This window comes from Myxine glutinosa, chromosome 3 (assembly GCF_964187855.1).
Source record: "Myxine glutinosa chromosome 3, kmMyxGlut1.1, whole genome shotgun sequence".
Lineage (NCBI taxonomy): Eukaryota > Metazoa > Chordata > Myxini > Myxiniformes > Myxinidae > Myxine > Myxine glutinosa.
The window spans coordinates 173,000,937-173,073,025 of NC_136263.1; positions in this window are offsets into that span (position 1 = coordinate 173,000,937).

The window sequence follows — 72,089 nt, forward strand, 5'->3', positions numbered from 1 at the left end:
TTTCCTGCACCAACACAAGTGCGAAAAGTGGTTTTTCAACACTAACACAAGTGCAAAAAGTGGTTTTTCAACACTAACACAAGTGCGAAAAGTGGTTTTCCACACTAATACAAGTGCAAAAGTGGTTTCCTGCACCAACACAAGTGCGAAAAGTGGTTTTTCAACACTAACACAAGTGCGAAAAGTGGTTTTTCAACACTAACACAAGTGCGAAAAGTGGTTTTTCCACACTAATACAAGTGTGAAAAAGTGGTTTCCTGCACGAACACAAGTGCGAAAAGTGGTTTTTCAGCACCAACACAAGTGCAAAAAGTGGTTTTTCAACACTATCACAAGTGCAAACAGTGTTTTTTCCACACTAATACAAGTGCAAAAGTGGTTTCCTGCACCAACACAAGTGCGAAAAGTGGTTTTCAACACTAACACAAGTGCGAAAAGTGGTTTTTCAACACTAACACAAGTGCGAAAAGTGGTTTTTCCACACTAATACAAGTGCAAAAGTGGTTTCCTGCACCAACACAAGTGCGAAAAGTGGTTTTTCAACACTAACACAAGTGCGAAAAGTGGTTTTTCAACACTATCACAAGTGCAAAAAGTGGTTTTTCAACACTAACACAAGTGCGAAAAGTGGTTTTTCAACACTAACACAAGTGCAAAAAGTGGTTTTTCAACACTATCACAAGTGCAAAAAGTGTTTTTTCCACACTAATACAAGTGCAAAAGTGGTTTCCTGCACCAACACAAGTGCGAAAAGTGGTTTTTCAACACGAACACAAGTGCGAAAAGTGGTTTTTCCACACTAATACAAGTGCAAAAGTGGTTTCCTGCACCAACACAAGTGCGAAAAGTGGTTTTTCAACACTATCACAAGTGCCAAAAGTATTTTTTCCACACTAATACAAGTGCGAAAAGTGGTTTTCAACACTAACACAAGTGCGAAAAGTGGTTTTTCAACACTAACACAAGTGCGAAAAGTGGTTTTTCCACACTAATACGAGTGCAAAAGTGGTTTCCTGCACCAACACAAGTACGAAAAGCGGTTTTTCAACACTAACACAAGTGCGGAAAGTGGTTTTTCAACACTATCACAAGTGCAAAAAGTGTTTTTTCCACACTAATACAAGTGCAAAAGTGGTTTCCTGCACCAACACAAGTGCGAAAAGTGGTTTTTCAACACTAACACAAGTGCGAAAAGTGGTTTTTCAACACTAACACAAGTGCGAAAAGTGGTTTTTCTGCACTAACACAAGTGCGAAAAGTGTTTTTTCCACACTAATACAAGTGCAAAAGTGGTTTCCTGCACCAACACAAGTGCGAAAAGTGGTTTTTCAACACTAACACAAGTGCGAAAAGTGGTTTTTCAACACTAACACAAGTGTGAAAAGTGGTTTTTCCACACTAATACAAGTGCAAAAGTGGTTTCCTGCACCAACACAAGTGCGAAAAGTGGTTTTTCAACACCAACACAAGTGCGAAAAGTGGTTTTTCAACACTATCTCAAGTGCAAAAAGTGTTTTTTCCACACTAATACAAGTGCAAAAGTGGTTTTCTGCACCAACACAAGTGCGAAAAGTGGTTTTTCAACACTAACACAAGTGCAAAAAGTGGTTTTTCAACACTAACACAAGTGCGAAAAGTGGTTTTTCCACACTAATACAAGTGCAAAAGTGGTTTCCTGCACCAACACAAGTGCGAAAAGTGGTTTTTCAACACTAACACAAGTGTGAAAAGTGGTTTTTCAACACTATCACAAGTGCAAAAAGTGTTTTTTCCACACTAATACAAGTGCAAAAGTGGTTTCCTGCACCAACACAAGTGCGAAAAGTGGTTTTTCAACACTAACACAAGTGCGAAAAGTGGTTTTTCAACACTAACACAAGTGCCAAAAGTGGTTTTTCAACACTAACACAAGTGCGAAAAGTGGTTTTTCCACACTAATACAAGTGCAAAAGTGGTTTTTCAACACTAACACAAGTGCGAAAAGTGGTTTTTCCACACTAATACAAGTGCAAAAGTGGTTTCCTGCACCAACACAAGTACGAAAAGTGGTTTTTCATCACTAACACAAGTGCGAAAAGTGGTTTTTCAACACTATCACAAGTGCAAAAAGTGTTTTTTCCACACTAATACAAGTGTAAAAGTGGTTTCCTGCACCAACACAAGTGCGAAAAGTGGTTTTTCAACACTAACACAAGTGCGAAAAGTGGTTTTTCAACACTAACACAAGTGCGAAAAGTGATTTTTCCACACTAATACAAGTGCAAAAGTGGTTTCCTGCACCAACACAAGTGCGAAAAGTGGTTTTTCAACACTAACACAAGTGCGAAAAGTGGTTTTTCCACACTAATACAAGTGCAAAAGTGGTTTCCTGCATCAACACAAGTGCGAAAAGTGTTTTTTCAACACTAACACAAGTGTGAAAAGTGGTTTTTCAACACTATCACAAGTGCAAAAAGTGTTTTTTCCACACTAATACAAGTGCAAAAGTGGTTTCCTGCACCAACACAAGTGCGAAAAGTGGTTTTTCAACACGAACACAAGTGCGAAAAGTGGTTTTTCCACACTAATATAAGTGCAAAAGTGGTTTCCTGCACCAACACAAGTGCGAAAAGTGGTTTTTCAACACTATCACAAGTGCCAAAAGTGTTTTTTCCACACTAATACAAGTGCGAAAAGTGGTTTTCAACACTATCACAAGTGCGAAAAGTGGTTTTTCAACACTAACACAAGTGCGAAAAGTGGTTTTTCCACACTAATACAAGTGCAAAAGTGGTTTCCTGCACCAACACAAGTACGAAAAGTGGTTTTTCATCACTAACACAAGTGCGAAAAGTGGTTTTTCAACACTATCACAAGTGCAAAAAGTGTTTTTTCCACACTAATACAAGTGCAAAAGTGGTTTCGTGCACCAACACAAGTGCGAAAAGTGGTTTTTCAACACTAACACAAGTGCGAAAAGTGGTTTTTCAACACTAACACAAGTGCCAAAAGTGGTTTTTCAACACTAACACAAGTGCGAAAAGTGGTTTTTCCACACTAATACAAGTGCAAAAGTGGTTTCCTGCACCAACACAAGTACAAAAAGTGGTTTTTCATCACTAACACAAGTGTGAAAAGTGGTTTTTCAACACTATCACAAGTGCAAAAAGTGTTTTTTCCACACTAATACAAGTGCAAAAGTGGTTTTTCCACACTAATACAAGTGCAAAAGTGGTTTCCTGCACCAACACAAGTGCGAAAAGTGGTTTTTCAACACTAACACAAGTGCGAAAAGTGGTTTTTCAACACTAACACAAGTGCCAAAAGTGGTTTTTCAACACTAACACAAGTGCGAAAAGTGGTTTTTCCACACTAATACAAGTGCAAAAGTGGTTTCCTGCACCAACACAAGTACGAAAAGTGGTTTTTCATCACTAACACAAGTGCGAAAAGTGGTTTTTCAACACTATCACAAGTGCAAAAAGTGTTTTTTCCACACTAATACAAGTGTAAAAGTGGTTTCCTGCACCAACACAAGTGCGAAAAGTGGTTTTTCAACACTAACACAAGTGCGAAAAGTGGTTTTTCAACACTAACACAAGTGCGAAAAGTGATTTTTCCACACTAATACAAGTGCAAAAGTGGTTTCCTGCACCAACACAAGTGCGAAAAGTGGTTTTTCAACACTAACACAAGTGCGAAAAGTGGTTTTTCAACTCTATCACAGGTGCAAAAAGTGTTTTTTCCACACTAATACAAGCGAGAAAAGTGTTTTTTCCACACTAATGCAAGTGCAAAAGTGGTTGCCTGCACCAACACAAGTGCGAAAAGTGGTTTTTCAACACTAACACAAGTGCGAAAAGTGGTTTTTCCACACTAATACAAGTGCAAAAGTGGTTTCCTGCACCAACACAAGTGCGAAAAGTGGTTTTTCAACACCAACACAAGTGCGAAAAGTGGTTTTCCAACACTATCCCAAGTGCAAAAAGTGTTTTTTCCACACTAATACAAGTGCAAAAGTGGTTTCCTGCACCAACACAAGTGCGAAAAGTGGTTTTTCAACACTAACACAAGTGCAAAAAGTGGTTTTTCAACACTTACACAAGTGCGAAAAGTGGTTTTCCACACTAATACAAGTGCAAAAGTGGTTTCCTGCACCAACACAAGTGCGAAAAGTGGTTTTTCAACACTAACACAAGTGCGAAAAGTGGTTTTTCAACACTAACACAAGTGCGAAAAGTGGTTTTTCCACACTAATACAAGTGTGAAAAAGTGGTTTCCTGCACGAACACAAGTGCGAAAAGTGGTTTTTCAACACCAACACAAGTGCGAAAAGTGGTTTTTCAACACTATCACAAGTGCAAACAGTGTTTTTTCCACACTAATACAAGTGCAAAAGTGGTTTCCTGCACCAACACAAGTGCGAAAAGTGGTTTTCAACACTAACACAAGTGCGAAAAGTGGTTTTTCAACACTAACACAAGTGCGAAAAGTGGTTTTTCCACACTAATACAAGTGCAAAAGTGGTTTCCTGCACCAACACAAGTGCGAAAAGTGGTTTTTCAACACTAACACAAGTGCGAAAAGTGGTTTTTCAACACTATCACAAGTGCAAAAAGTGGTTTTTCAACACTAACACAAGTGCGAAAAGTGGTTTTTCCACACTAATACAAGTGCAAAAGTGGTTTCCTGCACCAACACAAGTGCGAAAAGTGGTTTTTCAACACTAACACAAGTGCGAAAAGTGGTTTTTCAACACTAACACAAGTGCGAAAAGTGGTTTTTCAACACTAACACAAGTGCGAAAAGTGGTTTTTTCAACACTATCACAACTGCAAAAAGTGTTTTTTCCACACTAATACAAGTGCAAAAGTGGTTTCGTGCACCAACACAAGTGCGAAAAGTGGTTTTTCAACACTAACACAAGTGCGAAAAGTGATTTTTCAACACTATCACAGGTGCAAAAAGTGTTTTTTCCACACTAATACAAGTGCAAAAGTGGTTTCCTGCACCAACACAAGTGCAAAAAGTGGTTTTTCAACACTATCACAAGTGCAAAAAGTGTTTTTTCCACACTAATACAAGTGCAAAAGTGGTTTCCTGCACCAACACAAGTGCGAAAAGTGGTTTTTCAACACGAACACAAGTGCGAAAAGTGGTTTTTCCACACTAATACAAGTGCAAAAGTGGTTTCCTGCACCAACACAAGTGCGAAAAGTGGTTTTTCAACACTATCACAAGTGCCAAAAGTGTTTTTTCCACACTAATACAAGTGCGAAAAGTGGTTTTCAACACTAACACAAGTGCGAAAAGTGGTTTTTCAACACTAACACAAGTGCGAAAAGTGGTTTTTCCACACTAATACAAGTGCAAAAGTGGTTTCCTGCACCAACACAAGTACGAAAAGCGGTTTTTCAACACTAACACAAGTGCGGAAAGTGGTTTTTCAACACTATCACAAGTGCAAAAAGTGTTTTTTCCACACTAATACAAGTGCAAAAGTGGTTTCCTGCACCAACACAAGTACGAAAAGCGGTTTTTCAACACTAACACAAGTGTGAAAAGTGGTTTTTCCACACTAATACAAGTGCAAAAGTGGTTTCCTGCACCAACACAAGTGCGAAAAGTGGTTTTTCAACACCAACACAAGTGCGAAAAGTGGTTTTTCAACACTATCTCAAGTGCAAAAAGTGTTTTTTCCACACTAATACAAGTGCAAAAGTGGTTTTCTGCACCAACACAAGTGCGAAAAGTGGTTTTTCAACACTAACACAAGTGCAAAAAGTGGTTTTTCAACACTAACACAAGTGCGAAAAGTGGTTTTTCCACACTAATACAAGTGCAAAAGTGGTTTCCTGCACCAACACAAGTGCGAAAAGTGGTTTTTCAACACTAACACAAGTGTGAAAAGTGGTTTTTCAACACTATCACAAGTGCAAAAAGTGTTTTTTCCACACTAATACAAGTGCAAAAGTGGTTTCCTGCACCAACACAAGTGCGAAAAGTGGTTTTTCAACACTAACACAAGTGCGAAAAGTGGTTTTTCAACACTAACACAAGTGCCAAAAGTGGTTTTTCAACACTAACACAAGTGCGAAAAGTGGTTTTTCCACACTAATACAAGTGCAAAAGTGGTTTTTCAACACTAACACAAGTGCGAAAAGTGGTTTTTCCACACTAATACAAGTGCAAAAGTGGTTTCCTGCACCATCACAAGTACGAAAAGTGGTTTTTCATCACTAACACAAGTGCGAAAAGTGGTTTTTCAACACTATCACAAGTGCAAAAAGTGTTTTTTCCACACTAATACAAGTGTAAAAGTGGTTTCCTGCACCAACACAAGTGCGAAAAGTGGTTTTTCAACACTAACACAAGTGCGAAAAGTGGTTTTTCAACACTAACACAAGTGCGAAAAGTGATTTTTCCACACTAATACAAGTGCAAAAGTGGTTTCCTGCACCAACACAAGTGCGAAAAGTGGTTTTTCAACACTAACACAAGTGCGAAAAGTGGTTTTTCCACACTAATACAAGTGCAAAAGTGGTTTCCTGCATCAACACAATTGCGAAAAGTGTTTTTTCAACACTAACACAAGTGTGAAAAGTGGTTTTTCAACACTATCACAAGTGCAAAAAGTGTTTTTTCCACACTAATACAAGTGCAAAAGTGGTTTCCTGCACCAACTCAAGTGCGAAAAGTGGTTTTTCAACACGAACACAAGTGCGAAAAGTGGTTTTTCCACACTAATATAAGTGCAAAAGTGGTTTCCTGCACCAACACAAGTGCGAAAAGTGGTTTTTCAACACTATCACAAGTGCCAAAAGTGTTTTTTCCACACTAATACAAGTGCGAAAAGTGGTTTTCAACACTATCACAAGTGCGTAAAGTGGTTTTTCAACACTAACACAAGTGCGAAAAGTGTTTTTTCCACACTAATACAAGTGCGAAAAGTGGTTTTCAACACTATCACAAGTGCGAAAAGTGGTTTTTCAACACTATCACAAGTGCAAAAAGTGTTTTTTCCACACTAATACAAGTGTAAAAGTGGTTTCCTGCACCAACACAAGTGCGAAAAGTGGTTTTTCAACACTAACACAAGTGCGAAAAGTGGTTTTTCAACACTAACACAAGTGCGAAAAGTGATTTTTCCACACTAATACAAGTGCAAAAGTGGTTTCCTGCACCAACACAAGTGCGAAAAGTGGTTTTTCAACACTAACACAAGTGCGAAAAGTGGTTTTTCAACACTAACACAAGTGCGAAAAGTGGTTTTTCAACACTAACACAAGCGAGAAAAGTGTTTTTTCCACACTAATGCAAGTGCAAAAGTGGTTTCGTGCACCAACACAAGTGCGAAAAGTGGTTTTTCAACACTAACACAAGTGCGAAAAGTGATTTTTCAACACTATCACAGGTGCAAAAAGTGTTTTTTCCACACTAATACAAGTGCAAAAGTGGTTTCCTGCACCAACACAAGTGCGAAAAGTGGTTTTCAACACTAACACAAGTGCGAAGTGGTTTTTCAACACTAACACAAGTGCGAAAAGTGGTTTTTCAACACTATCACAAGTGCAAAAAGTGTTTTTTCCACACTAATACAAGTGCAAAAGTGGTTTCGTGCACCAACACAAGTGCGAAAAGTGGTTTTTCAACACTAACACAAGTGCGAAAAGTGATTTTTCAACACTATCACAGGTGCAAAAAGTGTTTTTTCCACACTAATACAAGTGCAAAAGTGGTTTCCTGCACCAACACAAGTGCGAAAAGTGGTTTTCAACACTAACACAAGTGCGAAAAGTGGTTTTTCAACACTAACACAAGTGCGAAAAGTGGTTTTTCCACACTAATACAAGTGCAAAAGTGGTTTCCTGCACCAACACAAGTGCGAAAAGTGGTTTTTCAACACTAACACAAGTGCGAAAAGTGGTTTTTCAACACTATCACAAGTGCAAAAAGTGGTTTTTCAACACTAACACAAGTGCGAAAAGTGGTTTTTCCACACTAATACAAGTGCAAAAGTGGTTTCCTGCACCAACACAAGTGCGAAAAGTGGTTTTTCAACACTAACACAAGTGCGAAAAGTGGTTTTTCAACACTAACGCAAGTGCGAAAAGTGGTTTTTCAACACTAACACAAGTGCGAAAAGTGGTTTTTCAACACTATCACAAGTGCAAAAAGTGTTTTTTCCACACTAATACAAGTGCAAAAGTGGTTTCGTGCACCAACACAAGTGCGAAAAGTGGTTTTTCAACACTAACACAAGTGCGAAAAGTGATTTTTCAACACTATCACAGGTGCAAAAAGTGTTTTTTCCACACTAATACAAGTGCAAAAGTGGTTTCCTGCACCAACACAAGTGCAAAAAGTGGTTTTTCAACACTATCACAAGTGCAAAAAGTGTTTTTTCCACACTAATACAAGTGCAAAAGTGGTTTCCTGCACCAACACAAGTGCGAAAAGTGGTTTTTCAACACGAACACAAGTGCGAAAAGTGGTTTTTCCACACTAATACAAGTGCAAAAGTTGTTTCCTGCACCAACACAAGTGCGAAAAGTGGTTTTTCAACACTATCACAAGTGCCAAAAGTGTTTTTTCCACACTAATACAAGTGCGAAAAGTGGTTTTCAACACTAACACAAGTGCGAAAAGTGGTTTTTCAACACTAACACAAGTGCGAAAAGTGGTTTTTCCACACTAATACAAGTGCAAAAGTGGTTTCCTGCACCAACACAAGTGCGAAAAGTGGTTTTTCAACACCAACACAAGTGCGAAAAGTGGTTTTTCAACACTATCTCAAGTGCAAAAAGTGTTTTTTCCACACTAATACAAGTGCAAAAGTGGTTTTCTGCACCAACACAAGTGCGAAAAGTGGTTTTTCAACACTAACACAAGTGCAAAAAGTGGTTTTTCAACACTAACACAAGTGCGAAAAGTGGTTTTTCCACACTAATATAAGTGCAAAAAGTGGTTTCCTGCACCAACACAAGTGCGAAAAGTGGTTTTTCAACACTAACACAAGTGTGAAAAGTGGTTTTTCAACACTATCACAAGTGCAAAAAGTGTTTTTTCCACACTAATACAAGTGCGAAAGTGGTTTCCTGCACCAACACAAGTGCGAAAAGTGGTTTTTCAACACTAACACAAGTGCGAAAAGTGGTTTTTCAACACTAACACAAGTGCCAAAAGTGGTTTTTCAACACTAACACAAGTGCGAAAAGTGGTTTTTCCACACTAATACAAGTGTGAAAAAGTGGTTTCCTGCACGAACACAAGTGCGAAAAGTGGTTTTTCAACACCAACACAAGTGTGAAAAGTAATTTCAACACTATCACAAGTGCAAACAGTGTTTTTTCCACACTAATACAAGTGCAAAAGTGGTTTCCTGCACCAACACAAGTGCAAAAAGTGGTTTTCAACACTAACACAAGTGCGAAAAGTGGTTTTTCAACACTAACACAAGTGCGAAAAGTGGTTTTTCCACACTAATACAAGTGCAAAAGTGGTTTCCTGCACCAACACAAGTGCGAAAAGTGGTTTTTCAACACTAACACAAGTGCGAAAAGTGGTTTTTCAACACTAACACAAGTGCGAAAAGTGGTTTTTCAACACTAACACAAGCGAGAAAAGTGTTTTTTCCACACTAATGCAAGTGCAAAAGTGGTTGCCTGCACCAACACAAGTGCGAAAAGTGGTTTTTCAACACTAACACAAGTGCGAAAAGTGGTTTTTCAACACTAACACAAGTGCGAAAAGTGGTTTTTCCACACTAATACAAGTGCAAAAGTGGTTTCCTGCACCAACACAAGTGCGAAAAGTGGTTTTTCAACACCAACACAAGTGCGAAAAGTGGTTTTCCAACACTATCTCAAGTGCAAAAAGTGTTTTTTCCACACTAATACAAGTGCAAAAGTGGTTTCCTGCACCAACACAAGTGCGAAAAGTGGTTTTTCAACACTAACACAAGTGCAAAAAGTGGTTTTTCAACACTAACACAAGTGCGAAAAGTGGTTTTCCACACTAATACAAGTGCAAAAGTGGTTTCCTGCACCAACACAAGTGCGAAAAGTGGTTTTTCAACACTAACACAAGTGCGAAAAGTGGTTTTTCAACACTAACACAAGTGCGAAAAGTGGTTTTTCCACACTAATACAAGTGTGAAAAAGTGGTTTCCTGCACGAACACAAGTGCGAAAAGTGGTTTTTCAACACTATCACAAGTGCAAACAGTGTTTTTTCCACACTAATACAAGTGCAAAAGTGGTTTCCTGCACCAACACAAGTGCGAAAAGTGGTTTTCAACACTAACACAAGTGCGAAAAGTGGTTTTTCAACACTAACACAAGTGCGAAAAGTGGTTTTTCCACACTAATACAAGTGCAAAAGTGGTTTCCTGCACCAACACAAGTGCGAAAAGTGGTTTTTCAACACTAACACAAGTGCAAAAAGTGGTTTTTCAACACTAACACAAGTGCGAAAAGTGGTTTTCCACACTAATACAAGTGCAAAAGTGGTTTCCTGCACCAACACAAGTGCGAAAAGTGGTTTTTCAACACTAACACAAGTGCGAAAAGTGGTTTCTCAACACTAACACAAGTGCGAAAAGTGGTTTTTCCACACTAATACAAGTGTGAAAAAGTGGTTTCCTGCACGAACACAAGTGCGAAAAGTGGTTTTTCAACACCAACACAAGTGCGAAAAGTGGTTTTTCAACACTATCACAAGTGCAAACAGTGTTTTTTCCACACTAATACAAGTGCAAAAGTGGTTTCCTGCACCAACACAAGTGCGAAAAGTGGTTTTCAACACTAACACAAGTGCGAAAAGTGGTTTTCAACACTAACACAAGTGCGAAAAGTGGTTTTTCCACACTAATACAAGTGCAAAAGTGGTTTCCTGCACCAACACAAGTGCGAAAAGTGGTTTTTCAACACTAACACAAGTGTGAAAAGTGGTTTTTCAACACTATCACAAGTGCAAAAAGTGGTTTTTCAACACTAACACAAGTGCGAAAAGTGGTTTTTCCACACTAATACAAGTGCAAAAGTGGTTTCCTGCACCAACACAAGTGCGAAGCGTGGTTTTTCAACACTAACACAAGTGCGAAAAGTGGTTTTTCAACACTAACACAAGTGCGAAAAGTGGTTTTTCAACACTAACACAAGTGCGAAAAGTGGTTTTTCAACACTATCACAAGTGCAAAAAGTGTTTTTTCCACACTAATACAAGTGCAAAAGTGGTTTCGTGCACCAACAGAAGTGCGAAAAGTGGTTTTTCAACACTAACACAAGTGCGAAAAGTGATTTTTCAACACTATCACAGGTGCAAAAAGTGTTTTTTCCACACTAATACAAGTGCAAAAGTGGTTTCCTGCACCAACACAAGTGCAAAAAGTGGTTTTTCAACACTATCACAAGTGCAAAAAGTGTTTTTTCCACACTAATACAAGTGCAAAAGTGGTTTCCTGCACCAACACAAGTGCGAAAAGTGGTTTTTCAACACGAACACAAGTGCGAAAAGTGGTTTTTCCACACTAATACAAGTGCAAAAGTGGTTTCCTGCACCAACACAAGTGCGAAAAGTGGTTTTTCAACACTATCACAAGTGCCAAAAGTGTTTTTTCCACACTAATACAAGTGCGAAAAGTGGTTTTCAACACTAACACAAGTGCGAAAAGTGGTTTTTCAACACTAACACAAGTGCGAAAAGTGGTTTTTCCACACTAATACAAGTGCAAAAGTGGTTTCCTGCACCAACACAAGTACGAAAAGCGGTTTTTCAACACTAACACAAGTGCGGAAAGTGGTTTTTCAACACTATCACAAGTGCAAAAAGTGTTTTTTCCACACTAATACAAGTGCAAAAGTGGTTTCCTGCACAAACACAAGTGCGAAAAGTGGTTTTTCAACACTAACACAAGTGTGAAAAGTGGTTTTTCAACACTAACACAAGTGCGAAAAGTGGTTTTTCTGCACTAACACAAGTGCGAAAAGTGTTTTTTCCACACTAATACAAGTGCAAAAGTGGTTTCCTGCACCAACACAAGTGCGAAAAGTGGTTTTTCAACACTAACACAAGTGCGAAAAGTGGTTTTTCAACACTAACACAAGTGTGAAAAGTGGTTTTTCCACACTAATACAAGTGCAAAAGTGGTTTCCTGCACCAACACAAGTGCGAAAAGTGGTTTTTCAACACCAACACAAGTGCGAAAAGTGGTTTTTCAACACTATCTCAAGTGCAAAAAGTGTTTTTTCCACACTAATACAAGTGCAAAAGTGGTTTTCTGCACCAACACAAGTGTGAAAAGTGGTTTTTCAACACTAACACAAGTGCAAAAAGTGGTTTTTCAACACTAACACAAGTGCGAAAAGTGGTTTTTCCACACTAATACAAGTGCAAAAGTGGTTTCCTGCACCAACACAAGTGCGAAAAGTGGTTTTTCAACACTAACACAAGTGTGAAAAGTGGTTTTTCAACACTATCACAAGTGCAAAAAGTGTTTTTTCCACACTAATACAAGTGCAAAAGTGGTTTCCTGCACCAACACAAGTGCGAAAAGTGGTTTTTCAACACTAACACAAGTGCGAAAAGTGGTTTTTCAACACTAACACAAGTGCCAAAAGTGGTTTTTCAACACTAACACAAGTGCGAAAAGTGGTTTTTCCACACTAATACAAGTGCAAAAGTGGTTTCCTGCACCAACACAAGTACGAAAAGTGGTTTTTCATCACTAACACAAGTGCGAAAAGTGGTTTTTCAACACTATCACAAGTGCAAAAAGTGTTTTTTCCACACTAATACAAGTGTAAAAGTGGTTTCCTGCACCAACACAAGTGCGAAAAGTGGTTTTTCAACACTAACACAAGTGCGAAAAGTGGTTTTTCAACACTAACACAAGTGCGAAAAGTGATTTTTCCACACTAATACAAGTGCAAAAGTGGTTTCCTGCACCAACACAAGTGCGAAAAGTGGTTTTTCAACACTAACACAAGTGCGAAAAGTGGTTTTTCCACACTAATACAAGTGCAAAAGTGGTTTCCTGCATCAACACAAGTGCGAAAAGTGTTTTTTCAACACTAACACAAGTGTGAAAAGTGGTTTTTCAACACTATCACAAGTGCAAAAAGTGTTTTTTCCACACTAATACAAGTGCAAAAGTGGTTTCCTGCACCAACACAAGTGCGAAAAGTGGTTTTTCAACACGAACACAAGTGCGAAAAGTGGTTTTTCCACACTAATACAAGTGCAAAAGTGGTTTCCTGCACCAACACAAGTGCGAAAAGTGGTTTTTCAACACTATCACAAGTGCCAAAAGTGTTTTTTCCATACTAATACAAGTGCGAAAAGTGGTTTTCAACACTAACACAAGTGCGAAAAGTGGTTTTTCAACACTAACACAAGTGCGAAAAGTGGTTTTTCCACACTAATACAAGTGCAAAAGTGGTTTCCTGCACCAACACAAGTACGAAAAGCGGTTTTTCAACACTAACACAAGTGCGGAAAGTGGTTTTTCAACACTATCACAAGTGCAAAAAGTGTTTTTTCCACACTAATACAAGTGCAAAAGTGGTTTCCTGCACCAACACAAGTGCGAAAAGTGGTTTTTCAACACTAACACAAGTGCGAAAAGTGGTTTTTCAACACTAACACAAGTGCGAAAAGTGGTTTTTCTGCACTAACACAAGTGCGAAAAGTGGTTTTTCCACACTAATACAAGTGCAAAAGTGGTTTCCTGCACCAACACAAGTGCGAAAAGTGGTTTTTCAACACTAACACAAGTGCGAAAAGTGGTTTTTCAACACTAACACAAGTGTGAAAAGTGGTTTTTCCACACTAATACAAGTGCAAAAGTGGTTTCCTGCACCAACACAAGTGCGAAAAGTGGTTTTTCAACACCAACACAAGTGCGAAAAGTGGTTTTTCAACACTAACACAAGTGCAAAAAGTGGTTTTTCAACACTATCTCAAGTGCAAAAAGTGTTTTTTCCACACTAATACAAGTGCAAAAGTGGTTTTCTGCACCAACACAAGTGCGAAAAGTGGTTTTTCAACACTAACACAAGTGCGAAAAGTGGTTTTTCCACACTAATACAAGTGCAAAAGTGGTTTCCTGCACCAACACAAGTGCGAAAAGTGGTTTTTCAACACTAACACAAGTGTGAAAAGTGGTTTTTCAACACTATCACAAGTGCAAAAAGTGTTTTTTCCACACTAATACAAGTGCAAAAGTGGTTTCCTGCACCAACACAAGTGCGAAAAGTGGTTTTTCAACACTAACACAAGTGCGAAAAGTGGTTTTTCAACACTAACACAAGTGCCAAAAGTGGTTTTTCAACACTAACACAAGTGCGAAAAGTGGTTTTTCCACACTAATACAAGTGCAAAAGTGGTTTCCTGCACCAACACAAGTACGAAAAGTGGTTTTTCATCACTAACACAAGTGCGAAAAGTGGTTTTTCAACACTATCACAAGTGCAAAAAGTGTTTTTTCCACACTAATACAAGTGTAAAAGTGGTTTCCTGCACCAACACAAGTGCGAAAAGTGGTTTTTCAACACTAACACAAGTGCGAAAAGTGGATTTTCAACACTAACACAAGTGCGAAAAGTGATTTTTCCACACTAATACAAGTGCAAAAGTGGTTTCCTGCACCAACACAAGTGCGAAAAGTGGTTTTTCAACACTAACACAAGTGCGAAAAGTGGTTTTTCAACACTAACACAAGTGCGAAAAGTGGTTTTTCAACACTAACACAAGTGCGAAAAGTGTTTTTTCCACACTAATACAAGTGCAAAAGTGGTTTCCTGCACCAACACAAGTGCGAAAAGTGGTTTTTCAACACTAACACAAGTGCGAAAAGTGGTTTTTCAACACTAACACAATTGCGAAAAGTGGTTTTTCCACACTAATACAAGTGCAAAAGTGGTTTCCTGCACCAACACAAGTGCGAAAAGTGGTTTTTCAACACTAACACAAGTGCGAAAAGTGGTTTTTCAACACTAACACAAGTGCGAAAAGTGGTTTTTCAACACTAACAGAAGTGCGAAAAGTGGTTTTCCACACTAATACAAGTGCAAAAGTGGTTTCCTGCACCAACACAAGTGCGAAAAGTGGTTTTTCAACACTAACACAAGTGCGAAAAGTGGTTTTTCAACACTAACACAAGTGCGAAAAGTGGTTTTTCCACACGAATACAAGTGCAAAAGTGGTTTCCTGCACCAACACAAGTGCGAAAAGTGGTTTTTCAACACCAACACAAGTGCGAAAAGTGGTTTTTCAACACTATCACAAGTGTAAACAGTGTTTTTTCCACAGTAATACAAGTGCAAAAGTGGTTTCCTGCACCAACACAAGTGCGAAAAGTGGGTTTCAACACTAACACAAGTGCGAAAAGTGGTTTTTCAACACTAACACAAGTGCGAAAAGTGGTTTTTCCACACTAATACAAGTGCAAAAGTGGTTTCCTGCACCAACACAAGTGCGAAAAGTGGTTTTTCAACACTAACACAAGGGCGAAAAGTGGTTTTTCAACACTATCACAAGTGCAAAAAGTGTTTTTTCCACACTAATACAAGTGCGAAAAGTGGTTTTTCAACACTAACACAAGTGCAAAAAGTGGTTTTTCCACACTAATACAAGTGCAAAAGTGGTTTCCTGCACCAACACAAGTGCGAAAGGTGGTTTTTCAACACTAACACAAGTGCGAAAAGTGGTTTTTCAACACTAACACAAGTGCGAAAAGTGTATTTTCAACACTAACACAAGTGCGAAAAGTGGCTTTTCTACACTATCACAAGTGCAAAAAGTGTTTTTTCCACACTAATACATGTGCAAAAGTGGTTTCCTGCACCAACACAAGTGCGAAAAGTGGTTTTTCAACACTAACACAAGGGCGAAAAGTGATTTTTCAACACTATCACAGGTGCAAAAAGTGTTTTTTCCACACTAATACAAGTGCAAAAGTGGTTTCCTGCACCAACACAAGTGCGAAAAGTGGTTTTTCAACACTAAGACAAGTGCGAAAAGTGGTTTTTCAACACTATCACAAGTGCAAAAAGTGTTTTTTCCACACTAATACAAGTGCAAAAGTGGTTTCCTGCACCAACACAAGTGCGAAAAGTGGTTTTTCAACACTAACAGAAGTGCGAAAAGTGGTTTTTCCACACTAATACAAGTGCGAAAAGTGGTTTTTCAACACTAACACAAGTGCGAAAAGTGGTTTTTTCACACTAATACAAGTGCAAAAGTGGTTTCCTGCAACAACACAAGTACGAAAAGTGGTTTCCTGCACCAACACAAGTGCGAAAAGTGGTTTTTCAACACTAACACAAGTGCGAAAAGTGGTTTTTCAACACTATCACAAGTGCAAACAGTGTTTTTTCCACACTAATACAAGTGCAAAAGTGGTTTCCTGCACCAACACAAGTGCGAAAAGTGGTTTTCAACACTAACACAAGTGCGAAAAGTGGTTTTTCAACACTAACACAAGTGCGAAAAGTGGTTCTTCCACACTAATACAAGTGCAAAAGTGGTTTCCTGCACCAACACAAGTGCGAAAAGTGGTTTTTCAACACTAACACAAGTGCGAAAAGTGGTTTTTCAACACTATCACAAGTGCAAAAAGTGGTTTTTCAACACTAACACAAGTGCGAAAAGTGGTTTTTCCACACTAATACAAGTGCAAAAGTGGTTTCCTGCACCAACACAAGTGCGAAGAGTGGTTTTTCAACACTAACACAAGTGCGAAAAGTGGTTTTTCAACACTAACACAAGTGCGAAAAGTGGTTTTTCAACACTAACACAAGTGCGAAAAGTGGTTTTTCAACACTATCACAAGTGCAAAAAGTGTTTTTTCCACACTAATACAAGTGCAAAAGTGGTTTCGTGCACCAACACAAGTGCGAAAAGTGGTTTTTCAACACTAACACAAGTGCGAAAAGTGATTTTTCAACACTATCACAGGTGCAAAAAGTGTTTTTTCCACACTAATACAAGTGCAAAAGTGGTTTCCTGCACCAACACAAGTGCAAAAAGTGGTTTTTCAACACTATCACAAGTGCAAAAAGTGTTTTTTCCACACTAATACAAGTGCAAAAGTGGTTTCCTGCACCAACACAAGTGCGAAAAGTGGTTTTTCAACACGAACACAAGTGCGAAAAGTGGTTTTTCCACACTAATACAAGTGCAAAAGTGGTTTCCTGCACCAACACAAGTGCGAAAAGTGGTTTTTCAACACTATCACAAGTGCCAAAAGTGTTTTTTCCACACTAATACAAGTGCGAAAAGTGGTTTTCAACACTAACACAAGTGCGAAAAGTGGTTTTTCAACACTAACACAAGTGTGAAAAGTGGTTTTTCCACACTAATACAAGTGCAAAAGTGGTTTCCTGCACCAACACAAGTACGAAAAGCGGTTTTTCAACACTAACACAAGTGCGGAAAGTGGTTTTTCAACACTATCACAAGTGCAAAAAGTGTTTTTTCCACACTAATACAAGTGCAAAAGTGGTTTCCTGCACAAACACAAGTGCGAAAAGTGGTTTTTCAACACTAACACAAGTGCGAAAAGTGGTTTTTCAACACTAACACAAGTGCGAAAAGTGGTTTTTCTGCACTAACACAAGTGCGAAAAGTGTTTTTTCCACACTAATACAAGTGCAAAAGTGGTTTCCTGCACCAACACAAGTGCGAAAAGTGGTTTTTCAACATTAACACAAGTGCGAAAAGTGGTTTTTCAACACTAACACAAGTGTGAAAAGTGGTTTTTCCACACTAATACAAGTGCAAAAGTGGTTTCCTGCACCAACACAAGTGCGAAAAGTGGTTTTTCAACACCAACACAAGTGCGAAAAGTGGTTTTTCAACACTATCTCAAGTGCAAAAAGTGTTTTTTCCACACTAATACAAGTGCAAAAGTGGTTTTCTGCACCAACACAAGTGCGAAAAGTGGTTTTTCAACACTAACACAAGTGCAAAAAGTGGTTTTTCAACACTAACACAAGTGCGAAAAGTGGTTTTTCCACACTAATACAAGTGCAAAAGTGGTTTCCTGCACCAACACAAGTGCGAAAAGTGGTTTTTCAACACTAACACAAGTGTGAAAAGTGGTTTTTCAACACTATCACAAGTGCAAAAAGTGTTTTTTCCACACTAATACAAGTGCAAAAGTGGTTTCCTGCACCAACACAAGTGCGAAAAGTGGTTTTTCAACACTAACACAAGTGCGAAAAGTGGTTTTTCAACACTAACACAAGTGCCAAAAGTGGTTTTTCAACACTAACACAAGTGCGAAAAGTGGTTTTTCCACACTAATACAAGTGCAAAAGTGGTTTCCTGCACCAACACAAGTACGAAAAGTGGTTTTTCATCACTAACACAAGTGCGAAAAGTGGTTTTTCAACACTATCACAAGTGCAAAAAGTGTTTTTTCCACACTAATACAAGTGTAAAAGTGGTTTCCTGCACCAACACAAGTGCGAAAAGTGGTTTTTCAACACTAACACAAGTGCGAAAAGTGGTTTTTCAACACTAACACAAGTGCGAAAAGTGATTTTTCCACACTAATACAAGTGCAAAAGTGGTTTCCTGCACCAACACAAGTGCGAAAAGTGGTTTTTCAACACTAACACAAGTGCGAAAAGTGGTTTTTCCATACTAATACAAGTGCAAAAGTGGTTTCCTGCATCAACACAAGTGCGAAAAGTGTTTTTTCAACACTAACACAAGTGTGAAAAGTGGTTTTTCAACACTATCACAAGTGCAAAAAGTGTTTTTTCCACCCTAATACAAGTGCAAAAGTGGTTTCCTGCACCAACACAAGTGCGAAAAGTGGTTTTTCAACACGAACACAAGTGCGAAAAGTGGTTTTTCCACACTAATACAAGTGCAAAAGTGGTTTCCTGCACCAACACAAGTGCGAAAAGTGGTTTTTCAACACTATCACAAGTGCCAAAAGTGTTTTTTCCACACTAATACAAGTGCGAAAAGTGGTTTTCAACACTAACACAAGTGCGAAAAGTGGTTTTTCAACACTAACACAAGTGCGAAAAGTGGTTTTTCCACACTAATACAAGTGCAAAAGTGGTTTCCTGCACCAACACAAGTACGAAAAGCGGTTTTTCAACACTAACACAAGTGCGGAAAGTGGTTTTTCAACACTATCACAAGTGCAAAAAGTGTTTTTTCCACACTAATACAAGTGCAAAAGTGGTTTCCTGCACCAACACAAGTGCGAAAAGTGGTTTTTCAACACTAACACAAGTGCGAAAAGTGGTTTTTCAACACTAACACAAGTGCGAAAAGTGGTTTTTCTGCACTAACACAAGTGCGAAAAGTGTTTTTTCCACACTAATACAAGTGCAAAAGTGGTTTCCTGCACCAACACAAGTGCAAAAAGTGGTTTTTCAACACTAACACAAGTGCGAAAAGTGGTTTTTCAACACTAACACAAGTGTGAAAAGTGGTTTTTCCACACTAATACAAGTGCAAAAGTGGTTTCCTGCACCACCACAAGTGCGAAAAGTGGTTTTTCAACACCAACACAAGTGCGAAAAGTGGTTTTTCAACACTATCTCAAGTGCAAAAAGTGTTTTTTCCACACTAATACAAGTGCAAAAGTGGTTTTCTGCACCAACACAAGTGCGAAAAGTGGTTTTTCAACACTAACACAAGTGCAAAAAGTGGTTTTTCAACACTAACACAAGTGCGAAAAGTGGTTTTTCCACACTAATACAAGTGCAAAAGTGGTTTCCTGCACCAACACAAGTGCGAAAAGTGGTTTTTCAACACTAACACAAGTGTGAAAAGTGGTTTTTCAACACTATCACAAGTGCAAAAAGTGTTTTTTCCACACTAATACAAGTGCAAAAGTGGTTTCCTGCACCAACACAAGTGCGAAAAGTGGTTTTTCAACACTAACACAAGTGCGAAAAGTGGTTTTTCAACACTAACACAAGTGCCAAAAGTGGTTTTTCAACACTAACACAAGTGCGAAAAGTGGTTTTTCCACACTAATACAAGTGCAAAAGTGGTTTCCTGCACCAACACAAGTACGAAAAGTGGTTTTTCATCACTAACACAAGTGCGAAAAGTGGTTTTTCAACACTATCACAAGTGCAAAAAGTGTTTTTTCCACACTAATACAAGTGTAAAAGTGGTTTCCTGCACCAACACAAGTGCGAAAAGTGGTTTTTCAACACTAACACAAGTGCGAAAAGTGGTTTTTCAACACTAACACAAGTGCGAAAAGTGATTTTTCCACACTAATACAAGTGCAAAAGTGGTTTCCTGCACCAACACAAGTGCGAAAAGTGGTTTTTCAACACTAACACAAGTGCGAAAAGTGGTTTTTCAACACTAACACAAGTGCGAAAAGTGGTTTTTCAACACTAACACAAGTGCGAAAAGTGTTTTTTCCACACTAATACAAGTGCAAAAGTGGTTTCCTGCACCAACACAAGTGCGAAAAGTGGTTTTTCAACACTAACACAAGTGCGAAAAGTGGTTTTTCAACACTAACACAATTGCGAAAAGTGGTTTTTCCACACTAATACAAGTGCAAAAGTGATTTCCTGCACCAACACAAGTGCGAAAAGTGGTTTTTCAACACTAACACAAGTGCGAAAAGTGGTTTTTCAACACTAACACAAGTGCGAAAAGTGGTTTTACAACACTAACAGAAGTGCGAAAAGTGGTTTTCCACACTAATACAAGTGCAAGAGTGGTTTCCTGCACCAACACAAGTGCGAAAAGTGGTTTTTCAACACTAACACAAGTGCGAAAAGTGGTTTTTCAACACTAACACAAGTGCGAAAAGTGGTTTTTCCACACTAATACAAGTGCAAAAGTGGTTTCCTGCACCAACACAAGTGCGAAAAGTGGTTTTTCAACACCAACACAAGTGCGAAAAGTGGTTTTTCAACACTATCACAAGTGTAAACAGTGTTTTTTCCACAGTAATACAAGTGCAAAAGTGGTTTCATGCACCAACACAAGTGCGAAAAGTGGGTTTCAACACTAACACAAGTGCGAAAAGTGGTTTTTCAACACTAACACAAGTGCGAAAAGTGGTTTTTCCACACTAATACAAGTGCAAAAGTGGTTTCCTGCACCAACACAAGTGCGAAAAGTGGTTTTTCAACACTAACACAAGTGCGAAAAGTGGTTTTTCAACACTATCACAAGTGCAAAAAGTGTTTTTTCCACACTAATACAAGTGCGAAAAGTGGTTTTTCAACACTAACACAAGTGCAAAAAGTGGTTTTTCCACACTAATACAAGTGCAAAAGTGGTTTCCTGCACCAACGCAAGTGCGAAAAGTGGTTTTTCAACACTAAGACAAGTGCGAAAAGTGGTTTTTCAACACTATCACAAGTGCAAAAAGTGTTTTTTCCACACTAATACAAGTGCAAAAGTGGTTTCCTGCACCAACACAAGTGCGAAAAGTGGTTTTTCAACACTAACAGAAGTGCGAAAAGTGGTTTTTCCACACTAATACAAGTGCAAAAGTGGTTTCCTGCACCAACACAAGTGTGAAAAGTGGTTTTTCAACACTATCACAAGTGCAAAAAGTGTTTTTTCCACACTAATACAAGTGCGAAAAGTGGTTTTTCAACACTAACACAAGTGCGAAAAGTGGTTTTTTCACACTAATACAAGTGCAAAAGTGGTTTCCTGCAACAACACAAGTACGAAAAGTGGTTCTTCAACACTAACACAAGTGCGAAAAGTGGTTTTTCAACACTATCACAAGTGCAAAAAGTGTTTTTTCCACACTAATACAAGTGCAAAAGTGGTTTCCTGCACCAACACAAGTGCGAAAAGTGGTTTTTCAACACTAACACAAGTGCAAAAAGTGGTTTTTCCACGCTAATACAAGTGCAAAAGTGGTTTCCTGCACCAACACAAGTGCGAAAAGTGGTTTTTCAACACTAACACAAGTGCGAAAAGTGGTTTTTCAACACTAACACAAGTGCGAAAAGTGGTTTTTCAACACTAACACAACTGCGAAAAGTATTTTTTCCACACTAATACAAGTGCAAAAGTGGTTTCCTGCACCAACACAAGTGCGAAAAGTGGTTTTTCAACACTAACACAAGTGCGAAAAGTGGTTTTTCAACACTAACACAAGTGCAAAAAGTGGTTTTTCCACACTAATACAAGTGCAAAAGTGGTTTCCTGCACCAACACAAGTGCGAAAAGTGGTTTTTCAACACCAACACAAGTGCGAAAAGTGGTTTTTCAACACTATCTCAAGTGCAAAAAGTGTTTTTTCCACACTAATGCAAGTGCAAAAGTGGTTTCCTGCACCAACACAAGTGCGAAAAGTGGTTTTTCAACACTAACACAAGTGCGAAAAGTGGTTTTTCCACACTAATACAAGTGCAAAAGTGGTTGCCTGCACCAACACAAGTGTTAAAAGTGGTTTTTCAACACTATCACAAGTGCAAAAAGTGTTTTTTCCACACTAATACAAGTGCGAAAAGTGGTTTTTCAACACTAACACAAGTGCGAAAAGTGGTTTTTCCACGCTAATACAAGTGCAAAAGTGGTTTCCTGCACCAACACAAGTGCGAAAAGTGGTTTTTCAACACTAACACAAGTGCGAAAAGTGGTTTTTCAACACTAACACAAGTGCGAAAAATGGTTTTTCAACACTAACACAAGTGCGAAAAGTATTTTTTCCACACTAATACAAGTGCAAAAGTGGTTTCCTGCACCAACACAAGTGCGAAAAGTGGTTTTTCAACACTAACACAAGTGCGAAAAGTGGTTTTTCAACACTAACACAAGTGCAAAAAGTGGTTTTTCCACACTAATACAAGTGCAAAAGTGGTTTCCTGCACCAACACAAGTGCGAAAAGTGGTTTTTCAACACCAACACAAGTGCGAAAAGTGGTTTTTCAACACTATCTCAAGAGCAAAAAGTGTTTTTCCCACACTAATGCAAGTGCAAAAGTGGTTTCCTGCACCAACACAAGTGCGAAAAGTGGTTTTTCAACACTAACACAAGTGCGAAAAGTGGTTTTTCCACACTAATACAAGTGCAAAAGTGGTTTCCTGCACCAACACAAGTGCGAAAAGTGGTTTTTCAACACTAACACAAGTGCAAAAAGTGGTTTTTCCACGCTAATACAAGTGCAAAAGTGGTTTCCTGCACCAACACAAGTGCGAAAAGTGGTTTTTCAACACTAACACAAGTGCGAAAAGTGGTTTTTCAACACTAACACAACTGCGAAAAGTATTTTTTCCACACTAATACAAGTGCAAAAGTGGTTTCCTGCACCAACACAAGTGCGAAAAGTGGTTTTTCAACACTAACACAAGTGCGAAAAGTGGTTTTTCAACACTAACACAAGTGCAAAAAGTGGTTTTTCCACACTAATGCAAGTGCAAAAGTGGTTTCCTGCACCAACACAAGTGCGAAAAGTGGTTTTTCAACACTAACACAAGTGCGAAGTGGTTTTTCCACACTAATACAAGTGCAAAAGTGGTTGCCTGCACCAACACAAGTGTGCAAAGTGGTTTTTCAACACTATCACAAGTGCAAAAAGTGTTTTTTCCACACTAATACAAGTGCGAAAAGTGGTTTTTCAACACTAACACAAGTGCGAAAAGTGGTTTTTCAACACTAACACAATTGCGAAAAGTGGTTTTTTCACACTAATACAAGTGCAAAAGTGGTTTCCTGCAACAACACAAGTACGAAAAGTGGTTTTTCAACACTAACACAAGTGCGAAAAGTGGTTTTTCAACACTATCACAAGTGCAAAAAGTGTTTTTTCCACACTAATACAAGTGCAAAAGTGGTTTCCTGCACCAACACAAGTGCGAAAAGTGGTTTTTCAACACTAACACAAGTGCGAAAAGTGGTTTTTCCACGCTAATACAAGTGCAAAAGTGGTTTCCTGCACCAACACAAGTGCGAAAAGTGGTTTTTCAACACTAACACAAGTGCGAAAAGTGGTTTTTCAACACTAACACAAGTGCGAAAAATGGTTTTTCAACACTAACACAAGTGCGAAAAGTATTTTTTCCACACTAATACAAGTGCAAAAGTGGTTTCCTGCACTAACACAAGTGCGAAAAGTGGTTTTTCAACACTAACACAAGTGCGAAAAGTGGTTTTTCAACACTAACACAAGTGCAAAAAGTGGTTTTTCCACACTAATACAAGTGCAAAAGTGGTTTCCTGCACCAACACAAGTGCGAAAAGTGGTTTTTCAACACCAACACAAGTGCGAAAAGTGGTTTTTCAACACTATCTCAAGAGCAAAAAGTGTTTTTCCCACACTAATGCAAGTGCAAAAGTGGTTTCCTGCACCAACACAAGTGCGAAAAGTGGTTTTTCAACACTAACACAAGTGCGAAAAGTGGTTTTTCAACACTAACACAAGTGCGAAAAGTGTTTTTTCCACACTAATACAAGTGCAAAAGTGGTTTCCTGCACCAACACAAGTGCGAAAAGTGGTTTTTCAACACTAACACAAGTGCAAAAAGTGGTTTTTCAACACTAACATAAGTGCGAAAAGTGGTTTTTTCACACTAATACAAGTGCAAAAGTGGTTTCCTGCACCAACACAAGTGCGAAAAGTGGTTTTTCAACACTAACACAAATGCGAAAAGTGGTTTTTCAACACTAACACAAGTGCGAAAAGTGGTTTTTCCACACTAATACAAGTGCAAAAGTGGTTTCCTGCACCAACACAAGTGCGAAAAGTGGTTTTTCAAAACTAACACAAGTGCGAAAAGTGGTTTTTCAACACTAACACAAGTGCGAAAAGTGGTTTTTCAACACTATCACAAGTGCAAAAAGTGTTTTTTCCACACTAATACAAGTGCAAAAGTGATTTCCTGCACCAACACAAGTGCGAAAAGTGGTTTTTCAACACTAACACAAGTGCGAAAAGTGGTTTTTCCACACTAATACAAGTGCAAAAGTGGTTTCCTGCACCAACACAAGTGCGAATAGTGGTTTTTCAACACTAACACAAATGCAAAAAGTGGTTTTTCAACACTATCACAAGTGCAAAAAGTGTTTTTTCCACACTAATACAAGTGCAAAAGTGGTTTCCTGCACCAACACAATTGCGAAAAGTGGTTTTTCAACACTAACACAAGTGCGAAAAGTGGTTTTCCAACACTAACACAAGTGCGAAAAGTGTTTTTCCACACTAATACAAGTGCAAAAGTGGTTTCCTGCACCAACACAAGTGTGAAAAGTGGTTTTTCAACACTAACACAAGTGCGAAAAGTGGTTTTTCAACAATAACACAAGTGCGAAAAGTGTTTTTTCCACACTAATACAAGTGCGAAAAGTGGTTTTTCAACACTAACGCAAATGCGAAAAGTGGGTTTTCCACACTAATACAAGTGCAAAAGTGGTTTCCTGCACCAACACAAGTGCGAAAAGTGGTTTTTCAACACTAACACAAGTGCGAAAAGTGGTTTTTCAACACTGTTGTTTGTTGAAAAACGTTTCTCATACAACTAAAACGGCACTTAGTGGAGAGCATACCTACCTCTGCCTGGTTGCCAACCACTCCACTCCACAGTTTCCATTCCATACGCCATTTACACCAGACCATTCATTCAACCATTCTCCATACACCTGTTCACTCCCTTGCACCTGTGCTCACACACCTGGTGCTCCTAGTAGGGACTGGCCAAAAAAATTCAAGTTGGAGATAGATGTAAAATTACTATGTGAGCTGTTAGAGCTCTTCAAGATGAAGAAAATGAGCCATAGATGACCCTTCTAGCATGTCTGTAAGCAAAGTTATGGCCAAAAGCGTATCAGCAATTTTCCGCATCAGTGGCCATTTTTTATCATATAAATATGGAATCCATATCTGTGACCGATTTACATTGAAAACTGCTGAAATATGTATGCAACTTCAACTTAGCACAGTTTAATAAATACTCGCGATAAATCCATGCGGTAAAAGATTGCTGAGAGTTGCTAAGACCTACGACTTAGAAATTCCACCTGGACACACTTCAGGGGGCACTTTCAAAGGGGAGATGTGCTTCTTCTTTCTAAAAAATATTTTAGGTGTGGTATAGACACGATATTTGCATGCATCGGTTTCAAAAATCGAGCAAATATGGAAAAATTACTCACGTGAAACCAGGATCCGTCTCGGTGGTAGCCATGATTGTGTAGATGTCACATGATCAGTCATGAAGAGTGGTTAAGTCCAAAATATGACATACCATGGCATAAAAACGATTTGCCCGCAAAGCATTGCACCGCAACAGCGGTCACAGAGTGCCATGCACAGCGTGACGTAAATAGTGCGCGCAGCGCCCCTAGCGGAATTACCGGTCCCTACTCCCAGGCTTCTTCATTCAATACAATACAACGCACAATCACAATTATTCACTCATACACTTTCTTGACACACGGGGCACCATTTACGAGCATTGCCTCAGTTGCTCAACACAAAGAACTTCCATACGCAATTCCTCATTCAATAAAGCACACACACACTGCATCATCTGATCTAACTACTCCCTTCTGAAACTCGCGCTTCCCAGTCGCCCCTTATACTATTGCACTCCCTGTTTGAGCGTCACGGCGTGACATCACGATATGTGCCGCGGATAATTTTATGCAGCACGACGGCCATCGCTATGTAAAATCGCATTTTCTGGCGCCAAAATAAGTCTATCAAAGTCGCGATGGATATTATCGTTGGCTCATGGTTGTGCTCTACAAAAGGAAATCTATTTTATAAAAATCGGACCAGCCGTTTCAGAGATATTAATAGTTTTGTGTTCGTCCGAACGCGCATGTCAATCGTTCTGATTATAAAGAGAAGCCTCTCACTAAACTTTCGTTCACAAATTATGTATGCAAATCGCTTGCAACATAGCATTTCGCTACAAAAACTCGCAAATGTGTTCCTTGGCGTCCAACTCTTGGTCACACCGGGTTCAATGTCTGCAGACACTGTCTGAGGTAAGCAAAATAATACACAGGAAAAACTTCATACCTTACCGTATCAAAATCCGACCTCTTCGGGTGTTGCAGTCGTATGGGCCACCACTTGTCAAAGAACTTTGTTGACCTCTTGGACGCATCTCAGCAAAAAACTCTATAAGACTCACTCAAGTTAAATATAAATTTATTAATCTCTTGCAACGAACAGGTTCACGAAGATATAGTTATACATTACAATCAAACACATGACGTGATGTTCAGCTCTCTCTCTCTCTCTCTCTCCACAGAATCCTGAAAGAGCTCTCAGTCTCTCAATCCTTCTCGTTCGAAGATCCCCAGTCCAGTTCTTCTCAGTTCAACTGACTCACTCGTTCAGTTCTCCATGGTTAAATAACAAAGAGCTCTTTTGATCTTAAGAGCATTGGCATGCAGAGGTCAACCAGGCAAATAGTCCCCAGACATCGAGACGCACCCCGAGGCATCTGGCCCTATTTCTGGCATATTCTGGCCCTATCGAGAGCCCTATTTGGTTGTATGGAACCGGTGCCTATTGAGGAAGGTCACTTGCTCATGACCTGGAGGGAAGGAATTGCCCAGCACCTGGGTTTGGAGAGATGACAAAAGCTATTCCAAAGATAGCGCATTTCTGTCCTGGCTCCATAAATGGAACAAAGGCTATTTTGACAGGCACAGATGCTGTCTTTAATTATCTTGGCTCCAGTCCCAAGGCTTTTGCTCAGCTGCACGGTAAAACATATTCCATTTTACACAAGATCACATTGAGATGTAATTTTATCAATATTGTCAATATGAATATTTATTCCACAATGGTTTGACGCAATTGAATGTCTCTTGTTTTTAAGTCGTCAAAACGTGAGCACAGGATTTCTGCGGCAACGGAGAGGTTGATTTGTTACGGGTGTGGTGCACATGGACACACTCGGCAGTATTGTCCTGATGGGGAGAAAACGTATGCCACAGTAGCCGGACCAGCTCCCCCCGTGACCACTACGGATGATTCTATAGATGTTTCGCCTTCAGTGCAGGAATCTACATCGGACCATCAAGGTACGGCTAAGAGTGGTGCTGATGAGACCCATATGGATGTGCTTCGTGTAAGCGATGAGTCATCCAGTACAGCTGGCCATCGTGCAACCGATGAGTCAGCAAAATGTAAGGGAGAAGCCTCTACCTGTAGAGGGAATGATTTGTGAGGAGCAGCAGATTGTAGATGCGGCGTCTCGGAAAAATCTGAAACGGTCACTTTTAAGTACGAGGAATGAGGGCAAAGGTGTTAAACTGTTGGTGGTGCAGACAGGAAGCAGTTTAAACGATCCAGACAGTCCTTCACATGAAGATCAGCAAGGTGGTGAAACTATGGCTGACATGATACCACCTGCTCAGGATGAAGGGGAACTTTTTCCTGAAGGTTGTAAATCAACCTACGAAACCGAACAGCCTACTGATGACCATATCAATTCTAATGGGGAATGCAAAATACCCATTACTGCTAATAACGACTCCTCCCCTTCCCCCCCCCCCCCCCCATTGCAATGATGCATGAGTATAAAGAGGATGAGGAACCTAAGGTTGATGGGGATGGAACAGGTGTTTCTGTACAGGTTCAGGAGGAACTCGTTACTAGCGTCACTGAGGGAATTCTAACTACCGAGACACTGATCGGCCATGAGGAACCAGTGGCAATGGTTGACAGCCCCCACCCCCCCCCCCCCCCTCAGGAGGAAGAGCAGCCTTTGGAGATCTCAAAAGAAAATATCGTCAGATTTTTGAAGGAAACTTTCAGACAAAGGCATGTACGAATTAAGGATCATTTTCCTAATATCCAGGGCTTCCTTGCAGCCGCAAAACCTTTGCTGTAAAGGAGCGAGTATGTGGAAATCCCCGAACCTGAATTTCAGCGGCTGAGGAAAGCCGTCATGAAGGCAAATAAGGAATTAAATGAGGAAGAGGAATTCACCCCCCACCCCCCCAGAAGAATCAACTATGGAACTAAATGTTGTATCCTTAAATATAAATGGGGGTCGTGCCCCCTTACGGAGGGTGCAAACCATTCAAGCGGTTGGAAAAGAAAAGGCTGACATTATTCTCTTACAAGAGACCCACGCTACTAGTGCTCAAGTAGCCGATTGGGGGAAACATTTTAAAGGGCAATGGTGGCTAAGTGGGTTCCCTGCACCTCAGGCCGGTGTTGCCATTTGCCTAAGTCATAAGATTTGTGCTCAACAGGTTTCATTTAAAGAAATCTATAAAGGGCATTTGATCTCCGTAGAATTTCTTTATAATACCTAAAAGATTATAGTCGTGAATGTTTATGCACCGTGTGACCCAATGGAGAGGAAAATTTTCTTTTCCACTCTGCGAGATTTTGTAAAAACTCTGGACGCAACAGCTTTTATTTGTATCACGGGAGATTTTAATTGCACAATTTGTCCGTCGATTGATAGGAATGGTCATGAGCCTCATGTTGCCTCGACGAAAGCTCTAGAGGACACCATCAACATATTTCGGTTTAAGGATGTGTGGAGATCACAACACCCACTCTCACGCTGTTATACACAGTGTAGATGCAATGATGGTATTATGTCTGGCAAGGCTGGACAGATTTTATGTGAACAAACCAATGTTGAATGTGGTGTCTGTCTCCAAAATTTTGCCAACTGGATTCACAGACCACAGTTTAATCTCAATGTCCTTTAAGTAACCCTTTCCACCTGATGGTAGTGCTTACTGGTCTTTGAATACTCGTCTCTTACATGACAAGGAATTTAATGAGGCCTTTCACGTCGTGTGGGAGAAAATTCGCTCCTCCAGACCTGAGTGTGATAGTCTCCGGCTGTGGTGGGACATTGCAAAATCCCAAATTAAGAATTTCTGTCAACAATATAGTGCATACACCACTAAAATCCAATCAATATCAATCGATCAGTTAAAATCTAAAATTATATCGTTAGAACAGAATGTTGACGAGGTTGGGAGAGGTGCATGTGACCAACTAATATGGGCAAAGAAAGCAGTGCTGGAGGAAGCGGTATGGCAACGGGCGATGGGTGCCTTGGTCCGAATGCAAATGAGCTATTTAACTCTGGACATGCCAAACAAAGGTTCTTTAAGTTAGAGTCTTCCCTCAAAAGGTCACAACAAATTCATACTTTACTCACTCCCAATGGGTCATTGGTGACCTCCCAGCAGGCGATCAGGTGTACTCTGAAAGGGTTCTATTCCAACTTGTATTCTCCTCAGAACGTGGACAATGAGATGATACGAGAGTTAACTGCTGGGCTTCCGAGTGTCGAGGAGGATGAGCGATGCATGCCTGACTCCCCAATTTCGGCTGTTGAACTTGAAGCAGCTGTGTGGAGCCTGAAAGATGGGAAGGCTTCTGGAATAGATGGCCTGCCCACAGAATTCTACAAGACCTTCTGGGCCCTTGTGGGACCTGACTTACTCGATGTACTCAATGAAAGCATACATGCCGGAGAACTTCCAATGTATTGTAGACGAGCAGTCGTTTGTTTGCTACCAAAAGCTGGGAATCTTCAACTGGCTGATAACTGGCGACCTGTCTCCTTATTGTGTGTTGATTACAAGATTCTCTCTAAAGTACTTGCTAATCGTATGAAGACTGTGATCAGTTCAGTTATACACCCGGACCAGACCTACTGGGTGCCTGGAAAATCTATTTATGATAATATTTTTTTGGTAAGAGATGTTATTTCATGCAATAATTTCCTGCGTGACGATTTTGGATTGCTGTTTCTTGATCAAACTAAGGCCTTCGATCGTGTTGACCACAAGTACCTTTTTCTGTCCTTAAAGGAATGGGGTTTGGTGAAACTTACATCTCTTATGTGAAACTCCTGTTTACTAATACTCAATGTATGATAAAGATCAACAATAGGTTATGTTCTCCCTTTCCTTTCCAATGGGGTATTCGCCAAGGTTTCCCACTCTCCGGGTTTTTATATATAGTCGCCCTTGAACCACTCCTTCGGTCTATTAGACAGCGAATACCTCAGGGAATGAGAAGTATAGAAGGAGCAGAATTTGTGCAGACGGCTTATGCTGATGATGTCTGTGTTTTGATTAGAAGCTCCAATGATGTCTCTGCTTTACAAGGTTGTATGCGAGATTTCTCCGCAGCCTCTTCCGGTGGGATCAATTGGAACAAAAGTACAGCATTATGGTGTGGCAAAGGCAATCTCTCTTGTGTATCACCACCCTCACTCCCACACAACCTGTTCTGGAGAACGGATGGCATTAAATATCTTGGAGTGCATATTGGTAATCGTGAAACAGAAATGAAAAATTGGGAAGGAGTGCTGGAAAAAATTATGCACAGATTGAAAGCATGGGAAGGACTGCTGAGGTCCATCTCCTATCGAGGTCGTACCCTTGTCATAAACAATCTGGTTGCAACAAAATGATGGCACAGAATTATTGCTTTACAGCCATCAAACCAACTAATTATGGCTACTCAGCGAATGCTGGTAAACTTCTTTTGGAGTGGCTACCATTGACTGAGGCCTGAGATATTGTACTACCCCCGGAAGCAAGGTGGCCAGGGCATTGTTGATATCTCTGGCCGGGTTGTGGCCTTTCGGCTGCAGTCTCTGCAGAGACTACTGTTCGCTGAACAGCTGCCCTGGTGGCCTTTTGCGTTTTTTCTGTTACAACAGGCTGCTAGACTGAGATATTATCGGCAGCTTCTTTTGATAGACCTCGAGCCTCTCTTCCGAGATTCTGTCTTTCTCTGTCTTTCCTTTCTTTCTTTCCTGTCTTTCTGTCCCTCCGATTCTGTCTTTCCCTCGCGGTCCCTCTGTGCTGTCTTTCCCTCGAGGTCCCTCTGTGCTGTCTTTCCCTCGCGGTCCCCCTGTGCTGTCTTTCCCACATGGTCCCCCTGTGCTGTCTTTCCCTCGCGGTCCCTCTGTGCTGTCTTTCCCTCGCGGTCCCTCTGTGCTGTCTTTCCCTCACGGTCCCTCTGTGCTGTCTTTCCCTCGCAGTCCCTCTGTGCTGTCTTTCCCTCGTGGTCCCTCTGTGCTGTCTTTCCCTCGCGGTCCCTCTGTGCTGTATTTCCCTCGCGGTCCCACGGTGCTGTCTTTCCGTCGCGGTCCCCCTGTGCTGTCTTTCCGTCGTGGTCCCTCTGTGCTGTCTTTCCCTCGCGGTCCCTCTGTGCTGTCTTTCCCTCGCGGTCCCTCTGTGCTGTCTTTCCCTCGCGGTCCCTCTGTGCTGTCTTTCCCTCGCGGTCCCTCTGTGCTGTCTTTCCCTCGCTGTACCTCTGTACTGTCTTTCCGTCGCGGTCCCAACTGTACTGTCTTTCCCTCGCGGTCCCTCTGTACTCACTTTCCCTCGCGGTCCCCCTGTGCTGTCTTTCCCTCACGGTCCCCCTGTGCTGTCTTTCCCTCACGGTCCCCCTGTGCTGTCTTTCCCTCACGGTCCCTCTGTGCTGTCTTTCCCTCGTGGTCCCCCTGTGCTGTCTTTCCCTCACGGTCCCCCTGTGCTGTCTTTCCCTCACGGTCCCCCTGTGCTGTCTTTCCCTCACGGTCCCTCTGTGCTGTCTTTCCCTCGTGGTCCCTCTGTACTGTCTTTCCCTCGCGGTCCCAACTGTACTGTATTTCCCTCGCGGTCCCTTTGTGCTGTCTTTTCCTCGCGGTCCCTCTGTGCTGTCTTTCCCTCGTGGTCCCCCTGTGCTGTCTTTCCCTCGCGGTCCCTCTGTGCTGTCTTTCCCTCGCGATTCCTCTGTACTGTCTTTCCCTCGCGGTCCCTTTGTGCTGTCTTTCCCTCATGGTCCCACTGTGCTGTCTTTCCCTCGCGGTCCCACTGTACTGTCTTTCCCTCGCGGTCCCTCTGTGCTGTCTTTCCCTCGCGGTCCCACTGTGCTGTCTTTCCCTCGCGGTCCCACTGTACTGTCTTTCCCTCGCGGTCCCTCTGTGCTGTCTTTCCCTCGTGGTGCCCCTGTGCTGTCTTTCCCTCGCGGTCCCTCTGTGCTGTCTTTCCCTCGTGGTCCCTCTGTGCTGTCTTTCTCTCGCGCCCCCTGCTGGTCGTTTGCATGCTGGTTGTACTGTCATGGCGTCTGCTTGTGGAGGCCTGTGAGTGCTCTGTGTTGTTGCTCCATTCCCCCCCCCCCCCCCCCCGTTTTCCCCCCTCTGTGTCCTTGTACCTGTTCGTGGAGTCTTCCTGGTGATTCCCATATACGTTGAGACGGGAGAGAGAGCCGGAGAGCACAGGGTGATCGCTGGTAAGGGTTCGCCGTTTTTGGGCGTCGCCCGATCGGTGTTTGCTCCTTCATCTTAAACCTCTATTTCCTTTTTTTCCTTTCGTTTATCCTTCCTTCAGTTTGTTTTGTTGCCTCCCTTTTCCGAAGTTAGGGAAATCGGAGAGGTCTGATTGCTTCCCATTCCCGGAGTTCGGGTAGGGAAGATTGTATTATATATTCACCCTCCCCGAGTTGGGGAGGGGTTGTAAGTGCAGCTGTTCCAGCATGGCAGCTGCACTATCTCGATTTACGGCCTTTCAGAGCCTGACCCGTAAGCACGGGTTCTTTTGTGTACCTCCGGAACGTGAGGTTAGTGTCGAGGACGTTGTCCTCGCAACCGGTCGTGTTGTCGGGATCGACAAGGTTGTTGCCGCTTCGCGGATGAACAAGCGGATCGTTATTTTTTTGTCCGACGTGGACTGTGTCCCACAAATTGTCGAACAGGGTTTGACAATCGATCCAGATTTATTTGTAATGATTTCCCCACTAGATAGCCCAGCGATAAAAGTCGTGATATCAAATTGCCCCCCATTTGTATCCGACGATGTACTAATTAAAGAGTTGTCCCGATACGGTACCATCGTGTCTCGTATCTCCATGATTCCCTTCGGGTCACGAAACAACGATTTAAGGCACGTGGTTTCATTCCGGCGGCAAGTGTTTATGATTTTAAAAAATTCCCAGAAGGATTTAAACCTTATAATAAAATTAAAACATCAACAGAACGAATATACAGTGTACGTGTCCACCAACGTTCTAAAATGTTTTGGCTGCGGACAATTTGGGCATGTTAAGCATGACTGCCCCCGAAAAGAGAATTCTCCACAAGTGCAACCTCCCCTCCGAACCGGGAATAAGCAACCCCCCCACCTTCCCACCACCGGTCCAAACCCTCCCACCACTGACCCAAGCCCTCCCACCACCGACCCAAGCCTTCCCACCACCGAACCAAACCTTCCCACCACCGAACCAAGCCCTCCCGCCGCCGAACCAAGCCCTCCCACCACCGACCCGAACCTTCCCACCATCGACCCAAGCCTTACCACCACTGATCCCAATCTGTCCACCACCGACCCAAGCCCTCTTACCACCAATCCAAACCCCCCCGCCGTACCCCCCTCCCCTCCCCTTGAAACAGGGGCCCCTCCCTCTACTGAAGGATCTAATTGCAGCCATCTCCTGTTAACTATAGATCTCACCCCCCAGGCGACATCGTCCAATCACAGCTTGTTGCCTGCTATAACTGATCCTACCTCTCCCGCCGTGGTAGCCGATGGGATCCCCCTCCCGATGATCACGTCCTCCCTCCCCCCCCTCCCCCCAAACCCTTGCAATCTCTTCCCACTAACCAGGACGAGTTTCAATTAGTCTGCCCAAAAGGAAAAAGACATCTGCAAACAACAGATGAAAACGGTCACCTCTTTAAAAAACCTACAACTGAAAACCGACAGGCCCTCCTCTCTGGCCTAGATTTGTCCCTCGTCACAGAAAATCGTTTCTCGGTATTGGAGGACAGAGATGTGGATGAATCCTCGCCCTTGTCTACTGACCTAGAAACTGATATGGTTGAACCACAAAAATTAGTACCCCCCCCCCCCCCCTCCCCTGAAGATGGCTCATTTCTCTCCCTCCCCGTCCCCCCCCTCTATGGACTATGCCCCATCCGATAACGTGGAGGGATGTGATGACGGTGAGGAGATAAATGATGAAAACCAGTGTGACACACCATCTGAGCCATCTGATATAGATGACTCTGTTAGTGAATGTGGTAGCCTTAAGGAAGAAGAAATCCCTCCAATCCCTCCCTCCGAGATAAAAAGGTTTCTTAAGGACACATTCCGAAAAAGGAATGTTGTAATAGAATCCTTTTTTCCGGAGCTACCTGATTTTATACATTCCGCTAAACTGATGGTAAAACGGCCCCACGTTTTTTATTTCAATTCCTCCCAACGTCACCGTTTAAAGAAGTGGTTGCAAAAAGCTAAGAATGAACTGCTATCAAAAAATTGAGTGGTGGTCACTCCTCCTTATAGCTGTAATGAGTTTTTCCATTTGTAGCCTGAATATTAACGGAGGATGTAGCTCTGTCCGTAAAGTTCAAGTAAGGGATTTTTTATTGCAGAAGAAAGTTGACATTGCCCTCTTACAAGAGACCCATGCCAACGACTGCTGTGTCGCAGAGTGGTGTAGGCTCTTCCCCGGCCTGTCCTTCTTTAGTAACGGTGACTCCCGCAAAGGCGGTGTCGCAATAATTCTTAGCCCCTCCTTTTCGCCTTCATCGCTTAAATTCGACGAAATACACAAGGGATCCCTAGCATCCCTAGAATTCCACTACTATGGAAAATTCTATACTATTTTTAATATCTATGCCCCAAGTACGCCTGTAGCTCGGCGAGTTTTTTTTAATGACCTTGGGACACACCTAACGTCCCTCGACAGTCAAAACGCCCTAAAAAACCAAGACAATCATGTTTGTATTGGTGGAGATTTTAACTGCACCCTCCAACCCCAACTCGACAGGAACAGTGCAGAGCCCCATCCTGCCTCCACAATCCCTCTCACCAAATTTTTAAAACAAATGAATTTGACAGATATATGGCGGGTACAGCACCCATCAATCAGGCAATACACATGGTGTCGATGTATTCAGGGTAATATTGTACTTGCTCGCTTGGACAAGTTTTATATTAATCCTCCACTTGAACGCCTCGTTCTGTCATCCAAAATTTGCCCATCAGGATTCTCGGACCACAGCGCAACATTTCTCAAAATTTCTGCCCCCTGCCCGAAACACAAGAGTGCTTTTTGGAAATTTAATAACAACTTACTTGATGATAGTACCTTTAAGGACATTTTTCCGGAAATTTGGAATATTCTGGTTGCCTCCCAAGGGAATTTCTCAAACCTCAGACAATGGTGGGATAATGCCAAAACGCACATCAGACTGTTCTGCCAACAATATCGTGCGTATGGTGTTCAAGAGGAAAGAAAAACCACAACCTTACTTGAAGATGAAATCCTGGAATTACAGGAACAGCTTCAGGGAACCGCAAGTGTGAGCTACCAGGGAATGAGGCAACAAATCCATGGAAAAACGGCCTTACTGAATTCCATATCCGAAAGGCGAGCACAAAATGCTTTATTGCGCCTGAAGATGAGGTACATACACGACCTTGATGCTCCAACCAAATTCTTCTTCAGCCTTAAAAGGGGGGCCTCTTCGTCAATGATTACACGCTTGCTCCATGATGGGGAACTCCTTTATGAAGATGGCAGAATCAGGGAATGTGCCCGGAAACATTTTAAACAACGGTTTATGCGGCATGACATTAACCAGGATGCAATATCGGAACTTGTTTCTAACCTTCCAACATTGGCGGAGGATCAGAAGCAGCAGTTGGAGGATCCTCTTAGGTTACCTGAGCTCACCGCTGCCTTGAAGGCCTTGGAACCTGATAAAGCCCCTGGACTGGATGGGCTGACTAGTGAATTTTTCCAGTTTTTTTGGGACGCCATTGGACCTCACCTACTGCGGGTATTGAATGAATGTTTAGAGGATGGACAACTGCCATGGAGTTGCCGGAGAGCAGTCACCACCTTAATTCCTAAGAAAGCGGACACTCAACTTATAGAGAACTGGCGTCCTATTTCTGTTTTATGTACGGATTATAAAATTTTAGCCAAAGCCTTGTCTAATCGAATGAAACCTTTTATGAATGTACTAATAGGAGAACATCAATCCTTTTGTATTCCTGGACGTACTATTTTTAATAATATCTTTCTTATCCGTGATACCATTCGGTTTTGTAACAATTTTAATATGAATGTTGGTCTGTTTTTTATTGACCAAGGAAAAGCCTTTGACTGTATTGACCACATGTACCTTTTTAGAGTTTTAGAGAATTTTGGGTTTGGACCTATTTTTATCTCGTACGTTAAACTTTTGTATTGTAATATATCCAGTGTTCTTAAAATTAATCAAGTATTGTGTAGCCCCATTGCTGTACAACGGGGAGTACGGCAAGGTTGCCCGCTATCTGGACTTTTATACTCTCTTGCCATCGAACCTCTTCTGCTCCAATTACGTACGCACATTTCTGGCTTCACTGGATCAATTCTTACCACACCGCTAAAAGTCTCTGCCTATGCAGATGATGTCTGTATTTATATAAAAAATAGTGCTGACGTCACTGCGGTGGCTCAGGCACTAAAAACATATTGTCAGGCTTGTTCAGGCCAGGTAAACTGGAAGAAGAGTGAAGCCCTTTGGATAGGACCTGGAGATTACCCGCCAATTGTCCTACCAGGAGGAGTGAACTGGCAGAAAAGTGGCATTAAATACCTCGGTATTTTCCTCTGAGACAACACCTTTGAGCAGCAGAACTGGGTGGGATTACCGGACAAGGTAATGGCAAAACTGGCCCGCTGGAAAGGACTTCTTTTTCAACTTTCGTACCGCGGAAGAACTCTCGTCATTAACAATCTTGTCGCCTCTATGCTATGGCATAAGATGATATGCCTACAACCGCCCGGGAGCCTTCTTATTACACTGCAAAAGAGCATTGTCTACTTTTTCTGGAGCGGGAAACACTGGCTCCAACCCCCCGTGGCATACTTACCACTCACTGAAGGTGGCCAAGGTCTTATTGATATCCGCAGCCGGATTATGGTCTTCCGGCTTCATATCGTGCGCCAACTTGTATATGGAGATGAAGCCCTACTCTGGACGCCTCTGGCTAACTGCATATTGCAGCTTACATGCAAGCTGGGTTACGACCGAGAACTTTTCTTGATGAACCCTCATCAAATCGATTCATCCTTGCTGCCCACCTTTTACCAAGGGGTGATGAACGCCTGGCAAGCCCTGTCCTTTTCCCGTGAAATGGCAACATACAACATGGAAATGTTGTTGAATGAGCCCCTATGCTACAACCCCTTCCTGGAAAACAGCTTGAATAATAGGGGACTCGTTCAACGTTTTGTTGATGCCAAGCTGCTGCGAGTGAAAGACCTCATGACAGAGTCTGGGAGCTGCCGGCTGAGTGCTGCCGCTGTGGCACAAAAAACCGGAATAAAATCTGTCAGGATCATCTCTCGGTTCCTTCAAGGGATATCCACAACGTATCGTAATACTTGCGAGGAACTTGGCCCTTCCCCCGAGGAAACAGCGGGTGACTTCCCCAAACTCCTAGTCTTCAGCCTGCCACTTAATCTGTCCCCTGGCCTGAACAGCCCTGATGATACTGCATTATCCCTTCCCGCCTTTCCAAAGAAAACTTTGTACAACGCGTACGTTAAAATTTTATACGCAAAAACATTTTCTGAGCACCCGAGGCTTCGATGGCGGGATGTTTTACCCCCAATACCACCCAATTGCCCCAATTGGCGAAGTTTTTATCTCTTGCCTACTCCAAAGTATGTTGGAGATATTCAATGGAAACTTGTACACTGGATTTTACCTTATAATGTTTTACTGAACCGGTTTTCTACTGCTAACTCTAATCTATGCCCTTTCTGTGCATCCATTGAAACCCTACCGCATATATACCTTGAGTGTGAACGATTGCAACCTCTTTTTACATTCCTTCAGGAACGCTTTGTGAAGCTTGCTTCCCTCTTCAATCACAATGTTTTTATTTATGGTGTTTTAGGACGGTCTTCCCTTAGAAATGTGGTTTTAATGAATTTTTTAATTGGCCAGGCCAAGTTTGCAATTTATAAATCCAGGAAGAAAAAAATGGGAAACGCTTCTGACTCGTCATATGATGTACTGCTCACCCTTAAGGCTCTTGTAAATGCAAGACTAAAGCTAGAATACCGGTTTTTTAAAATGAACAAGAATTTAACATGTTTTAAAGAAAAGTGGGTTTTTAATGATGTCATATGCACACTTGATGATGATGATGATTTGATAATAACTTTTCCTTGAGACCATTTTTATTGTGTTTTGTTTCTTTATGACTGAACATAACTGATTTTCTGTACTCTTGTAATAAAAGGAAGAAACAAACAGTCAGTCTCTTTTTTTTTTCTTTTTTTTCTTTCTTTCTCTTTCTCTTTCTCTTTCTCTTTCTCTTTCTCTCTCTCTCTCTCTCTCTCTCTCTCTCTCTCTCTCTCCCTCTCTCTCTCTCTATATATATATATAAACATTTTGTTCATAAAAAGCTGTTCGTGGTCATTCGAGGTATGGGCTTTTACCATTAAAGGCGAATTAATTGGCATTAAAAAATCCAGCAACGTGCCTATTGGGAAACGTGCATGTAACGCACATATGGGGCCGTTTAAAAATTACATAATGCCATTTGTTTTTAGGCAGGCGCTTCCTATCTTGATTAAACCCGACTAATAATTTAACACTCGACTCAAACACAGCCAATGGAAATCTGACGCAACAAAGCTGGACAGTGTATAAATCAGCAGAGGCTTACAGGCCTAATGTGTTAGTGCTAACCACACAAAATGGCGGCCATATCATTTCGTCTCAGCACAACGGTGGGTGGAGTCAAGCAACAGATGTGGGTGTGGCCCGGCAGCTGTCCGACTAATGGGTGCACATTTCAAAAATCGATCTTCAACAAGAACCCCAACAACAGCACCAACGCTAAGCTTTTGTAGACCTGCAACATGTCGCAGGTAAAAACATCATAATGAGAGTCTACTGCATATAAATAGCAATTGTAATTCTCACAGAAACAATAATAACAGCAACATCACGGCATTAAAAATTGTATTATGAAACGAATTTCGGAGATATAGAGGGGCAAAGTTTTTCAGTTTTTCCAAGATGGCAGCCGAACCACGTGTCTGATGAGGTCATCATTATTATTTTTTCTCCACCAATTTATCCCTAGATGATGCTCAAGAAATTGAATCTTGATCGGATGAAGTTTTGTACTTGTTGAATTATGACATCATAATGGAGCCACCTATGACATCATCAACATACTTTAGTCTCTATGGAGAGTTCTTTGAAATGAGCCATGTCTCAATTTGTTATATGCAGCGCTTTCGGAGATATACAGTAGAGGTGCAAAGTTTTTCAGTTTTTCCAAGATGGCAGCCGAACCACGTGTCTGATGAGGTCATCATTATTATTTTTTCTCCACCAATTTATCCCTAGATGATGCTCAAGAAATTGAATCTTGATCGGATGAAGTTTTGTACTTGTTGAATTATGACATCATAATGGAGCCACCTATGACATCATCAACATACTTTAGTCTCTATGGAGAGTTCTTTGAAATGAGCCATGTCTCAATTTGTTATATGCAGCGCTTTCGGAGATATACAGTAGAGGTGCAAAGTTTTTCAGTTTTTCCATGATGGTGCCCGTACCACGTGACATATGACGTCATACTTTTCATGAAAAAATTATACAGGTGGAGTTGCACCTATGGTGAAAATTTCCTGTCAATAACCTTCCGCAATTTCGAAATCAAGGTTGATAAAAATGACATCATATGTCACGTGGTCTGGCAGCCATATTGGATCTAAGCTAAAATCTTTGAAAATATTATCCTCTTAACCTGCTTAACCGATCAATGCAAATCTTTAACTAATTGATCAACTACCCATGCGAAATATAGTTTGATAAAAGTGACATCCTCAGTCACTGGTCTGGCAGCCATATTGGATCAAAAAAAAACCCCCCTTACAAAACAGAAGAGTTGGCTTTCACAAAGTCCTTCTCAAGACTGCGCAGGGTAAGTATTCTCTGAATGCCATCTAGTTTACATCAGTATTTAGTCCCCAAAGTCAATACTTTGTAGAAGTGCCTTTGGCAGTGATTTGCCATTCAAATATTGCTTTGGCTGTATGCTTGGGGGTATTGTCCTGTTGAAACATAAATCTTCACTGCAATCTCAGGTCTTTTACACTCTGAAGCAGGTTCTCTTCAAGGATTTACCTGTATTTGGCTCCATTCATTGTTACCTCTATCCTTACTCTATCCTAACAAGTCTCCCAGTCCATGCTGCTGAAAAGCATCCCCATAGCATGATGCTGCCACCACCATGCTTCACAGTAGGGATGGTGTTAGATGGGCGATGAGCTGTGCTCAGTTTCCGCCAGATGCAGCGCCTTGAATTCAGGCCAAAGAGTTCAATTTTCGGCTCATCAGACCACAGAATATTTTGCCTCATACTCTCAGAGTCTTTCACGTGCCTTTTTGCAAATGCCAGGCATGCTGTCATGTACCTTTTTTCAGGAGTGGCTTCTGTTTGGCCGCTCTCCCATAAAGCAGAGATTTGTGAAGTGTTGCAGAGACTGTTATCCTTCTGGCAGGTTCTCCCATCTTAGCCAAGGAACTCTGTAGTTCTGTCAGTGTTCACTGGGTTCTTGGTCACCTCTCTGACCATGGTCCTTCTTGCCCAGTTGCTCAGTTTGGTTGGACAGCCAGCTCTAGGAAGAGTCTGGGTAGTTCGATACTCTTTCTTTTTCCTCGTGATGGAGCTCACTATGCTCTTGGGAACTTTCAACTTTCTAGAAATTATTTCATACACTTCCCTAGATCTATCCCTTCTCACAATTCTATTTTGGAGTTCTACTGACAGTTCCTTTGACTTCATGGTCAACTGTAGAAAGGTGTGTTTCTTTCTAAGTTATGTCCAATCAATTGAATTGGCAACAGGTGGACTCCAATCTTGTATACAACAAAATGTGAAAAATACAAGGGGTGGGAATACTTTCTGAAGGCAGTCTACTTCCTCTTGAGTTACCACCTATCAAAATCCTCTCTTATTACGTTTTTTTCCGTTATATAACACCATACACAAATATTAAACATTGTTGCCTTTGCAGCTTCTTCTGTGTTTTTTGAAACTCAGGCCTCTTCTGAAAGAGCTAAATGGTCTTTCACATTCGGTTATTGACAGGCCTTCTTATGACCTTTACTAATTCAGATGAAACTGATTCTTCTTGTAGTGCATTCAATAGCACAACAACAATGTGAAACACCTGTGATGTTACATGTGTTTCTGTCACTCGTGGGTGGGCAAGACATGGCTGCTCCTTGAGAAATTAATGCAAAGTTTGCTGAATTTGAATTTGCGACTCAACGGTGCATTTTTTTTTTTCAGAAAAAGAGGCAAAGGAAAAGGTTTGTGAACAAACAGATGTCGTAATTCTTGGTATATTTGAGATATTACGTTTGGAGTATGCGAGTGTTCAATGAAATGTACAGATTTAGTCCAACAGTTATATTTAATTCTCTCATTCAGTTCAACAGTTCTTACACAATCATTGTTCCATATTAAAAATGATTAACTCACTTGCCAAGATGAGAAATTATCTTTTTCAGTGCATGACCCGTTTTCAAAAGGTCCGAGGCCAGGCACACATGTGTAAAGATTATGAAGTGCATGTGCAATTACATATACTCCCAGGTAGACATTGTAACCATACCGCAGCTGGGACACATCTGTGAGCTCTGAGTCAACATTCTCTAAACTTTCAGATCCAGCGCAAGTTTTCAAGCCTTTGCCAATTGGTGCAAATGAGCAATTGAAAATTACTTCCCAAACATCAAGCAGAAAAGATTCAGATTTGTCATAATTTGCACTGTCTGGGATTGTCAGGCAGAATTAAATTCACCTTTTAGACGTGTACATATATACAGCATATGTGTGTGTCCAACTTTGAAAACTGCAGTATGTCTAACTAGCATGCTATACTAAAGAGCTTCAAACGGTTATTGCTTTATAGACAAACACACATGCTCATCCTTTTGTGAGCGATGTATATTTTTAAAGTCTGACCGATGCATTTATTACCAGTGCTAGGTTTGAGACTTTTAAGAAAGTCATGGAGTCCTGGTACAAAACCTGAACGCATTTCAAATCCAAACGATCCTTGATATAGAGGAACAAAGTGGGGAATATTGAGAAGAGGGGAAACAATAAACCCCATCCAGGTTTTTTCTGTGATGTTATGTTTCAAAAAAACATCTCCAAATGGAACAATATCCTTGTATTGCCACAGGACAAGCATAACCTGTGCTGTTGTTTTACTGATGATTTGTCCTGCAGAAAAGCACAATAAGAGAAAAGGTCAAGAGAATAAAAATTTACAAATTCAAACTCTATTAATTTGACTTCATAGCTCACTCTGTAGTTTATGATACTTTATCATCAAAAAATGGTTTTACTCTGAACACCAATGAATCGCTCATGCACAAGAAACTGTACAGTAACAGCTGAAATAGAATTTGTGGAAGTTGAAGAATACTCCCTTGATATGAAAGATTTGGCATCTGTCACCTCCAAATTGGGTATTAAAGTGCCCCAAAATGACAATGCTTCTTTTTTGTATAGTGTTGAGGCTGGTGGAAGAGAAACATAGATTGGATCAGGATCTCTCAATTACAGAAGTGGAGGGAAAAACTGGAAACTTGGAAAGAGGTGATCTTGCGGAAGGGTTAATGGGGGTTTAAAGATCATCGTTTTGGATGAGGGATGACCTGACGTGATGGTGAATTGCTGTCTTCAAGCACTGGAAGGTAGAATAAAATTGAAGAGACTGGGGAAGTTGGTTCCACAGGCGGGGAAAAAAGAGCAACGAATGAGTGGATTTGAGCAGTGAGTCTGGATTTTCGGATTTTAAACAAGTGCGTTTATTGGTAAACTGTGTGCATCCTGTAGGAATCTGGGTGGTGAGGGGAGAAAAGAGCACGGAAAGGGCAGAGGGTGCAGAACAGAAAATAAGTGGTAGAAGACAGAGAGACCACCGGCTTGTCTGTATTGTGATAGTAATGGGCTCAGAGACCCCTTCATCATGGGAGATTCCAATATTTTTGATGGCTTTGTCAAGCTGAGCAAATTGAGGCAAGGGAACTAGCCCAGAGCGGAGAGCAACGTGGCAAGCAGTGCACCACTTCCAGTAGATGACTCCATCAAGCTGTGGATGAAGGCCTTGAAGGTTGACAAAAGTTCACGTGTGCCAAGGAAGGAATTGCATGACAGAGGATGCTCAGTTGGCGGCTGGCTTTGAAGACAAACTTTAAAATGTGGCTTGCCCAAGAAAGATCAGGGCTGATAGCGAGGCCGAAACATTTGAGTGACTAATATTCAAGAGGATTGTTAAGAAAGTAGATAGGAGGGTTCACCAGATGGTCCATTCGGAGACACAGGGTGAAGATCCTGTGCGATTTGTCAGGCTTGGAAGACGTATTCCAAGCATTTGACCAGGTCGTGATTCTTCAAGGTCTGCAGAGAGGGAAGAGGATGCAGTTACCTATCTGAAGGATGAGGAATATTATGGCAGAGGGTGGAGGCATCAGCAAAGAGATCAAGAGGATTATTTGGTAGTTGCAAGACAATCTATCTGGGTTACAACAATTTCATAACATTTATGGGCTAGTGTTAAATAATTCCTCACTGTAAGAGACAAATTATTGCAAATAATATCGTTTCATAACACAATTTTTAATGCCGTGATGTTGCTGTTATTATTGTTTCTGTTAGAATTAGAATTGCTATTTATATGCAGTAGACTCTCATTATGATGTTTTTACCTGCGACATGTTGCAGGTCTACAAAAGCTTAGCGTTGGTGCTGTTGTTGGGGTTCTTGTTGAAGATCGATTTTTGAAATGTGCACCCATTAGTCGGACAGCTGCCGGGCCACACCCACATCTGTTGCTTGACTCCACCCACCGTTGTGCTGAGACGAAATGATATGGCCGCCATTTTGTGTGGTTAGCACTAACACATTAGGCCTGTAAGCCTCTGCTGATTTATACACTGTCCAGCTTTGTTGCGTCAGATTTCCATTGGCTGTGTTTGAGTCGAGTGTTAAATTATTAGTCAGGTTTAATCAAGATAGGAAGCGCCTGCCTAAAAACAAATGGCATTATGTAATTTTTAAACGGCCCCATATGCGCGTTACATGCACGTTTCCCAATAGGCACGTTGCTGGATTTTTTTATGCCAATTAATTCGCCCTTAATGGTAAAACCCCATACCTTGAATGACCACGAACAGCTTTTTATGAACAAAATGTTTATTAAGAGAGAGAGAGAGAGAGAGAGAGAGAGAGAGAGAGAGAGAGAGAGAGAGAGAGAGAGAGAGAGAGAGACTTGACTTTTCTGTCCTTTTATTATAAAAAATGTAAAGCCATTTCACAAAGCAGTTGTAAAAAAAACAAAGCAACCAGTTTAAAGAAATTGCATAAGGATCATGAATACACCACAAAAAGAGCAAAGGGTATTTAAAAGAAACCAGCAAATATACAAAAATATATATTTTACAAACCAAAGGTGAAGACACAAACAAAACCACAACTAATTTTAAAGGAAATGCTCATGCAAGAGCTATGAATGCATCAAGAGCAAATTAAGCGAAAAACTAAGAGAGAGAAAGAGATAGAGAGAGAGATAGAGAGAGATAGAGAGAGATAGAGAGAGATAGAGAGAGATAGATAGAGATAGATAGAGATAGAGAGAGATAGAGAGAGATAGAGAGAGATAGAGATAGAGATAGAGATAGAGATAGAGAGAGAGAGAGAGAGAGAGAGAGAGAGAGAGAGAGAGAGAGAGAGAGAAATGTATTCCAGGACACAGGAAGAAACATATATGCAAGCAAGCAGTTCCAAAGAATAAAAAGTCAAATCAATCAGGAATTCTAATAGCCCATCGGCATAGTAAAAAATACGAAACCAATTGTTCAAATTGTTCTAAAAGCACCAAAATTGGCACACATGTAGATTAATACATTCTGAACAATTTTGGATATGGAGGCATTCAAGATTCTCTTTTCATTTTTTTTTTTTCTTTTCTTTTCTTTTTTTTTTTCTTCTTTTTTTTCTCTTTTTTTTTTCTTTCTCTTTTCATTCATTCAAGATTCATTCAAAATGCACTCTTCCAATGTTTCATGCCATCACAGGGTGTGATACTGTGTCAGCCTTCGTCGGACATGGGAAGAAATCTGCCTGGGCAACATGGAACACGCTGCCAGAACTCACTGATGCCCTGCTGAGTCTGGCAAATGCACCCACAAGCATCCAAGAGGATACAATGCATGTCATCGAGAGGTTTGTATCTGTTAAACTAAATATCTGTTAAATATCTGTTATTTAACAGATATTTAAATTTAACAGATAACAGATATTTTGTATCTAAATATCTGTTAAACACTTATTGATGTTAATTCTGATGTAAAAAAAAGGAATTTTGGCCCATCTAGCACCATACTAACGACACATAATGAAGTCTATGTAATGACGCTAATGGTAAATGGCGGCCATTTTGAACAATGGCCGCCATATCTTCCACAGGGCTAATCTTGAATGCCTCCATATCCAAAAATGTTTAGAATATATTAATCTACATGTGTGCCAATTTTGGTGCTTTTAGAACAATTTGAACAATTGGTCTGCTATGCCGCAGGACTATAAAGTAATTACCACTTTTGAATCATCGACTGAGCACAAAACATTGCCAATACACCACTTTCTCTCAAAAAGTTGGACGTTTCCATTACTGACAAAGAAATCAAATTCTAGCTTGAGTCGTGTTGAAACAAACCCTTTAAAAATAGAAATAGCATCAGCGCCATAGCCGTTATATATTTTAATTTTCCGAGATTTATATATTGCATATTTTGCAACAGCAACCAAAAAATTGAGAAGAACACCCACGTCTCTACATGTGGGCCTGAAAGACACAACAAATATAAACATATGCATATTGAAAGGGAAGGACAGTTGGTGAAAAAGATATTCAAGGAACAAGAAAAGCGATGTCAGTCTACAACACTGTACATAAGCATGAAACAAATCCTCTTTCTGATCACAGAACGGACAGGTTTCCGGCAGTGAGCTGTTAATACGGTGAACAAAAGTATTGGAGGGAAGCACCCAGTGTGCTAACCTCCATTGTATATCCGCTAACACACCATGTATTGGTAAGGTGTACATGTGAGGCCAAAGGGGAGAAGACGGAGACCCCGACCCTAACCGCTCTGACCACAAAGCAAATCGTGTTCTCCCAGAGAGGGGTACATTCTTATTTTGTCGAGAGAGATCACGGATTCCAATCTTAGTGACAAGATGAAAAGGAGGGGTATGTTCAATCTCCGGCTGAAGAGAAGAAGAAAGGAGCACTTTGATTTCAGGGAAACCAAACCGAAAATCCTCAATGTTACCAACACCTTCCCAGCCGATGTTTAGCTGTCTAAATTTTATAATGACTATACGTACAAATTGGTCTACAAGTTGGACAGACCGAGATTCAACTGAGGTTGCCACCAAACCAGCAGGTTTCCACTTAACTCCAGATGAATCTCTCAGATCACATACTTTGTTAATCCCTCCTTGGATAAAAAAATTTAATCAGGGCATGGCAATGAGGGATACCAGGAAAAAAGTTCTTGAAGAAAAGGGGTTCCTGAAGGAACATTCGACAATTATAGCCCTCAAGGAAGCGGTGGACGTCAAACCTTTTCCAAGTGTCCAATAAACCCTGATAGAATTTTTTAATTTTTTATTTTGTTATACTGAATCGAGGCTCGTGAAAGAGCTGACAACCGCGAGGGAAAGACAGTACAGGGGGACCGCGAGGGAAAGACAGCACAGGGGGGCCGCGAGGGAAAGACAGCACAGGGGAACCATGAGGGAAAGACAGCACAGGGGGACCACGAGGGAAAGACAGCACAGGGGGACCGCGAGGGAAAGACAGCACAGAGGGACCGCGAGGGAAAGACAGCACAGAGGGACCACGAGGGAAAGACAGTACAGGGGGACCCGCGAGGGAAAGACAGCACAGTGGGACCGCGAGGGAAAGACAGCACAGTGGGACCGCGAGGGAAAGACAGGACAGAGGGACCACGAGGGAAAGACAGCACAGAGGGACCGCGAGGGAAAGACAGCACAGGGGGACCACGAGGGAAAGACAGCACAGGGGGACCGCGAGGGAAAGACAGCACAGAGGGACCACGAGGGAAAGACAGTACAGAGGGACCGCGAGGGAAAGACAGCACAGTGGGACCGCGAGGGAAAGACAGCACAGAGGGACCGCGAGGGAAAGACAGCACAGAGGGACCGTGAGGGAAAGACAGCACAGGGGGAACCGTGAGGGAAAGACAGTACAGTGGGACCGTGAGGGAAAGACAGCACAGTGGGACCGCGAGGGAAAGACAGCACAGAGGGACCACGAGGGAAAGACAGCACAGAGGGACCGCGAGGGAAAGACAGCACAGGGGCACCACGAGAGAAAGACAGCACAGAGGGACCGCGAGGGAAAGACAGTACAGTGGGACCACGAGGGAAAGACAGCACAGTGGGACCGTGAGGGAAAGACAGTACAGAGGGACCGCGAGGGAAAGACAGCACAGAGGGACCGCGAGGGAAAGACAGCACAGAGGGACCGCGAGGGAAAGACAGCACAGAGGGACCACGAGGGAAAGACAGTACAGGGGGACCCGCGAGGGAAAGACAGCACAGTGGGACCGCGAGGGAAAGACAGCACAGTGGGACCGCGAGGGAAAGACAGCACAGTGGGACCACGAGGGAAAGACAGCACAGAGGGACCACGAGGGAAAGACAGCACAGAGGGACCGCGAGGGAAAGACAGCACAGAGGGACTGCGAGGGAAAGACAGCACAGAGGGACCGCGAGGGAAAGACAGCACAGGGGGACCGCGAGGGAAAGACAGCACAGTGGGACCACGAGGGAAAGACAGCACAGAGGGACCGCGAGGGAAAGACAGCACAGAGGGACCGTGAGGGAAAGACAGCACAGGGGGACCGTGAGGGAAAGACAGCACAGGGGGACCGTGAGGGAAAGACAGCACAGGGGGACCGCGAGGGAAAGACAGTACAGGGGGACAACGAGGGAAAGACAGCACAGGGGGACCACGAGGAAAAGACAGCACAGAGGGACCACGAGGGAAAGACAGCACCGAGGGACCGTGAGGGAAAGACAGTACAGTGGGAACGTGAGGGAAAGACAGCACAGTGGGACCGCGAGGGAAAGACAGCACAGAGGGACCACGAGGGAAAGACAGCACAGAGGGACCGCGAGGGAAAGACAGCTCAGGGGCACCACGAGGGAAAGACAGCACAGAGGGACCGCGAGGGAAAGACAGTACAGTGGGACCGCGAGGGAAAGACAGCACAGTGGGACCGCGAGGGAAAGACAGCACAGAGGGACCGCGAGGGAAAGACAGTACAGTGGGACCGCGAGGGAAAGACAGCACAGTGGGACCGCGAGGGAAAGACAGCACAAAGGGACCACAAGGGAAAGACAGTACAGAGGGACCGCGAGGGAAAGACAGCACAGAGGGACCGTGAGGGAAAGACAGCACAGGGGGACCACGAGGGAAAGACAGCACAGAGGGACCGCGAGGAAAAGACAGCACAAAGGGACCGCGAGGGAAAGACAGTACAGTTGGGACCATGAGGGAAAGACAGTACAGAGGGACCGCGAGGGAAAGACAGCACAGAGGGACCACGAGGGAAAGACAGCACAGAGGGACCGTGAGGGAAAGAGAGTACAGAGGGACCGCGAGGGAAAGACAGTACAGTTGGGACCGCGAGGGAAAGACAGCACAGGGGGACCGTGAGGGAAAGACAGCACAGAGGGACCACGAGGGAAAGAAAGCACAGAGGGACCGCGAGGGAAAGACAGCACAGAGGGACCGCGAGGGAAAGACAGCACAGAGGGACCACGAGGGAAAGACAGTACAGGGGGACCCGCGAGGGAAAGACAGCACAGTGGGACCACGAGGGAAAGACAGCACAGTGGGACCGCGAGGGAAAGACAGCACAGTGGGACCGCGAGGGAAAGACAGCACAGAGGGACCACGAGGGAAAGACAGCACAGAGGGACCGCGAGGGAAAGACAGCACAGGGGGACCACGAGGGAAAGACAGCACAGGGGGACCGCGAGGGAAAGACAGCACAGAGGGACCGCGAGGGAAAGACAGCACAGAGGGACCGCGAGGGAAAGACAGCACAGAGGGACCGCGAGGGAAAGACAGCACAGAGGGACCGCGAGGGAAAGACAGCACAGAGGGACCGCGAGGGAAAGACAGCACAGAGGGACCGCGAGGGAAAGACAGCACAGGGGGACCGCGAGGGAAAGACAGCACAGGGGGACCGTGAGGGAAAGACAGCACAGGGGGACCGCGAGGGAAAGACAGCACAGAGGGATCGCGAGGGAAAGACAGCACAGAGGGACCGCGAGGCAAAGACAGCACAGGGGGACAACGAGGGAAAGACAGCACAGGGGGACCACGAGGGAAAGACAGCACAGAGGGACCACGAGGGAAAGACAGCACAGAGGGACCGCGAGGGAAAGACAGTACAGTGGGACCATGAGGGAAAGACAGCACAGTGGGACCGCGAGGGAAAGACAGCACAGAGGGACCACGAGGGAAAGACAGCACAGAGGGACCGCGAGGGAAAGACAGCACAGGGGCACCACGAGGGAAAGACAGCACAGAGGGACCGCGAGGGAAAGACAGTACAGTGGGACCGCGAGGGAAAGACAGCACAGTGGGACCGCGAGGGAAAGACAGCACAGTGGGACCGCGAGGGAAAGACAGCACAGAGGGACCGCGAGGGAAAGACAGTACAGTGGGACCGCGAGGGAAAGACAGTACAGTGGGACCGCGAGGGAAAGACAGCACAGTGGGACCGCGAGGGAAAGACAGCACAAAGGGACCACGAGGGAAAGACAGTACAGAGGGACCGCGAGGGAAAGACAGCACAGAGGGACCGCGAGGGAAAGACAGCACAGGGGGACCGCGAGGGAAAGACAGCACAGTGTGACCGCGAGGGAAAGACAGCACAGAGGGACCGCGAGGGAAAGACAGCACAGAGGGACCGTGAGGGAAAGACAGCACAGGGGGACCGTGAGGGAAAGACAGCACAGGGGGACCGTGAGGGAAAGACAGCACAGGGGGACCGCGAGGGAAAGACAGCACAGAGGGATCGCGAGGGAAAGACAGCACAGAGGGACCGCGAGGCAAAGACAGCACAGGGGGACAACGAGGGAAAGACAGCACAGGGGGACCACGAGGGAAAGACAGCACAGAGGGACCACGAGGGAAAGACAGCACAGAGGGACCGCGAGGGAAAGACAGTACAGTGGGACCATGAGGGAAAGACAGCACAGTGGGACCGCGAGGGAAAGACAGCACAGAGGGACCACGAGGGAAAGACAGCACAGAGGGACCGCGAGGGAAAGACAGCACAGGGGCACCACGAGGGAAAGACAGCACAGAGGGACCGCGAGGGAAAGACAGTACAGTGGGACCGCGAGGGAAAGACAGCACAGTGGGACCGCGAGGGAAAGACAGCACAGTGGGACCGCGAGGGAAAGACAGCACAGAGGGACCGCGAGGGAAAGACAGTACAGTGGGACCGCGAGGGAAAGACAGTACAGTGGGACCGCGAGGGAAAGACAGCACAGTGGGACCGCGAGGGAAAGACAGCACAAAGGGACCACGAGGGAAAGACAGTACAGAGGGACCGCGAGGGAAAGACAGCACAGAGGGACCGCAAGGGAAAGACAGCACAGGGGGACCACGAGGGAAAGACAGCATAGAGGGACCGCGAGGAAAAGACAGCACAAAGGGACCGCGAGGGAAACACAGTACAGTTGGGACCGTGAGGGAAAGACAGTACAGAGGGACCGCGAGGGAAAGACAGCACAGAGGGACCGTGAGGGAAAGACAGCACAGAGGGACCACGAGGGAAAGAGAGTACAGAGGGACCGCGAGGGAAAGACAGTACAGTTGGGACCGCGAGGGAAAGGCAGTACAGAGGGACCGCGAGGGAAAGACAGCACAGAGGGACCGCGAGGGAAAGACAGCACAGAGGGACCGTGAGGGAAAGACAGCACAGAGGGACCGCGAGGGAAAGACAGCACAGAGGGACCGCGAGGGAAAGACAGCACAGAGGGACCGCGAGGGAAAGACAGCACAGAGGGCCCGCGAGGGAAAGACAGCACAGGGGGACCGCGAGGGAAAGACAGCACCGTGGGACCGCGAGGGAAAGACAGCACAGAGGGACCGCGAGGGAAAGACAGCACAGAGGGACCACGAGGGAAAGACAGCACAGGGGGACCGCGAGGGAAAGACAGCACAGGGGGACCGCAAGGGAAAGACAGCACCGTGGGACCGCGAGGGAAAGACAGCACAGAGGGACCGTGAGGGAAAGACAGCACAGAGGGACCGCGAGGGAAAGACAGCACAGGGGGACCATGTGGGAAAGACAGCACAGGGGGACCGCGAGGGAAAGACAGCACAGAGGGACCACGAGGGAAAGACAGCACAGAGGGACCGTGAGGGAAAGACAGAATCGGAGGGACAGAAAGACAGGAAAGAAAGAAAGGAAAGACAGAGAAAGACAGAATCTCGGAAGAGAGGCAAAATTTATATGCTCGAGGTCTATCAAAAGAAGCTGCCGATAATATCTGTCTACCAGCCTGTTGTAACAGAAAAAACGCAAAAGGCCACCAGGGCAGCTGTTCAGCGAACAGTAGTCTCTGCAGAGACTGCAGCCGAAAGGCCACAACCCGGCCAGAGATATCAAAAATGCCCTGGCCACCTTGCTTCCGGGGGTAGTGCAATATCTCAGGCCTCAGTCAATGGTAGCCACTCCAAAAGAAGTTTACCAGCATTCGCTGAGTAGCCATAATTAGTTGGTTTGATGGCTGTAAAGCAATAATTCTGTGCCATCATTTTGTTGCAACCAGATTGTTTATGACAAGGGTACGACCTCGATAGGAGATGGACCTCAGCAGTCCTTCCCATGCTTTCAATCTGTGCATAATTTGTTCCAGCACTCCTTCCCAATTTTTCATTTCTGTTTCACGATTACCAATATGCATTCCAAGATATTTAACGCCATCCGTTCTCCAGAACAGGTTGTGTGGGAGTGAGGGTGGTGATACACAAGAGAGATTGCCTTTGCCACACCATAATGCTGTACTTTTATTCCAATTGATCCCACCGGAAGAGGCTGCGGAGAAATCTCGCATACAACCTTGTAAAGCAGAGACATCATTGGAGCTTCTAATCAAAACACAGACATCATCAGCATAAGCCGTCTGCACAAATTCTGCTCCTTCTATACTTCTCATTCCCTGAGGTATTCGCTGTCTAATAGACTGAAGGAGTGGTTCAAGGGCGACTATATATAAAAACCCGGAGAGGGGGAAACCTTGGCGAATACCCCATTGGAAAGGAAAGGGAGAACATAACCTATTGTTGATCTTTATCATACATTGAGTATTAGTATACAGGAGTTTCACATAAGAGATGTAAGTTTCACCAAACCCCATTCCTTTCAGGACAGAAAAAGGTACTTGTGGTCAACACGATCGAAGGCCTTAGTTTGATCAAGAAACAGCAATCCAAAATCGTCACGCAGGAAATTATTGCATGAAATAACATCTCTTACCAAAAAAATATTATCATAAATAGATTTTCCAGGCACACAATAGGTCTGGTCCGGGTGTACAACTGAACTGATCACAGTCTTCATACGATTAGCAAGTACTTTAGAGAGAATCTGGTAATCAACACACAATAAGGAGACAGGTCGCCAGTTATCAGCCAGTTGAAGATTCCCAGCTTTTGGTAGCAAACAAACGACTGCTCGTCTGCAAGACATTGGAAGTTCTCCGGCACGTATGCTTTCATTGAGTACATCGAGTAAGTCAGGTCCCACAAGGGCCCAGAAGGTCTTGTAGAATTCTGTGGGCAGGCCATCTATTCCAGAAGCCTTCCCATCTTTCAGGCTCCACACAGCTGCTTCAAGTTCATCAGCCGAAATTGGGGAGTCAAGCATGCATCGCTCATCCTCCTCGACACTCGGAAGCCCAGCAGTTAACTCTCGTATCACCTCATTGTCCACGTTCTGAGGAGAATACAAGTTGGAATAGAACCCTTTCAGAGTACACCTGATCGCCTGCTGGGAGGTCACCAATGACCCATTGGGAGTGAGTAAAGTATGAATTTGTTGTGACCTTTTGAGGGAAGACTTTAACTTAAAGAACCTTTGTTTGGCATGTCCAGAGTTAAATAGCTCATTTGCATTCGGACCAAGGCACCCATCGCCCGTTGCCATACCGCATCCTCCAGCACTGCTTTCTTTGCCCATATTAGTTGGTCACATGCACCTCTCCCAACCTCGTCAACATTCTGTTCTAACGATATAATTTCAGATTTTAACTGATCGATTGATATTGATTGGATTTTAGTGGTGTATGCACTATATTGTTGACAGAAATTCTTAATTTGGGATTTTGCAATGTCCCACCACAGCCGGAGACTATCATACTCAGGTCTGGAGGAGCGAATTTTCTCCCACACGACGTGAAAGGCCTCATTAAATTCCTTGTCATGTAAGAGACGAGTATTCAAAGACCAGTAAGCACTACCATCGGGTGGAAAGGGCAACTTAAAGAACATTGAGATTAAACTGTGGTCTGTGAATCCAGTTCGTAAAATTTTGGAGACAGACACCACATTCAACATTGGTTTGTTCACATAAAATCTGTCCAGCCTTGCCAGACATAATACCATCATTGCATCTACACCGTGTATAACAGCGTGAGAGTGGGTGTTGTGATCTCCACACATCCTTAAACCGAAATATGTTGATGGTGTCCTCTAGAGCTTTCGTAGAGGCAACATGAGGCTCATGACCATTCCTATCAATCGACGGACAAATTGTGCAATTAAAATCTCCCACGATACAAATAAAAGCTGTTGCGTCCAGAGTTTTTACAAAATCCCGCAGAGTGGAAAAGAAAATTTTCCTCTCCATTGGGTCACACGGTGCATAAACATTCACGACCATAATCTTTTGGGTATTATAAAGAAATTCTACGGAGATCAAATGCCCTTTATAGATTTCTTTAAATGAAACCTGTTGAGCACAAATCTTATGACTTAGGCAAATGGCAACACCGGCCTGAGGTGTAGGGAACCCACTTAGACACCATTGCCCTTTAAAATGTTTCCACCAATCGTAAGGGGGCACGACCCCCATTTATATTTAAGGATACAACATTTAGTTCCATAGTTGATTCTTCTGGGGGGGGGGGGGTGAATTCCTCTTCCTCATTTAATTCCTTATTTGCCTTCATGACGGCTTTCCTCAGCCGCTGAAATTCAGGTTCGGAGATTTCCACATACTCGCTCCTTTGCAGCAAAGGTTTTGCGGCTGCAAGGGAGCCCTGGATATTAGGAAAATGATCCTTAATTCGTACATGCCTTTGTCTGAAAGTTTCCTTCAAAAATCTGACGATATTTTCTTTTGAGATCTCCAAAGGCTGCTCTTCCTCCTGAGGGGGGGGGGGGGGGGGACGGTCAACCATTGCCACTGGTTCCTCATGGCCGATCAGTGTCTCGGTAGTTAGAATTCCCTCAGTGACGCTAGTAACGAGTTCCTCCTGAACCTGTACAGAAACACCTGTTCCATCCCCATCAACCTTAGGTTCCTCATCCTCTTTATACTCATGCATCATTGCAATGGGGGGGGGGGGGGGGGGGGGAGGGGGAGGAGGCGTTATTAGCAATAATGGGTATTTTGCATTCCCCATTAGAATTGATATGGTCATCAGTAGGCTGTTCGGTTTCGTAGGTTGATTTACAACCTTCAGGAAAAAGTTCCCCTTCATCCTGAGCAGGTGGTATCATGTCAGCCATAGATTCACCACCTTGCTGATCTTCATGTGAAGGACTGTCTGGATCGTTTAAACTGCTTCCTGTCTGCACCACCAACACTTTAACACCTTTGACCTCATTCCTCGTACTTAAAAGTGACCGTTTCAGATTTTTCCGAGACGCCGCATCTACAATCTGCTGCTCCTCACAAATCATTCCCTCTACAGGTAGAGGCTTCTCCCTTACATTTGCTGACTCATCGGTTGCACGATGGCCAGCTGTACTGGATGACTCATCGCTTACACGAAGCACATCCGTATGGGTCTCATCAGCACCACTCTTAGCCATACCTTGATGGTCCGATGTAGATTCCTGCACTGAAGGTGAAACATCTATAGAATCATCCGTAGTGGTCACGGGGGGAGCTGGTCCGGCTACTGTGGCATACATTTTCTCCCCATCAGGACAATACTGCCAAGTGTGTCCATGTGCACCACACCCGTAACAAATCAACCTCTCCATTGCCGCAGAAATCCTGTGCTCACGTTTTGACGACTTAAAAACAAGAGACATTCAATTGCGTCAAACCATTGTGGAATAAATATTCATATTGACAATATTGATAAAATTACATCTCAATGTGATCTTGTGTAAAATGGAATATGTTTTACTGTGCAGCCGAGCAAAAGCCTTGGGACTGGAGCCAAGATAATTAAAGACAGCATCTGTGCCTGTCAAAATAGCCTTTGTTCCATTTATGGAGCCAGGACAGAAATGCGCTATCTATGTAATAGCTTTTGTCATCTCTCCAAACCCAGGTGCTGGGCAATTCCTTCCCTCCAGGTCATGAGCAAGTGACCTTCCTCAATAGGCACCGGTTCCATAGAACCAAATAGGGCTCTCGATAGGGCCAGAAGATGCCAGAAATAGGGCCAGATGCCTCGGGGCGTGTCTCGATGTCTGGGGACTATTTGCCTGGTTGACCTCTGCATGCCAATGCTCTTAAGATCAAAAGAGCTCTTTGTTATTTAACCATGGAGAACTGAACGAGTGAGTCAGTTGAACTGAGAAGAACTGGACTGGGGATCTTCGAACGAGAAGGATTGAGAGACTGAGAGCTCTTTCAGGATTCTGTGGAGAGAGAGAGAGAGCTGAACGTCTCGTCATGTGTTTGATTGTAATGTATAACTATATCTTCGTGAACCTGTTCATTGCAAGAGATTAATAAATTTATATTTAACTTGAGTGAGTCTTATAGAGTGCTGAGATGCGTCCAAGAGGTCAACAAAGTTCTTTGACAAGTGGTGGCCCATACGACTGCAACACCCGAAGAGGTCGGATTTTGATACGGTAATGTATGAAGTTTTTCCTGCGTATTATTTTGCTTACCTCAGACAGTGTCTGCAGACATTGAACCCGGTGTGACCGAGAGTTGGACGCCAAGGAACGCATTTGCGAGTTTTTGTAGCGAAATGCTATGTTGCAAGCGATTTGCGTACATAATTTGTGAACGAAAGTTTAGTGAGAGGCTTCTCTTTATAATCAGAACGATTGACATGCGCGTTCGGACGAACACAAAACTATTAATATCTCTGAAACGGCTGGTCCGATTTTTATAAAATAAATTTCTTTTTGTAGAGCACAACCATGAGCCAACGATAATATCCATCGCGACTTTGATAGACTTATTTTGGCGCCAGAAAATGCGATTTTACATAGCGATGGCCATCGTGCTGCATAAAATTATCCGCGGCACGTATCGTGACGTCACACCGTGACGCTCAAACAGGGAGCGCAATAGTATAAGGGGCGACTGGGAAGCGCGAGTTTCAGAAGGGAGTAGTTAGATCAGATGATGCAGTGTGTGTGTGCTTTATTGAATGAGGAATTGCGTATGGAAGTTCTTTGTGTTGAGCAACTGAGGCAATGCTCGTAAATGGTGCCGCGTGTGTCAAGAAAGTGTATGAGTGAATAATTGTGATTGTGCGTTGTATTGTACTGAATGAAGAAGCCTGGGAGTAGGGACCGGTAATTCTGCCAGGGGCGCTGCGCGCACTATTTACGTCACGCTGTGCATGGCACTCTGTGACCGCCGTTGCGGTGCAATGCTTTGCGGGCAAATCGTTTTTATGCCATGGTATGTCATATTTTGGACTTAACCACTCTTCATGACTGATCATGTGACATCTACACAATCATGGCTACCACCGAGACGGATCCTGGTTTCACGTGAGTAATTTTTCCATATTTGCTTGATTTTTGAAACCGATGCATGTAAATATCGTGTCTATACCACACCTAAAATATTTTTTAGAAAGAAGAAGCACATCTCCCCTTTGAAAGTGCCCCCTGAAGTGTGTCCAGGTGGAATTTCTAAGTCGTAGGTCTTAGCAACTCTCAGCAATCTTTTACCGCATGGATTTATCGCGAGTATTTATTAAACTGTGCTAAGTTGAAGTTGCGTACATATTTCAGCAGTTTTCAATGTAAATCGGTCACAGATATGGATTCCATATTTATATGATAAAAAATGGCCACTGATGCGGAAAATTGCTGATACGCTTTTGGCCATAACTTTGCTTAAAGACATGCTAGAAGGGTCATCTATGGCTCATTTTCTTCATCTTGAAGAGCTCTAACAGCTCACATAGTAATTTTACATCTATCTCCAACTTGAATTTTTTTGGCCAGTCCCTACTGGGAGGAAGGAGGGTGCAGGAAGCACCAGGTGTGTGAGCACAGGTGTGCAAGGGAGTGAACAGGTGTATGGAGAATGGTTGAATGAATGGTCTGGAGTAAATGGCGTATGGAATGGAAACTGTGGAGTGGAGTGGTTGGCAACCAGGCAGAGGTAGGTATGCTCTCCACTGAGTGCCGTTTTAGTTGTATGAGAAACGTGAGACGGCTCCCGCCCACCCTCCCCCGTCCCATTGCTTGAACTCGTGCTTTTGGGATCGTAGGATCGTTAATCCCAAAAGCACGAGTTAGGCATATAACCCCATTTCCCTCACCCTTTTAAGTTGGAGCGATTTCGGATAGTTATTGTTACATGTACACTTCGTGCACGCACTCCATATATCTATGTACCTTACTGGTACATAGCACGCACGGCAACGTGTAGACAGTACACGGTTATTGATACCCGTAATCATCCCTATATCAAATGCTTCCTGGGATGCAAATGCTTCCTGGGATGCAAATGATTCCCGGGATTGAATGCAAATGCTTTGTAGATCCTGTCGATGTTATTCTCTCCTTTCTTCATCTCCGGTTCTCTTCTTCTTCTTCACTATGTCTCTCTGACTGTTAATGTCTATTGATGTTCATGCTCTCGATGAATGAATTTGAGTGTATGTGTGGATTCGGAAATGAGAATTATTTAATTTCTTAAATGATTCTTCAAACGTGAGACAGCACGCTTTGGGATTGGGTAGGATCATGAATCCCAAAAGCACGATTTTGAGCAATAAATGGAATGACCATGCAGTGTGCCTCAAATGGGATCAGTATGTGTATGTTTTGAAAGGTTCCAGGCAGCAAATGCTTCCATGGAGCAAATAATCGCTGTTGTTGTTGTTTTTTTTCCAATTTTTCTCGTTGTTCTTCTTCTTCCAATCTACCTGTATTCCTGGCTCCCCGCCAGGTTGGGTTGAGTAAAACTCACTTGAATTGTAACTTTAGTATTTGGGTTTAGGCTCATACAAGACGAGCACAATGAGACATAAACCAAATGAAAATATATTTTGTCCCAGGAGCTGGTTAAATGATTTTTTTGAAGATAGATAGTATTGTGATACAGGTATTTAGAATTATGATTAAAATAATCAGCAGGATTAAAAAGGGTACGAATGGTACCACAAGTGTCTCCGGTGTTAGGTGATTGCACTGGTGTAGAGAAGAGCTTCTTACAACAAGAACTTTCAAGCCCTATAGGATCAGTTGTGAATTACAAGCGATAGAGTTAAATTGCAGGATAACTATACACTTAAAAAATAATAATAATAAAAATTTGAACATGATTGGATCAAAACTGTTTATACATGAATGAATTTACATGTACATGAATTTGTTGACCCTTTAAAGTGCCCCCCTTACCCCCTTACCCTCACCCTTCCCTCACCCTCACCCCATCCCACCATTATCTAACCCCCTCCCATCTCACCCCCCCCTTCCCTCCTGCGTCCCTTTCCCCCTCCCTCCCCACCCCCTTCCCCCACCACCCTCCCGCTCTGTAATATGACATTTTCACCTGTAATTATTCCTATATTTGAATCCCGAAGAGGAAAATATACATTTTTTTTAGGATTTTCATTTTTTTATGGCGGCGGCCATCTTGGATGACAGCTAAAATTCATTCGATTAATATATAAAATGATGAGAGGCGATCCCACGTCACTGGGATGTAGAATTTTTATAAGGCAGAATCATTGAATGTAAATTTGAAAAGTTATTTTGGATTCGGAATGCTTCGTTTGTTCCAATTTATGGCATGGGGTGGAAATATGTCTTGCAGGTAAACGTTATTGTTTTTTCCTGAACTCCTTGCCATGAGATGTTATGTCTTCCTTTTATTGTCTATTATCAATGCATTTATTAATATGTTATGTAGGTAATAAACTTGACACAAATCAGGATTGTGGATTTTTGCCAGGATTTTTTCTCAGTGATTTTAAGATTGCTGTGTTAAAACAATTATGATGCCTACACCATGTCATTAACGACATGATTATGATTTTATACACTTGCACAGGTGATGTTGCACCTGTGATGGAAGTTTTCTGTCATTCATATCAACAAATGTAGAGAAAATCAAAATTGTTATGTGCAGACAGACAACCATATGGGTTTAAATGTAATATCCTCTTTTTGATGGAGGTCATAGGATGAGTGGGAAGCATAATCTCGCTCCTTGGAGGGCCCCCAAGAAGCGGCATTGTGTTTCCTACTTGTAAAATGAGGAATCGGGCTGTATTGAGCTAAATGGTGTTCTATTAGGATTTTTATTAGGATTTTTTGGCTGATTTTTTTTGTAGTTGTGGGTTTGGAACAACATATTATTGTTCCTTTGATAGAGCTTGTGATTTTCCATTCTCTTCCAGGCTCCTTTGTAGGATTTTATAGGGAAATGGATTAGAATGGACAAATATTTTTTATCGGTTAGACCTTTTGGCCGAACTTTTGAGTTAGTTTTCAAAATTGAAGTTGAACCAAATTGGACAAGGGATTATGCATGTCGTCTTTTAATTTGTTTAAAAGTGAATTCTTAAAAAGGGAGCATTGACGTACTTAAATGGAAATCAGAAGATTGTGATAATAAACTTGATTTTTTAGAGGGAGATGATTTGGGATTTTAATTTCATTTTTTTCATTTTTTTTTCATTTTCATTTTTATTTCTTTTCATTTTAATTTTTCTTTTCATTTTTGTTTTCATTTTTTTGTTTGTTTTCATTTTTTTTCATTTTTTCATTTCATTTGTTTTTCATTTTAATTTCATTTTTTTCATTTTTTTTTTTTCCTTTTTTTCTGTTTTCATTTTATGATTTGAATGGAAGGAATATTTGAGATTAATTAAATGTGGTAGGTGGGCAACACCACAAGGTATACCTCTTTGTGGTGTGTGGAAAGCCCTGGAATAATTTCACGAGTCCAAAGAACCACTAATAGACCGTGTTGGTCATTAGAGAAAGGGTGATGTGCTCGTCCCTGTCATGTTATGCAAAAAAAATTTCAGTAAATTTTACGAGTCCAACTGCGTTTTACGACTGCGTTGGTCGTTAGAGAAAGTGCTCGTCCAATTATTTTTTAACGCTTAGCGTAACGTCCTGCGAAAACTGCTCGTTTTCTGGCCGAGTCGAAATTGCGTTGAGTTCCTATGGCGTGCGCCATTAAATGCGCTGTGTAATGGTTGAGCTCCCTTTATTTCGGTTTGGTCACGGCAGATGAGTGGACAAAATGACGAATGCTGCGGCAGGAGCAATAAAAAGTGATTTTTATTTTTATTTTTTTAATGATTATTCGATATTGTTATGACTTCTTGTCAATAGGTATACTAAGTGGTAAGGAGGTAGCCTTTTGCTATGTACAGTTCTCATTTTTTTCATTGTTGATTATACCACATGGATGTGGTGATACAGGAAATGTTTTTTTTTTTTCAAATGGATGATTATGATATGACTGATTATGATAGTGATGATAATCATTATGATAATGATTTTAAGATCATGATGTTATGATTGACAGGAATGAGATCATGAAGTTTTTAGTGTAAAATGATTGCACGGGCTTAAAGGACAACTTTTGAGCCCTGTAGGATTAATGATGCATTACAAGAAATAGAGTTAAATAATGCGTCAAAATTTGAGCATGATTGGATTAAAATTGGTTAATATTATGAATTAATTATCATCTGTTGGTAGAACATTTCAGGAGTTTTACGAAATTTTAATTGTCAAGACGTTTGGGTACTAGTCAAATTGAGATATTTTTCCCAATGAACTGTTCCATATCTGTCTGATCAATTTTGGCTGACTGTCTCACGAATGAAGGATGAGTTGCCTTTAGTGGTTGCAAAAGTCGAATTTGTGATACAATGGCCAGACAAGATTGAAAAAAAATATGTCAGATATGACTTTAGGACAGAACAGTGATTCGTCAATTGACATGAGGTGTGGGTCAAAGGTGACGACCAATGATCATATATCTCCATCAGTGGATGGAACTGTTCTGGCAACACTGGGAAAAGGTTTATATATAGAGTTATCTGATTGATTAATGTGATTTATTGATGAATATTGATGAATTGATTTAATTGAATAAATTGATTAATTGCTTGATGAAAGTGAAGTCTCAAGAAAGAAGTTTTGAGATATTTGTGAGACATTAAAGTGAAGACAACCTTGGAAAAAGGGCAAGGTGGTGAGTCCATATATAGATATATGTGCGGTTACTATTCTGTGTGATTTCCCCTTCAACAGAACAGGATATCTGCGGATTCACCCATTTCATACTGACCCCTTTGACCCATCTGCAACACCGATCAGTGAGATTGGGGTTGTGCAAAAGCCACAGGTGCGAGAGATTCTCTGGACATCACTGTTTGAACAGGTGGAGAGATACTTCCTGGGAGACTACAGAGTCGAGCTTATAGGAAATAAGCTAGGAAATCGCGCATTCAACGCTACTTTGTATAAGGTGGAACAAATTTCAGCGATTTTTTTTTGCAGTACACACAGTCGATAGTGAGTACAGGTGTAATCTAAAGTGTAGTCTTGGTAGTTACCTGGTACATTGAGTGAATACTGAGTGTTATTCACATACAGGCAGAATGGGGAATGGAGCCTGTAAGAATACACAAGGACAACCAGATATTCCACAAAAAGGTACTTGTGCATATTATATGTACGACCGTTATGGTGAAGAGGCTATTAGAGAGGTTGAGAATTGGTATTTGTGGACAAAGGGACATGCTAAGGAGTTTCCAAGAGATGGTACATTTGAGCGAAGTCGATTGGAGAGATTAGGACAAGAATTGAAAGCCAAGAAGCAACAGAATTTAACAGTACACTGGCTTGCATTCCATTATTGGGATGTGGAATCCAGAAAATGGGAACAGCAAGAACGGATAATGTACCTAGAATTTAAAATAAAAAGAATGCAGGATACATTGGAGGAGATAAATGCACACCTGCCCTCGAAAATAGGAATAAAAGTGACAGTTGTCCCATCTGATTCCCATTTGTCTCCCCAAAAAGAACAGTACAGAGAATTTTTTTATGGATCAGGAGATAACCAAAGATCGCAGTGGCAACCCAGGCATCCAGAGATGCAGCCCACCAATACAAGTGAGCAGGTGGGCAGATCAGGCAATGACAGAAACCGATGTTACAAGTGTGGAAATATGGGACACTGGAAACGACGGTGTCCATATTCAAATAGGAAGACTAGTTCATAGGACCAACCAAGTTTAAGGGTACCAGTGCTTACCGGTACCTCAGATAACGATTAGGCCTTCATTGCTGCAGATCCCAAATGCCGACTGGCCTCAACAGATTAAATCATCAGACCAACATGAATAACTGTTGATGCTCCTTGTGTCTGAAAAGTTTTCGGAGCAAGAATCATTTTTTCTTTTTTGCTTGTTAGCGAATTAATAATTAATTGATCAAATGCCAAAATTGGATATTTTTGGAACATGAATTAAAAGATCCAGAATTAGAGTTCATTCTGGAAGCCCCATATTTGCCAATTATAAATGTGGTTTTAGGGAGCATTTTGGGCAAAACAATTTAAAAAAAAAAATTGCAGAGGATGGAATGATTGCTAGGCAAATTTTTGGAAACCAAGTGACAAGCATCACATGATCATCAGGTGGGAATTTTGGACTATTGTTTTGCATGATTGATAGGTCGGTGGTCGACTGACATGTTAATGGGTGTGTTGTCAAATTTGGATAAATTATTGTGGGAACCAAAAGGGTAATTTCAATGTGACATTATAGGGGTTTTTCTAAGAATAAACTTTTGTCTATTTGTGTATTAGCGTTTCTAAAATTAAAGGATAAATTTTACGAAATTGAAGTAAAATTGACACCCATCTTGATCTGTTAATAATGGTTCCAACGCAAACAAATATACATAATGCTTGGGTTTGTGTATGTTTGTGTCAATGTTTGTGTTTTTGTTTTTTTGTGTGTCAATCTTACAAGATTGCTGAAACCGACAATGTGCTCGTCTGGAAATAGATAGTTTCATGTGGATGGGATCGAATATCCAGAGAATTCGTAAAATAAAATAGAAATATAATTTGATTATGAACATTATCTCTTTTGTCAAGGGAGATGGAATATAAAGATTTGATGTGCTGGGTTATGAGCAGCCATTAATTAATAGTAAAATTGTGAGTAGTTTTGGGATTCCATTTTTGATAGAATTTATATGAGAATAAAAGCTATTTATGGATATGAGCTTCATAAAAAAATGAGGGAGTACAAAATTAGCCAAATTTGGAAGAGGTCTTACACTGACTTCCCAGAGTACTCTGCTCACGGATTTTTGACATATATAAACTTGAATTTTATCAGCATATAAATTGTGCTGTATGTATGGATGTGTCTTAGGCATAGATGATATGGGCATATAGTAAAGAAAATCTTGCTGAATTGAACTATTGTGAGTTTTAAAATGGAATGCATTGTGAATCTTAAAACCAAGGGGCGGACATGAACGCGCTGTTACGTTATTTAACCTCAGACCACGATGTTACGTGTACCACTGTACCTGCAACATATTTGTTAATCTGGCACACCTATATTGGCATACTGGTGTCAGTAGTATTCACTAGTTGCATAGAAATGGATGAGCAACAGTTAAGGGGGCGTACAACCACTTATTTGGATATTTTCTACAAAAGTAGGGGTTTCAATAAGTGGTAGCTGTACACATGGGATTCATCAAATTAAGTTATGGAGTTTAAACAACATTACTGGGAAACAGAAGGGGAATGGATAGTAAATAAATTCCTCGATGCTGGGTAAATTAAGTGAGATATCACAAAGACTTATAAGAGCTATTGTTCTTCCTTATAGCAGTGGGAAAAGCAAAAATTAGATCCAACATAATGAATCTATAAATGAATGTGATGGGGATAATATCCTCAATTTGTGTTAATTATTTGATTGTGCGTAAAGGAATTAATTTATCGTAGTGGATTGTTAACAGAAGCCTGAAATGTCCTGAGAGTGTGCATCCATGTAATCAGAAATCCCAGATTTGTTTTTACAAACAACATTTTGGTAGAGGTCTTATGTGGACGAGCACTTGCTTGGTAGATAAAAAGGTACTGCATGTTGGCAGCCACTTTTGCGGCCATTTAGGCCAAACAAATTGAGAGGAAATTGTATTTAAATACGTAATTTACACATGGCTATTTGTAAAAGGGAATTTGTTGAGATGGGAAACATTTTTTGAAGGTTTATTAAAGTGTTATAATATGACATTTGGCAAGGCAAACTATTGGATGGGGAAAATTAGATCTGGTTATAAAATGAATTTGTTGACCCCTTGAAGTTAATTCTTCGAATCATTGTTTCACTGGCATTTTGAGTTCAAATTGGAAATAGTTTGGTAGAGCGTTGGTTAAAACCTTTGGTTGCGGTATTTTGGAACGAATTGATAAGCCATAGGAGATTGATAAGAATGGAAACAAATATGGACCCAAGATAGAAAGATTTTATGTTGATATGAAAAATACTGAGATTAAAAGATTGAATTAAGTAATCTATCTATAATTCCAGTAATCTCTGTCTGTACGTTTGTCTGTGACCGCTGTTTCTCGACAACCACGGGTCCGATATACTTTTAACTTGCCAGGTATATTGCTGGGGACCCGAGGATGTGCCTTTTCAAGTTTTCATATTAATCGGACAATTACTTACCGAGCTATGTCCAAAAAACGATTCAACCAATCAGAGAGCAGCGAACTATCGCGTGTGCCGAACGTGGCGGGCACACTCTGCCTCGGATGGCACATTTGAGAGCGTATTCATTTATTTCACGTTTGCAAACTATGTTGGCGTTAAACTATGTTTTACAACTAATAAAAACGAATTTGCGATTCATTCGCTTTCCTGCGCATTTGTGCACGCGATGGCGATTTCTTTACCAAACTCCGGAAGCCGTTCGCTTTGGACCAAACCATTGCATGTAAATAGAGGGGGGGGATTGTCACCACTCGCAAGCCGTTCGCTTTGGACCAAACCATTTCATGTAAATAGAGGGGGGGGATATAATTTTAGATATAGATATAGTACGGGCATGCCCTAGTCTATCTATAATTCCAGTAATCTCTGTGTGTTTGTTTGTTTGTACGTTTGTACGTTTGTTTGTCTGTGACCGCTGTTTCTCGACAACCACGGGTCCGATATACTTGAAACTTGCCAGGTATATTGCTGGGGACCCGAGGATGTGCCTTTTCAAGGTTTCATATTAATCGGACAATTACTTACCAAGCTATGTCCAAAAAACGATTCAACCAATCAGAGAGCAGCGAGCTATCGCGTGTGCCGAACGTGGCGAACACACTCTGCCTCGGATGGCACATTTGAGAGCGTATTCATTTATTTCACGTTTGCAAACTATGTTGGCGCTATGTTGGCGTTAAACTATGTTTTAAAACTAATAAAAACGAATTTGCGATTCATCGTAACTGCGATATACGACCTTCCGGACAGTGAGGACTGCACTTCCGGCATCCAATCACAGAACGCGTTATTGCGTAGGCGTGGCCGATGTGAGAGCGAGCTGATGCTGAGCCCAGCGCGTGCGCCATTACGGTACGTAATTCAATTTCTTCCGGAGAAAATAATAATTTCTCGATAGAGGGGGGATATAAATAGAGGGGGGGACCCCGGGGGGATTGTCACTGTACTCGCAAGCCGTTCGCCGTTCGCTTTGGCGTTGCGAATGGACCAAAACATTTCATGGACCAAACCATTTCATGTAAAGCGTTCGCCGTTCGCTTTGGCGTTGCGAATGGACCAAAACATTTCATGGACCAAACCATTTCATGTAAATAGAGGGGGGGATATAATTTTAGATATAGATATAGTACGGGCATGCCCTAGTGTTGTAAATGCGCACAGTAGAGTAAGATGATGGCATAATGAAAATGTTATGCATTGTGTCAGTTTTATCAGATCAGTGAAACTCATATCACCATAAGTTACACTGTTAAAGAAAAAAAGTGGGGAGGACTATGATAATAATACATTATGCATAGTTTGCTTGTTTGCAAGATTTGTTGGGAATTAGATATTCCTGTTTGTGATTTTAATCATATACACTCATTATAAATGCATTTATTTCCTTGCAGTAGTGTTAAAATAACTGCATGAGTTTAATTTTCAAACGATATTGATTTGAAAGCGAATATAAATGTTATTTTTAGTTTAGTAGTAAAATATATACCTGATTTGAATATTATTTGTGTGATGCATATAAATGAATATAACTTTTTGAATGTTTTAAGGAAAACAACAAATGGTTGAATGTGAAACTGTTATAAGAAATATATGATTAGTTAAAATATGGTGATTTTATGATAAGATGTACCCTATCTGATTCAGTGTGTGTGGAAAGCAGATTCAGATATGGCTGAGTAAAAGGATAAGATCAGATCACATCCCAAAAGGAGTGCTAACGGAATTGGGAAGAAGTTGGAGAAAGAAAATTTGTGGCTAAAATGAAGTTAATCTTGGCATACACCCTCCTTCTCAAAGAATGATGAAGACATTCTCCTTTGTAACGTTGGAGATGGATGCTTACCTTCACCAAAGGAATTTATGTGACCATTTGCCTGGATCACACTGCAACATATGGAAGAAAAGGCGATCACTTACTTTTGTTTGAATGCCTCGAACATTCATCACGTCAGCAATTGCAGGACGACGACATTTTACCTGCAATTTCTACGGGATGCGGTGACATGTGTCATTACTTCACCAACTTCCGGGGAGCCAGCATGGAGCTGCAAGCGAACGGCTGTGCCTTTTCCTCCACAACAGCTGTGCACAATTCTGCTGGTTGCTCTTGGTATGGACCATGGACAACTTGAACACCATGGTCCCAACATCGTTGTGGATGTATCTGGCATCCCTGTTCCACATCTTGCTGGCCAATCAACATCACATCAATACTTGCTCCATACTCATGATGAGTGAGGAGGCAAGTCGACTGCAACTGGACGAAAGCCTTGTTCAGGTCTACTGTGGCTCACAGCAAGAGTGGCAAGGATGCTGCATGGAGAGCAGGGTCAGTTTATGACTCTGCCCAGCTATCACAACAGTGGAAAATCCTACGCGAAATAGTGTAGGTGCTATGAAGACATCAGAAGAAAATGTTTCATACTTGAATTTCAAACATGAGTGATCAGCCTCTTCTCTTCTTTTCAAACAAAAAGTCAATATTTGTTTTGAAGCAAACGTATTGCCAAATGTTGCAGATGCTTTATTATTTTAAATGGTGAATTAAAATTGTTGCGGTAAAGGTGAAGGGTCGTATGCTTTATGCAAATGGATTGCATTATCAATATGGAAAGAGTCAATTAATAAAGAAATGTTTTGTGATTAGATTCTTCCAGGATGACGGTGTATGCCTTAGGGAATTGGATTACCAAGTTTGTGGTGTGAATATTTAATGTGGTGATGTTTAGATTAATGGTTAATATAAACAAAAAGAAAAAATCAGGGACTGTGGAATAAATATTCATATTGACAATATTGCTAAAATTACATCTCAATGTGATCTTGTGTAAAATGGAATATGTTTTACCATGCAGCTGAGCAAAAGCCTTGGGACTGGAGCCAAGATAATTAAAGACAGCATCTGTGCCTGTCAAAATAGCCTTTGTTCCATTTATGGAGCCAGGACAGAAATGCGCTATCTATGGAATAGCTTTTGTCATCTCTTCAAACCCAGGCGCTGGGCAATTCCTTCCCTCCAGGTCATGAGCAAGTGACCTCCCTCAATAGGCACCGGTTCCATAGAACCAAATAGGGCTCTCGATAGGGCCAGAAGATGCCAGAAATAGGGCCAGATGCCTCGGGGCACGTCTCGATGTCTGGGGACTATTTGCCTGGTTGACCTCTGCATGCCAATGCTCTTAAGATAAAAAGAGCTCTTTGTTATTTAACCACGGAGAACTGAACGAGTGAGTCAGTTGAACTGAGAAGAACTGGACTGGGGATCTTCGAACGAGAAGGATTGAGAGACTGAGAGCTCTTTCACGATTCTGTGGAGAGAGAGAGAGAGAGAGCTGAACGTCGCGTCATGTGTTTGATTGTAATGTATAACTATATCTTCGTGAACCTGTTCGTTGCAAGAGATTAATAAATTTATATTTAACTTGAGTGAGTCTTATAGAGTTTTTGGCTGAGATGCGTCCAAAAGGTCAACAAAGTTCTTTGACACCATCCTTCAAAACAACATAACAAAACCGTCTAAACGTTTCGATATGTTTAAGCATCCCATCTGTAGTGCGTATGGAGGCTTGGATAATTCTCGACACCACAGTACCGTACTGACCGAGCTTCTGAAGAATTTCCTCATTAGACAGCTTCTGAAGAATTTCCTCATTAGACAGCATCGGTAGGATGTTTGATAATATTACCTTCGAGGCCGCAGTGTTCCATGGCGAAACCGGAACAAACTGGTCATTACCCAAGGTGAGTCTGTTCTGCACGACGATGCGCACGAAACGGACACGTGAAACGAAAACAACCATTCGGGACGCTGCCCGAATGTTCTCACAACCGATCAATTCTCCGATTGCGAGGAGCGTCTCCTCCAGCGAGACATCTTCCGGTGGGACAAAACACATGCCGTGTTCATCTGTTAACACCTCATCGGCGTCACCATCGGCATTACTTCGACTATTCTTGCTAGCCATTTGAAGTAACTAAACGAAAAATAACCAATAAATGGTACAAAGGTTTATAAAGCCTAAATAAATGAAAAAAAAACAAAAAAACAACAATAACTGGGAAATAAATAAATAAATCCCGTTAACCACCTAAAGTGGATAACTTTAATCGCGCTGACTCTCCCTCTCTCGCTCAGTAGACAAGACGATAGAAAGGGACACCGACACTCGGACAGCAGAAAGGACCAAAAGGTAGGAAGAAAGGAAAAAGCAACAAGAGACACAGCACGTACCACCAGTGACTGAGCAACAGACCTGGCGCTCGCACGTGCGTGCTAAGCGAGCGGCAGCTGTGCAAAGTGGGAGGAGAGGGAGAGAGGGAGAGAGGGAGAGAGGGAGAGAGGGAGAGAGGGAGAGAGGGAGAGAGGGAGAAAGAGAAACTTTGACTTTTAAACCCTTTTTATTGTAAAAGTATAAAACAAGAGTAACACCAAAGTTCACTTCAATGACATTCAGCAAAGTCATAGAAATCCCGAAAGGGAAAAACAATCAGTGCACTGCAATCCAAACAACAGAAAAGGCGAAAATACCAAAAAAAAAAAAAAGGAGAAAACCTAGGCATAATTTCTAAACTAGGCATAATTAATTTTATATGTACAAATTTACATTCGCATTTGCAAACATGAGGAGAGACGGAAGAAAGAAAGAGTAGGTCAAGACAAGGGGGAGAAAAAGGCCGGCAAGGAGAAGCATGGAACAGTGTATGAGAACAACCGAAATATATTACAAAGAAATTATTAATTTGTTATCTTGGCCTTCACAAATCCCTTCAACACACCAGGTCGCAATAAAATTTGCAAGGTCGTTTGCAGTTTGGGCATAGTTGAATTCAAGTTTGAGCCTTGCTGACACCAAAGCACTAAAAAAAAACATAATACTACATTCTTGCATGGGTTTACCGCCCAGTTCGCCTTCCGTGACAGGTATACAGCAAGTTTAGTGGTAGCGGTTAGGAAACCGAATACAATAGATGTAGTTTCCTTTTTGGGAGGAAACCCAAAGATGTAAGCCTTCAAAGAAAAGGTAATCTGCAATCTATGGGAAATAAAATTTAACCAATAAAGCAAAGGAGAAAGTCTTTCACAATTTATGAAGGCATGAAACAAGTCTTCCCTCTCCGGACAAAAGGGGCAACAGCCGGAAATGGGGGGAAAAAAACGAATGACAGCATTGGAAGGAACAATCCAGTGGGCCAAACGCCACTGAAGGTCACCTGTTCTTTTAGATATAAGTCCAGCATACATTGTATCCCATAAAGGCTCAGAGGGGGGACCGGGAGGCAAGAGTCCTTTCCACCGGGTAACCCCAGCTAGAGGTGGGTCCCCAAGAAGTAGTTTAACACAAGACCTATAAATGCTCTTGCTGCTCATTGCATGGAAGGGGGGTGACCCTGCACTCATGGGGGGCAGATCATTTGGGGTAAAAGACACAATTAATTTTGGAACTGTGGGCTCAACCTCTGCGTCCTGGGTCCAATGTAGGCCTAGCTGGTGGCCTATTCGGATCACCGCTCTTAGTATGTTCCCGATTCACCTCCTGGACCGAACACCTGTTAGGTCCGCCACCTCGTTCGCAGGTTTCCATCCATGTCCAGAGTCATGCCAGAGATGAGACGCTTTTAAAATGTTGGCCACTATAAAGTGTTGGCAGAAATCGCGACTCCTCAGGATATCGGGGAAAAGTGGATTGAAAAATAAAGGCTCATGCGCAAACATGTTAATGCCATACGAGTCTGTTTGACAACTTATCTAAACGCCCTGCCAGGCATTCAAGAGGCTCTGATAAAAGACTGGAAGCAGAGATGCA